Here is a 72089-nt window from a genome sequence, read left to right as displayed (position 1 = left end):
AGATGAATACTGATGGATTCAGGGAGTGGAGATAGGTGGATATAGGGAAACCTGCAATCTGGCTGCCTCAGAAGGGAGTGCCTGCACATCTGAGGTATGGAAGGAAGAGAAGGCGAGGGAGGGTCTTTATATCTGCTTTCAAATAGGAAGGATCGTTCTGTTTCTGGCAGCATAATGCACATGGTCCTTCAACTATTTTCACTTTTCAATTTTGCTGTGTTGCTTCCAGGATGGTGGAAAGTCTTTTCAGATTCTGGCAATAGACTCTGAAATCCTCCCATTTTTGGAAGGAGAGCTTGAAGTTTTCATCTTTTCTGGAACATCACAGGGATGTTACTGACAGCTAGGAAAGGCTATAACAGCTTCAAGTCAGATGGCCTTTAAAATTATTTCTTTCTCTTTCTTCCTGCTGATTTGTTTTGGAAAGGGCAGATTACGGCACAATGTCCTTCAGGACTATCTCAATAAATCTGTCTGGAGGATTTTCTTTTTCCCAGATTCTCAGAGTTGTTAAAATTAGATTTCAAATAAATGCAAAGATGTGGGGGTGAAAGTAAGCCCCGACCTCTTTAGGTCAACATCCTATCATCCTATCCCAGAATTCCAGAAGTCAGAAGCCTATGGTCAAGTGCTCCTAATGATACTGCCTGATGGCAGTGAGAATAAATGGTTACGCAGTACAAACTTCTAATTTCAGGTTTAAACTATTCAACCAGAAATGGCATCTAATCAAGAGACCAAGCTTTATAAAAACTGGAAGTAGCTAGATTATAAGCCTAATGAGCTTTATGCTCCGTGTGCACACAAAGAATGTTTTTAATGACTGATGAGTAAGCTACATTTTTATTTTCTTCTGAAATGGCCATGGATTTTCTTTTTCTAGTGAACACTGATCTTGAATACACACAAATGCTAAAACCCAGCTGCTTCTCTTTGTGACCAAAAAGCAGTCTTAATTAGTTTTTATAACATATACATATCTTTCATTCTAGTAAAACGCAATACTCAACAAATAATGTTTTGATTAAAATCTAGTGAATGCCTTTCCTGTTCTTTTCCCCCCTCTACAGTCTTGCCCCATACTTTTTCCATCTCATACCCAGGAGAAAGCATCTCCAGAATATGATTTTTCAGATAACAGAATCAAATTACCAACTTTATTTTGAATGTAGAATTTATGATAAAAATTTCCCCATTTATGGGTCTTTATAGGCTTCATGAAGGGGAAAAAAAACCCTACATTTATATTAATTTTACACATTGATAAATAAATTTTTAGGGGCACCTGGCTGGCTCAGTTGGTAGAGCATGCAACTCTTGATCTCAGGGTTGTAAGTTGGAACCCCACATTGAGTATAGAGATTACTTAAAAATAAAATCTTAAAAATTTTTTTTTAGTTAGATGATGGCTTAAGGCCACATATATTTCTTTAACTGCTACCAACTGAACAAGGGTCATCATCCTGAATTTCTGAGTACTTATTCCTTAGTAGAGTATAATTAGTATTATCAGGAAAACTACATTTTCAAAATTGGTTATTTTGGGGGTTAAGTTTTTGGTACTATATTATCTAAACCGAGCATGTCTAATTGAAAATTCACAACACTTTCCGCCCACATTTGAAAGCCAGTTGTGTTAGTTTACTAGAGCTGCCATAACAAAGACTGGGTGGCTTGAACAATAGCACTTTGTTTTCTCATAATTCTGGAGGTTAGAAGTCTGAGATCAAGATATCAGCAGGGTTGGTTTCTTCTGAGGTCTCTTTCCCTGTCTCGTAAATGACCATCTTCTCCCTGTCTTCATATGGTCTTCCCTCTGTATGTCTCTGTCCTAATTTCCTCTTTTTATAAAAAAAAAAAAACCTAATAATATTGGATGAGACCCCACTCCACCTCATTTTAACTAATTACCTCTATAAAGATCCTATCTCCAGAAATCATCACATTCTGAGGTACACTAGGGATTAGGACCTCACCATGTGAATTTTGGAGGGTCTCAGTTGAGCACATAACACTGTCAAAAATTCAGAAATAGCAAAATCAAAACCAACAGATCAATAAATAGTGTTTAGTAAGAATTTATTGAGAATACAAGAAGAGTTCTAGAACTGGGAGCTTTCAAATTTAAAATTAATATGAAGCTCAGGTTACAGGATGTTACAGGATAGCTTATAAAGTGAAAAGAAGGAAGTTGTTTAACCTTTACAATGATTGGCTATTACATTGGGGGTTTCCATATGGCAAAGGGTTGGTTAAAAGTCATTCCCTTTTACCGTTTTTAGGAAGATGACAAGTTTCTTTTATGATATTGAGGACTTCTCAAGAAATTACCTAAATTAGCTATTACCTGAATTAGCTATTACTTGTGTTCATGAAATGAGTGAGATTTAATTTTGCTTATAAAGCTTACATGGTTTTGTCACCCAGAGAATTTTCCAGTCTGGCCCCATTTCGTATTTAATTTTAACGACATTAATTTACAGTCTTCCCATGTTTTTCACTTGGTTTAGGTGGAAAAAAAGTAGTCCCAGATACTGTTCCTATACAGAAAAATTACATCTAAATTATATTCAAACCGGAGTCAGATTGCAGCATGAGCATAGGTTGCTTGAAGACTCCTAAATGCTTATGGTTAAGGATGGCAGATTTTTGGACCAACAGATTTCACAAGCCTGAGGATATCAAAGACCTATCAGGAATAATGGGGTCCCAGGTATAATGGAAATTAAATTCTTACATGTGTGAAGGCTTTGGCTAGATATACCCCAGACTCTGTACCTGAAACCTCCAGTTTGCATACCACTTTGGAAAGAAAGGTGTGGTGTAGAGATGGAATGTTTAAAAAAATAAAATAGGGAGAAGCAGACAGTACTGTCTGTACATAGACATGCTCCCACCCACTCAGAATTGAATTAGAGGGGCGGCCTGATCACCAATGGACAAACCACAGGAGAACCAAAGTACAGGTCCTGGGCAGACGCATGCGCAGTCCTAGATGAGTGGAAGCCGCCGGGTCCATAGGCTCCAAGATCCTTCTCCTGGCCCAGTACAAAGCCCTGGAAGAACAGATGTGTACAGTCTAGAAAGCAAAGGATCGACGTTCAGGCACACACACAATGAGTTTCATGAGTACGTGGATATATGACAGCATCCAATGGGGGCAAATTAATAGTAAGTTCAAACGGTTATCCTTAAGGAGAAAAGTTAAATGATACAAACTGCATATAGACATAGTGACAAGTGGCCAAATTCTACGGTGAAAATTAAATAAGTATGCCATGTATCAAATACTGAGGTTCCTAATTGTGCCAGGCGCTAATGCCCACAAGTTACCAATCACCAATACAGAGCCACTTAGAAAATAAAGGGAAAATACTGAGTTCAGTTCTCATCTCGATAGTTTCCATGCTATCACACAGAATCTCTCAGTGAAAATGTTGAAAGAAAGAAATGAATGATCAGCATACCAAAGTAGGAAAATCAGGGATACTGGACACTTAATGAACGAGAGTTCAAATCCCAGCTCTGCAACTCAGGCAGCTGTGCCGACATTTCCTTATTGGTAAGGTGGGAATTATAACACCTACCCTACATTCACTCTAAGGACGAGATGAGCTACTTCCTTTAAAGGGTCTAACATAGGGATACTCTGGCTGAGCCTCTGCCTTCACCTCAGGGCATGATCCTGGGGTCCTGTGATCCAGTCCCTCACTGGGCTCCCGGCAGGGAGCCTGCTTCTCCCTCTGGCTATGTCTCTGCCTCTCTCTGTGTGTCTCTTATGAATAAATAAAATCTTTTAAAAAATTAAAAAATTTACAAAATAAATATTCATTCTCTGAGGGGCTGTAAATGCCTAGAGAATCAAGTTGGTGTCTGTCTTGCTTCATGTTTTACCCAAGTACCCGAATACATCTAAGCCTTTGATATTTTTTTTTTAATTTTTATTTATTTATGATAGTTACAGAGAGAAAGAGAGGCAGAGACACAGGCAGAGGGAGAAGCAGGCTCCATGCACCGGGAGCCCGATGTGGGATTCGATCCTGGGTCTCCAGGATCGCGCCCTGGGCCAAAGGCAGGCGCCAAACCGCTGCGCCACCCAGGGATCCCTGATATTTTTTTTAACAGTAGCATGCATAAACAAATCTTTGAGTGGAAGTTATCATATTATTGTCATTATACTTAGTATTTACTATTTAATATTGTATCACAAAATATCAGTTATAGTTTATTCATATTTTAAAACAGCACAAAATAACATTTGCAGGATGCTGTGACAGGTTCTGTGCACTAGGCTGGAACTTTGAATCCACTGATGGGTAAAGTTATTTCTAGTTCAAAGTTCTTGGATCCTATGATTCTTTGATTTTAAGGTGCTAAGGACCATCCTTCCATTACTTAAATCACTCTAAGATTGTAAATTAGGAGCGCTGAAGACATATTATTTCAGAAAATCATGGTAAGAGCACTACAAGAGTTCTTTAAAGGCAAAAAGGCATTGAAGAAGTAGACAGAAGACTTCCAGTGATCACTGGCTGGTACTAAACCATCTGTACTCCTTTTTACCATTTTCCTTGTTCCTTCCATGACCTACATTTCAAGATGGCTGGTTGATGTAAGCAGTCTGTAACCATGAGAAAAGTGAAACCAGCTGGACCCCAGGAAGCCTAACTTGCTATTTTACTCTTGAAACTGAATGACTGGAGGAGTGCCTGGGTGCTCAGGCAGTTACATGTCTGCCTTCAGCTCAGGTCATGATCCCAGGGTCCTGGGATAGAGCCCCTTATTGAGCTCCCTGCTCAGCGGGGAGTCTGCCTCTCCCTCCCTTACACTTGTTTTCTGGCTTGCTTTCTCTCTCTCCTTCTCAAATAAATAAATAAAATCTTTTAAAAAATTAATTGCATCTCCCTAAATGTCAAATTTATTTATTTATTTATTTATTTATTTATTTATTTATTTATTTATTTATTTATCTATCTATCTATCTATCTATCTATCTATCTATCTATCTATCTCCAGGCCCAGGGTGGACCCCAATGTGGGGCTTGAACTCATGACCCTGAGAACAAGATCGGAGCTGAGATCAAGAGTCAGACGCTTAACTGAGCCACTCAGGGGCCCCTCAATATCATTATGAAAGAGAGATTTGGCCCTAAAAAGACCCCAGGAATATGTTGGTGTCCTGAAAGAATTACTTACATTTTCCAAATCATGTCACTTGCAATCTAGGAGTGGACATTGTAGATCATATTTTCAGAAATGTATTCTTCATTCATTCTACAAGCCTCAATGTTTAGAACTGTTGAAACAGTCAAAGAGCTAAAATGACCGGGATTTTGAAGTTAGCATTAGTAAAACCTAGGAAATGTAAGGGAAGAGCTATCTTCTATGTAAGAAGCTGTAGCTTTAGAAGAGTTAGCTTCTATCTTCTATATAATTTTGACTTTAAAATGTATTTCTATTTATTTATTTTTAATATTTATTTATTTATTCATGAGAGACACACAGAGAGAGAGGCAGAGACACAGGCAGAGGGAGAAGCAGGCTCCCAGTAGGGAGCCCGATGTGAGACTCATCCCAGGATTCCAGGATCATGCCCTGAGCTGAAGGCAGACACCCCACTGCCAAGCCACTCAGGTGTTCCAAAATGTATTTTTATTTTTTTCAAAGATTTATTTATTCATTCATTCAGAGAGAGCGAGAGAGAGGCAGAGGGAGAAGCAGGCTCCATGCAGGAAGCCCGATGTGGGACTCGATCCCGGGTCTCCAGGATCACACCCCAGGCTGCAGGCGGCACTAAACCGCTGCACCACCAGGGCTGCCCTGTATTTTTAAATATATGTTGAAGTCCTAACCCCTTAGTACCTGTGAATGTGACTTATTCAGAAATAGGGTCCTTGTAGATGACCAAGTTAAGATGAAGTCATTAGGGGTAGGCCCTAATCCAATATGACTGTGTACTTACAAAAAGAAACAATTTGGATACAGAGACATATACAAAGGGAAGACAACATGAGGACTCAGAGAGAATGCCATCCATGAGCCAAGGAATGCTTAAGACTACTAGAAATTAGGTGACTGTCATAAAACAGGTTCTACTTCACATCTGTCAGTAGGAACAAAGCCTGCAAACACCTTGATCTCAGATTTTCAGCCTCCAGAACTGTGAGACAATAAATTTCTGTTGTTTAAGACACCCACTATGTGGTACCTTATTACGGCAGCCCTGGGGAATGAAAACAAGCACTTTTGTCAAAAAACCATTTATTCTATGATATTACTGAGTTAGTAATAAATAAATGCTACATTTATTACTATATAAGTATTTTATAGAACCATGAAGCAATTGGGCAATTTAATAAGTTGCTTGTAGATCCATGTCCAAAATATATATATTTTGGGTCTCATATATTTTTTAAAAGATTTATTTATTTATTTGAGAGAGAGAGAGTATGAGTATGCAGGGAGGAGGAGCAGAAGGAGAGAGGGACTCAAGCAGACTCCTCATTGAGTGCAGAACCCAAGGTAGGGCTCAATCTCAAGACCCTAGGATCATGACCTGAGCTCAAACCAAGAGTCAATTGCTTAATCAACTGTACCACCCAGGCACCCCCATCTAGGTCTCATATTAATGAATAAAAAACAACTAAAGAGGTGACTGGGTGGCTCAGTTGGTTGAATGTTTGACTCTTGGTTTCAGCTCAGGTCATGATCTCAGAGTCATGAGATCAAGCCCTGCAGCTGGCTCCCCACTCAGCACAGATTCTGTCTCCTTCTCCCACTTCCTGCTCTCTCTGTCTCTCAATAAATAAATCTTTAAAAATATAACTAGAAACATAAAAATATAGACACTAGCCCCTTGTATTTAATAAGATGAAAATCAATATCATTTTATTTTAGTTGAACAAGAATTCATATCTTTTTATCCCGTTATTACCAAAAAGTCAGCCAAAGTAAATAGCAATTTACAATCCAAAAGAAAAAAAACATACTCTGAAATATTGCTATAGATCTTCTGAACAAGCATTATTTTTTTAAGAGTTTATTTATTTATTCGTGAGAGGCAGAGACACAGGCAGAGGGAGAAGCAGGCTCCATGTGGGGAGCCTGACATGGGACTTGATCCCGAAACTCTGGGATCACACCCTGGGCCGAAGGTAGACACTCAACCGCTGAGCCACCCAGGTGCCCCCCCCTTTTAAATTTAGATTTATCTACTTATTTTAGAGAGAATAAAAGAGAGAAAGAACACATACAGGTGTGGGGTGAAGGAGAGAAAGGTAATCTCAAGTAGACTCCCACCCTGAGCCTGAGCCCAATGTGAGGCTCAATACCACAATCTTGAGATCCTGACCCCAGCTGAAATGAAGAATTGGCTGCTTCAACCCACTGGGCCACTTGAGCACCCCCCAAGCATCATCTAGTAGAGACTGGCAATCCCTAGCAAAGAGAATTCCTCTTTGAATTTGGTGAGGAATTATGTGATCATTATTGAGAAATGAAAACAAAACCATATTAGTGATATTGTAAGTAGAAACTAAACACATTAGAAATTAAAGCACAGTAATTGTCACTGACTTCTTATCACACTGGCAGTGGGATCAAAAGGCAATAAGAAGTCATTCTTTTTCTAATGTCATTTAATATTTTTGTGCTTGATCTGACATAGTGGAAGAGCAAGCATGCTTATTTGGTTTGTAATTAAACACTAAGTTGAAAGGGTTACTAATGTTTTGAATAAAGAAAATTCAAAGTGACTTTGATAGATGGTCAGAAAAAGTCTAACAGGAATAATTTCAAGACTGTACAGCCACAGGAAACAAAATAAAATCAAAGTGTAGCAATATAGCATATTAGCTGAACCATAGCCAAGATGCAAAAATGTACCTTGGAATGAATATGAATATGACACTTCTGTTCTGAGCCTATTGTTCAGCTGGAAGCCATTAGGAGTTCTTAGATTAACAAACTAATTATTGGGCACCTGGGTGGTTCAGTGTTTGAGCGTCTGCCTTCAGCTTGGGTCATGATCCCAGGGTCCTGGGATCGAATCCCACATCAGGTTCTCCACAGAGAGCCTATGTCTCTGCCTTGCTCTCTGTGTCTCTAATGAATAAATAAATAAAAATTTTTTTTAAAAAAAGCAGTTATTGGGGATCCCTGGATGGCTCAGTAGTTTGGTGCCTGCCTTCGGCCTGGGGCGTGGTCCTGAAGTTGCGGGATCGAGGGCCACATCAGGCTCCCTGCATGGAGCCTGCTTCTCCCTCTGCCTGTGTCTCTGCCTCTGTCTCTCTGTGTCTCTCATGAATAAATAAATCTTTATTTTTATTTTTTTAATAAATAAATCTTTTTTTAAAAGCAGTTATTATTGGAAAACCAAAAAATAAATTAGATTCCAGTTTAATATATCTAGTTGTATCAAATACTTCCTTCATTTGGCATATTCAACACATGTTTACTAACTAGCAACTGGACAAAATTCCTGTCAGTAGAGAATAGTCCGGGAGAAAGAATAGAAAGGAAACCATTACAATACAGTGGATGTAGTGACAAGAGCACTAGCAGAGATAGCCAAGCATGCAAAGGGACGGGAGGCTAGAGAATAAGCACTTCTGGAGTGTGGCATTGTGGGCTGCCCTGAGTATGAGTCATGGTGGGTGACGAGACTAGAAAAGGTGACAAGATCTCTATCCTGAAAGCCTTTAGATGCTTTTCTAAAGAGTTGGACTTTATTCTTTTCCCCCGATTTTACTGAGATATGATTGACATATAACACCGTGTAACTTTAAGGTGTATGATGTGTTGACCTGCTACATTTATATATTACAAAGTGGCCACACTATAGCATTAGCTAATATCCCCATCTTGGCACATAATCACCATTTCTTTTTTGTGGTGAGGACATTTAAGATTCACTCTTAGTAAACTTTCAGATATGTAATATGGCATTGTTATCAATAATCACAGTGCTGTGCATTAGATACTTAGAACTTGCTCATCTTCCAACTGGAAGTTTGTACCCTTTCACCAAAATCTCCCCATCCTACACCACACCCCCCGCCCCAGGTCCTGGTAATAACCACCAATCTACTCTCTCTTTCTATGAATTCGGCTCTTTTAGGCTTCATTCTCATATAATGAAGAGACAGAGGTGATTTTAAGTAGTTTGGTGAGGGATGCCTGGGTGACTCAATGGTTAAGTGTCTGCCTTTGGCTCAGGGTGTGATCCCGTGTTCCCAGATTCTGGGATCGAGTCCCGAGTCCCGCATTGGGCCCTGCATGGAGCCTGCTTCTCCCTCTGCCTGTGTCTCTGCCTCTGTGTGTGTGTGTGTCTCTCATGAATGAATAAATAAAAAATCTTTAAGTAGTTCAGCGGAATGATCAGTCTACATATTGTAAAAATATATTAAGTAGCGACAGTATGAAGAGTGAATGGTCACGGGAAAGGACTGAACACAGTGGTGACAGAGGTCGTTTGAGGATTCCAAGTGAGCGACGAGACAGTGGCAATGGCGAGTGAGAAGACTTCTACGACAGGTATTGAAGAGGCAGATTTGAGTGCACACATGAGCCCTTAATGAGCCCATGTTATGAGCCAGGCACTGTGCCAACACTAATAGAAAGGAAACAAATTGCTCTTGTACTTAAGTAACTCCTTGTCCAGTGACAGACGCAAACAGTTTAACCAGTTCCACGTCAATACAGAAAGCATCGTTGTAAAAAAAAAAAAAAGAAAGAAAAGAAAAAAAAAAAAAGAAAGCGTCGTGGTATCAGTATGAGGGGGTGCTCTGGCTGCCAGAGAAGATGTGATCAACTCAGACTGGGGACAGAAAGAGGAAGACGCGGGGTAGGGAAGGGAGGGGGAAGAGATAAACCTGGAAGATACATAGAGGGGAAAGGAGTGACTTAAGGTCATTTTGCAAAACTGCAAGTAGCTTGCTATGTGTGAACATAAGGTGCAGGAGAACATGTGGTGACAAATAAGGCTAGAGAAAGCAAAATGAGAATAAAAGGGCTTCTGTGGAATTAATTCTGAAGGCTGCAGGGCACCACTGAAGAAACGTAGGCAGGCGTTCAACGTGACCTAATTGGTGTGTTACAAAGACAGCGGTGGTAGCAGGATGGAGGATGGATTACAGAAGGGTGAGCAAGCAAGACCAGTAATGAGGTTGGAACTGAGTGCAAGTGAGGGTCTAAATCAAGGCCAGGATAAAGAGGTAGAATTTATAGGATTTGTGACTGATCTTGAGGCAGAGGTTTTCAAAGAGGAGGTAGTGGAAGAAGCTCTTGCCACAGTGATTATTCTCACATAACAGGCACTCATAAATGTTGATAGCACGTAACCAAATTGCTTATTTCCTTCGAAAGGGTTACTTTCTGCTCATCTCAACCAACTAATTCTTCCAAAATAAGTGTATTTCCGATCAGTGCTGCAAAAACGTGTGTTTTTTTTGCAGCATTGTGAGCGTGAGCTATTAGGGTTTACTATCATTTTATTCATTTTTTAATCCACAATTGCAAATGTTTGCACAAACTTTTGGACAGCTAGAATGCTAAATTCAAAATTACTGCTTTTCACAATGACACCAGTGATTTAGAAATTCTAGTGCACCTCCTATGTAACACAATTACTGCCACTTGGATTGCTTCATTCTTCATTAAAGAATATTAGGGGGACCCCTGGGCGACTCGGTTAAAGGTCCAACTCTTGATTTAGCTAAGATCATGACCTCAGGGTCCTCGAATCGAGCCCCATCTCCTGGGGAGTCTGTTTCGCCCTCTGCCCCTCCCCCTGCTCATGCTCTCTCTCTCAAATAAAATCTTAAAAAAAAAAAAAGAATATTTGAGAATCGAAAGATGTTTGATAAGGCTGGAAAGATATGTTTTGGGGGTGCCTGGGTGGCTCAGTCAGTTGAGTATCTGACCCTTGATTTTAGCTCAGTCATGATCTCAGGGTCATGAAATTAAGCTCCAAATGGAGCTCTGTGCTGGGCTCTGTGCTCAGTGTGCAGAGCCTGCTTGTCCCTCTCCCCCTGCTCTCTCTCTCTCTCTCTCAAATAAATAAATTAATTTTAAAAATATTATGTATCATGCCAAGGGGTTGTGTGAAAAACTAGCATGAACAAAGGAAGAATAATCATGATTCTTTTTCATACTTTTACAGCTTCTAATAACATCAGTTTCAATGCTCCTTGAAATCTGACTTGAGTCTGACTCTGAACTCTTCTTCTGACCTATCTCCCTAAATTCGATCCAATTATAAATATAAATTGGAAGCTTCTATTCATATTTACTACATCTAATATGTTAGGCCACTCTATTCTTCTACCTAGATAAGCTTCTCACTGGACCTTAACAAGCCACTAATTTCCTGTAGAGTAACATTTACTTTTCCTTTCTTCTTTTTCTCATCATATCAAACTTATCTAAGGAATATAATATTCCTCCTCAATCTCTGATAATGATAGGATTTATCTCCATCCTTACTTAAGCAACCACAATCACACCAGAACTATAAGTAAACTTAAGTTTATTTTGGGCTATATGAAAAATTCTTTGTGTCCGTTTGAAATGTTTTGTCAGTAGAATATGACAAAATCATTCTCAATAAATATCCTATATATCACTCTTTTTTCCAAGAGTACTTTGTATCAAACTCTATCACAATGATCAATAATTAGCATATAAAAACATAAGACCATAATTCCATGAGTTTAATCAAATCCCTACTTGTGGCATACCCAAGAGCCACTTGAAAACAAAATTCCTCCATCTTAAAAAAGCATATGTTTTAACATTCTCAAACGGCCTCATAAGAACTTGCATATGTGTGATTAATTTTACATGTGAACTTGATTGGGCTAATAGATGCCCAGATGTCTGGGAAACAATATTTCTGGTGTGCCTATAAGGATGTTTCTGGGAGACATTTGCATTTGAATTGGTAGACTGAGTAAAGAAAATCCCCATTACCAACTTGGATAAGGATCATCCCATTCCCTTTGAGGACCCGAATAGAACACAAAGGCAGGGGAAGGGAGAATTTGTTGTTTGCTTGAACTAGGACATCAATGCTCCTGGTTCTCAGACTTTTGACTTGAACTCAACTATAACACCAGCTTCCCAGGTCTCTAGCATGCAGATGACAGACTGTGGGCTTCTTGCTTCCATATTTGCATGAACTAATTCATATAATAAATCTCTAATATATCTATATCTTATTGGTTCTGTTTCTCTGGAGAACACTCATTAATACAATATACAATAAAAAATATGGACATTAAGAGTATTTTGAAGGAAGAAATTTTAGGACTCAAACCTGCAGGAGAATGCAAAGCTTCCATGTTTTCATATTCCACTATAATTAAGTGAAGTCTATTAATTAAACTGTTGAATCCACACTCTGAAAATGTTGGTTTATAGCATTTCATTTCTATACTAACGTTCACCTGTGTGATAATTGTTTTATTTAGTTTAATCTTATTTTTTTTAAAGATTTATTTATTTATGTATTTATTTATTTATTTATGATAGACACAGAAAAAGAGAGAGGGAGAGGCAGAGACACAGGAGGAGGGAGAAGCAGGCTCCATGCCAGGAGCCTGATGTGGGACTTGATCCTGGGACTCCAGGATCGCACCCTGGGCCAAAGGCAAGCGCCAAACCGCTGAGCCACCCAGGGATCCCATTTAGTTTAATTTTAGATCCTATGTTTGGCTTTCCACGAATATTACTTAAAGGTGCCTGGAAACTAACAGCCTAGCCAAAAATCACCATCCTTGAGACGCCTGGGTGGCTCAGCGGTTTAATGCCTGCCTTCGGCCCAGGGCATGATCCTGGAGTCCTGGGATCGAGTACCACGTTAGGCTCTCTGCAGGGAGCCTGCTTCTCTCTCTGTCTGTGTCTCTTCCTCTCTCTTTGTCTCTCATGAATAAATAAAATCTTTAAAAAATTAAATCACCATCCAAAAGCTGTACATATTAATATATTTGCTATAAATAGCAAGGCATGATTACTGGGCCAATAAATGGAATGTAAGCCCCATACCTCAATCACCATAATTCTGATGCTACTCATGGAGCTAGGCCTCATCTTTTTCCCAGCTACATGCCAAGGTATCTTACTAACTTCCCATATATTCCTCTAACATGTCAAAAATTGCCCCAGTCTCAATTACATACAGACTCTTCCCATCATTCACTCTTCCTATCTTTAATTAGCAAAGCCCTTTAACTTTACTTGGCAGCTGAGTAGGATTAATCAAATTCAGCTGGGAAAAATTATAGCCTACACCTCAATTGTTCACAAAGACTAAATAGCAGTCATTATTGTTTAAAGCCCAACTGTAATTAATCTCAATCATTTTATTTACTTCATTTCACAATTACTTTATTCATCATCTAAAACCATGTGCCAGCTGCCAACACATAGCCTCTTGCCATTTATATCATCTATAATTCATATTACCACCACAATATTTTAAACCCTTAGGGGATGTTTGCCATTAACAAGGTTTCTTCTCAAATTACCTCATCCTTGAAGAATTTATCAAGCACAATATTGTCATTTTAACAATTTCATCATTATCACCTTACCAAATATTTCTCCTAAATAGGAATCATTTGTCAATACTAATCACATTTCTAAAAACTAACAGCAATAACATTAGGCAAAATGGGTTGCTTATGGGCAAAGACACTAAGGTTCTTCTATTTTCTTTCTTCATTATTTTCATGTGTTTCATACTTAACTATCCCCAAGATAATTTCCATTCTCTTTTCCCATATCTTTCTCTCTCAAGTTCAGTTCACTTGAGAAAAAAATTGTCAAATGTAATGAATTTATCCTCAGTGTTTTAATTATTTCATTAATTTACTAGCAATAAGGACTCTTTCAAGTTAGCTCATGTGGATGAATAAGACTAGGATTTCACGGAAGTCTAAGAACTAGGGCCATTGGTTTTGAATTTAAGCTCATTCTGGAAACCTGAGATGGGAGAGTTCAAGAATTTTTCCTCTACTATTCAGCTATTTGTGTTATTTAGTCCTAGTCTATGTATCTACCTCTTTCTATCCTGCTTTAATAACTATTCCTGCTTATTTATAATTTCTACTTTTTAAAAAATAATTTTAACTTATATATGATCCATTACAGCTTCACAACCTGATTCTGCTCTTACATAAATTTTCAGCTAGAACCTGCACCAGTAACTGACAAATTCTTTCTTTTGTTCCTTAAGTCCAATCATGAGAAAGAGTACGGTTAGGTTAGATGGTTATTTCAATCCAATGAAAGGGATTGGGAGGTGGGAAAAGAAGGAAGAACCACAAATCATTTTAAAAAATTTTAAAAGGGATCCCTGGGTGGCGCAGTGGTTTGGCGCCTGCCTTTGGCCCAGGGCATGATCCTGGAGACCTGGGATCAAATCCCACGTCGGGCTCCCGGTGCATGGAGCCTGCTTCTCTCTCTGCCTGTGTCTCTGCCTCTCTCTCTCTCTCTCTCTCTCACTGTGTGCCTATCATAAAAAAAAAAAATTTAAAAGACCAAAATAAATAGAATGACATCCCATGTTCATAGATCAGAAGACTTTATGTTATAAAGATAGCAATACTCCTTAGCAAAAATCCACTTGGCTTCTTTGCAGAAATTGACAAGTTAATCCTAAAACTCATATGGAATTTCAAGGGATCCAGAGTAGCCAAAATAATGTCTTGGGCATGAAGAACACAACTGGAGGACTTATACTCCCCAATTTTAAAACTTAGTACAAAGCTATAGTAATCAAAACAATGTGGTACTGGCACATGTATATACATATCAATCAATAGAATAGAATCAAGAGTCTAGAAATAAATCCTCACACTTACAGTCAGTTGATTTTCAAGTTGGATCTCAAGACAATTCAAAAGGAGTAAAGAATAGTCTTTTCAACAAATGGTACTGGGACAACTGTATATTTGCTTCCAAAAGAATAAAAGTAGACTCCTACTTCACCCCATATAAAAAAATCTAACAAAATTGTTCTAAGACCTAAAGATAAGAGCTAAAACTATGAAAGCTATAGAAGAAAACTGGTATAAATCTGTGTAATTTTGGATTATGCAATAGTTTCATAGAGCAAAATAGAAAAGCACCAGCAAACAAAGAAAAATAGAAAAATTTTGTGCTTCAAAAGACACCCTCAAAAAGTGAAAAGACAACCAAAAGATTGAGAGAAAATATTTGCAAATCATATATCTCACAGGGGATTTTTATCCAGATTATATAACTCTTACAACTCAATAATAAAAAGACAAGAGAACATAATTGAAAAAATGTCTAAAGGATCTGAATAGACATTTCTCCAAAGAAGGTACACAAATGGCCAATAAACATATGAAAAAAAGATGCTCAACATCATTAGCTATTAGGGAAATGCAAATCAAAGCCACGTGGATATATTACACCACACCCACTAAAATGGCTATAATCAGAAAGACATTTGATAGGTAACAAGTTCTAGCAGGGATGTGGAAAATTAAAACTCTCAAACATTGCTGGTTGGAATCTAAAATGGGCAGACACCTAGATGACTCAGTCTGTACAGTGTGTGACTCTTGATCTCTGGGTTTTGAGTTCAAGCCCCATGTTATGAATAGAGATTATGTAAAAAAAAAATTTAACTTTAAAAAAGGAATGTAAAATGGTACAGCTGTTTTGAAACAATCTGAAAGTTCCTCTGAAAGTCAAACACAGAGGTACCTGGGTGGCTCAGTGGTTGAGTGTCTGCCTTTGGCTCAGGTCGTGATCCTGGGATCTCCTGGGATTGAATTCCATATCAGGCTCCTCTCAGGGAGCCTGCTTCTCCCTTTGCCTATGTCTCTGCCTCTCTCTATGTGTCTCTCATGAATAAATAAATAAAATCTTTTTAGAAAAAAAAAGAATGAAATCTTGCCATGTGCAACGATGTAGATGGAACTAGACGGTATTATGCTAAGTGAAATAAGTCAGTCCAAGAAAGACAAATACCAAATGATCTCACTCATATATGGAATTTAAGAAAGAAAACAGATGAATATATGTAAAGAGGGGAAAAAGGAGAGAGGGAAACAAGCAATAAGAGACTCTTAAGGAGAGTGCTCTTAAGGGAGGTGGGTGGGGGATGAGCTAGATGGGTGATGGGTATTAAGGAGGTACTTGTTGTGATGAGCACTGGGTGTTGTATGCAAGTGATGAACCACTGAGTTCTACTCCAGAAACCAATATTGTACTGTATATAAACTAACTAAAACTTAAATAAAAATGAAGCCGTTACTGAAAGTTACAAGTGTACATTCCTTTAATATTGGTTCATACCATACAGTAACCAGATACTTGTTATACATGTTAACCAAAAAATTATAAAGCAATTCTTACACCACTATGCTAACAAAGAATACAAAATTAGAACTAGAATTTCACTAGACCAGAAACTTCTTTCTGATTAATAAGACCAGCCAGTTTAATAAAAATGTCATCTATTTCTTATAATAGATATCATCTGAAATTTTAAAAAAAGATATCATCTGAAATACTAAATTTTATATTATGTCATATCATATGAAAAGTCTGGGATAAGAAAGACATAAAAGTAAAGAAATGGGACCCCTGGGTGACTCAGCAGTTGAGCATCTGCCTTTGCCTTAGGGTGTGATTCTGGGGTCCTGGGATCGAGTCCCCCATCAGGCTCCCTGCGAGGAGCCTGCTTCTCCCTCTGCCTATGTCTCTGCCTCTCTCCCTGTGTCTCTCATAAAAAACTAAATAAAATCTTAAAAAAAAAAAAAAGAAACTATTGAAACATGGTTTCTTCAATGTCTGTTGTGGAATTCCAAATCTAGACCCAGAAAAAGTTTGAAAAAATCGTCCTAGCATATGAATTATATTACATATTATGAGAGAACATGACACCTTATTGAAGAATTACTATTTAAACAACAGCAAGGTCCAAAAACTATTTCTGAAACTCTGTGACAAGGTCTATGTAAAAAACATCAAACTCTTCTGGGATTAACAATGTCAAAGGGGTTTCCATTTTTACAACACACAAAAGCCAACAACAATGATTTGAATAATCAAATCTTAAGATTTTTAAAAACCAGGTTCTATGATGCATGAGAGGGCTAGAAAAGTATATAAAAGAATCATTATTACAGATTGACACTGTCATAAATATGACCAGATCTGGTAGTCACAAATATTTTCAGTTCTCTTTCTTCCTAACATTTAGATAGCACTTTCCCACCCCACTAAAGTTAGACATAGACTTGTGACTCTTTTTGTTTTGTTTTGTTTAATATATATATTTTAAGATTTTATTTATTTATTCATGAGAGACACAAAGAGAGAGAGAGAGAGGCAGAGACACAGGTAGAGGGAGAAGCAGGCTCCCCCAGGCTGCCTTTGTGACTCTTTTTGACCAAAAATATTTGAGTATAAGTGTAATGAGTATACATTCTTAGGTTCTTTTCTTTGTCTAAAAGTAACCAGCGGGGCAGCCCAGGTGGCTCAGCGGTTTAGCACCACCTTCAGCCCAGGGCCTGATCTTGGAGACCTGGGATCGAGTCCCACGCCGGGCCCCTGCATGTCTCTGCCTCTCTCTCTCTCTCTCTCTCTCTCTCTCTCAATCTCTTTCTCTCTCTCTCTCTCTCTCTGTGTGTCTCTCATGAATAAATAAAATCTTTAAAAAAATAAAAATAAAAGTAACCAGCAATGTCTTAGCTGGTGAAAAGAGAGCAGCATGGGACAACAAGGTGTAGACCCCCAATCAATCTATGACTGATATGGATTAGGTTTATCTACACAAACTTGCAGTATCCCTAGTTCAGAAGTGATTAAATACTGCTACTCTCATGTGATTTAACCTAATAGCAAGAACACAAAATAAACTCATTATTTCAAGCCACTGATTTTGAGAGTTTTCACTGTACTATAATTAAGCATATCCTAACTTATTGTTTCCCAAAGGGCAAGGAAATCCCTTCTAAAATATTTGGTCATGGGGCACCTGGGTGGCTCAGGGTTGAGTGTCTGCCTTTGGCTCAGGTCGTGATCCTGGGGTCTTGGCATAGAGTCCCGCATTAGGGTCCCCATAGGGAGCATGCTTCTCCCTTTGCCTATGTTTCTGCCTCTTTCTGTCTCTCATGAATAAATGAGTAAAATCTTAAAAATAAATAAAATAAAATAAAATATTTTGTCATTATTCACACTTATACACTATTAAGGAGAAATGAGACATGCAAAGTACTTGAGTTACTATGTTTTTACATAAGGAGAACTATCCATTGGACTTCAGTTTAGAATTTTTCCTGAAAAAAAATTTTTTTTTTTTTTTTAGGGAAGCCCCAGTTGCGCAGCGGTTTAGCGCTGCCCGCAGCCCAGGGTGTGATCCTGGGGACCCTGGATTGAGTTCCACGCCGAGCTCCTTGCCTGGAGCCTACTTTTCCCTCTGCCTGTATCTCAGCCTCTGTGTGTGTGTGTGTGTGTGTGTGTCTCTCATGAATAAATACATAAAATCCTAAAAAAAAAACTTTTTTTAAAAAATTCGGACATAAAAGCTTTTTATAGTCAAGTTACCTTTAAGTATATAAGAAGAGAAAACAGATATTTTGCTTGGAGCCATCATTACTTTAAAAATGAATGTTTCTCATACATAATTCCCTCATAATTGAGAATTCTGCAAATGGCTTCCTTTTAAAAATTAAACATATTTAAATATGTATTATAAAGTCTATTAAGGGACTTTAAGATATTTGATAACCTTCTTTTAAGTCTTATAGAATTAAGTTTTTATACCAAGCCAGTGGAACTGAAAGACCGGAAGAGCAGTGTTAGGGGTTGAATTGTTTTCCTCCAAGTTAGTATGTTGGAATCCTAGCCCCTAGTACCTCAGAAAGTGACTATATATTTGGAGATGGAGCTTTTAAAGAAGCAATTTAAGTAAAATGAGATCATATAGGTGGGCCCTAATCCAATATGACTGATGTTATTATAAGAAGCAGATATTAGAAAAACAAGAAGCAGATATTAGGAAATAGATACACAGGAAAAACCATGTGAAGACACAAAGCAAGACAGCCATCAAACAAAATCATCAAAAACTGTCACAAGAGACAAAGATCAGCATATAATAATAAAGGGGTCAATTCATGAGGAGGTTGTATCTAACACTGGAGAACCGATATATACAAAGCAAGTATTAGCAGGACTAAAGGGAGAAATAGTAATAGTAGGGGACTTCAATATTCAATTTTCATTGGTGGATAGATCAGCAAGACAGATGATTAGGGACATCTAATCACCACTGGGTGGCTCAGTGGTTGAGTGTCTGCCTTCAGCTCAGGGCATGATCCTGGGGCCCTGGAATCAAGTCCCACATCAGACTCCACAGGAAGCCTACTTCTCCTTCTGCCTATGTATGTCTCTGCCTCTCTCTGTGTCTCTCATGAATAAATAAATAAAATCTTGAGAAAAAAGAAAGACAGGTGATTAATAAGGAAACATTAACTCGAACATTATAGAACAAAAAGACCTAAAGCCATATGCAGAACATTTCATCCAATGGTAGCAGAATTCACGTTCTTTTCAAACACATATAGATCATTCTCCAAAATAGACCAAATGTTAGGCTGTGATACAAGTCTTAACAAATTTAAGTATCAAAAGATACCATATGAGGTATCTTTTTTCCTTTTGTAAAGATTTTTATTTATTTATTTGAAAGAGAGAGTAGTGAGAAAGAGAAAATGAGCAGTGGGGAAAGGGAGAAGCAGGTTCCCCATTGAGCCAGGAAACCAATGTGGGGCTTGATCTCTGGACCTGACCCAAAGGCAGATACCTAATTGATTAAACCACCCAGGTGCCCTAAGTATCTTTTCTGAACATAGTGGTATGAAAGTAGAAATCTGTAACAGGGAAAATTAGAAATTCATAAATGTGTACAAAGTAAACAACACACTCCTGAATAACCAATGGGTCAAAGAAGAAATCAAAAGGGTAATCAAAAGTATCTTGAGACAAACAAATAGAAGCATAAAACATACGAAAACTTACAGTATGCAGCAAAAGCATGTCTAAAGGGGAAGTTCAAAAAAAATTTTTTTTAATTTTAAAAAGGGAGGTCTATGGTGCTCAATGCCTACATCTAAAAAAAGGGGCACCTGAGTGGCTCAATTGGTTGTGTCTGACTCTTGATCTCAGCTCAGATCTCAATCTTAGGGGCCTGAGTTCAAGCTTCATGTTGGGCTCCATGCTTGGCATGGAGCCTACTTAAAAAATAAAATAAAATAAAATAAATCTCAAATAAACAACCTAACTTTATACCTCAAGGAACTAGACAAAGTACAAACTAAGCCCAAAGGTAGCAGAAGGAAGAAAATAATAAAGATCAAAGCAGAAATAATGAAACGGAAAAGATCAATTAGGGGCAGCTGGGTAGCTCAGTCAGTCAGATGCCAGCTCTTGGTTTTGGCTCATACCATGATCTCAGGGTCGTGGAACAGAGCTGAGCCCCATGTCGGACTCCATGCTCAGCCCAGAGTCTGCATATCCCTTTCTTTCTGCTTCTCCTCACACTGACTCATTCTTTCTCCCAAAGAAATAAAGATCTCTAAAAAAGAAAGAAAAAGAAAGAAAGAAAGAAAGAAAGAAAGAAAGAAAGAAAGAAAGAAAGAATCAATGAAACTAGAATTGGCATAAATAAATAAAATCTTTAAGGAAAAAAAGGGGGGGGGGCAGCCCTGGTGGCCCAGTGGTTCAGCACCGCCTTCAACCCAAGGTGTGATCCTGGAGACACCCCGCCCCCCCCATTGAGTCCCACGTCCGGCTCCCTGCATGCAGCCTGCTTCTCCCTCTGCCTGTGTCTCTGGCTGTTTCTTTCTCTCTCTCTCTCTCTCTGTCTCTTATAAATAAGTAAAATCTTAAAAAAAAAAGAAACTAGAGTTGGTTTTTTGAAAAGATAAACAAAACTGACAAAACTTTAGCTAGATTAACTAATAAAAAAAGAGAGAAGTTCATATAAATAAAATTGTAAATGAAAGAAGAGCCATTACAACTAGTACCACAGAAATACAAAAGTTCATAAGAGACTACTATGAATAATTATATGCCAACAAAGTAGATAAGCTACAAGAAAAAAAATAAATTCATAGAAACACAACCTACCAACATTGAATTATAAAAAAGTTTTTAAAATATGAATAGACTAATAATGAGTAAGATTTAATCAGTAATCAATGTCCCCTCCCCGCCCCTAATAAAAGTCCAGAACCTAATGGTTTCACTGGTGAATTCTATAAGTATTTAGAGAAATTTAATGTCAATCCTTCTCAAACTCTTCCAAAATATTGAAGAGTAAAAAACACTTCAAAATTCATGTAATAGGGATGTCTGGGTGGCTCAGCGATTGAGTGTCTGCCTTCAGTTCATGGCGTGATCCCTGGATCCAGGATCGGGTCCAGCATTGGGCTCCTTGAGGCAAGCCTGCTTTTCCCTCTGCCTGTGACTCTGCCCCCACTCTTTGTCTCTCATGAATAAATAAATAAATAAAATCTTTTTAAAAAATTAATGTAATAAGGCCAACATTACCCTGAGATTAAAGCCAGACAAGGACACCACAAAAAAGGAAATTATAAGCCAATATCCCTGATGAATATAGATGTGAAAATCTTCAACAAAATGGTACCAAACTGAATTCAAGAGCACATTAAGAGGATCATACACCATGATCAAGTGGGATTTATCCTTTGGATACAAGAATGATTCAACATACGCAAATCAATAAGTGTGAGATATGATGTTAATAGAATGAAGGATAAGAATCATATGATCATTTCAATAGATGTAGGAAAAGCATTTGACAAAGTACAACATCCATTCATGATAAAAACCCTAAACAAAGTAGGTTTAGAGGGAGCCTATCTCATGTGAGACACAGAGACGTAGAGAGAGAAGTAGGCTCCATTCAGGGAGCCCGATGTGGGACTCGATCCGGGGTCTCCGGGGTCTCCCGGGTCTCCAGGGTTACACCAGGGTCACACCCTGGGCTGAAGGCGGCGCTAAACCGCTGAGCCACCCGGGCTGCGGGTTAGAGGGAGCCTATCTCAATATAACAAAGCTATATATGTAAAACCCACAGCTAACGTCTACTCAATGGTGAAAAGCTGAAAGCTTTTCCTCTAAGGTGAGAAACAAGACAAGGATGTCCACTCTCACCACTTCTATTCAATCAACATGGTACTGGAAATCCTAGCCAGAGAAGGAAGGAAGGAAGGAAGGAAGGAAGGAAGGAAGGAAGGAAGGAAGGAAGGAAGGAAGGAAGGAAGAAAGAAGAAAGAAAGAAAGAAAGAAAGAAAGAAAGAAAGAAAGAAAGAAAGAAAGAAAGAAAGAAGAAAGAAAGAAAGAAAGAAAGAAAGAAAGAAAGAAAGAAAGAAAAGAAAAGAAAGAAAAATCAAAGGCATCCAGATCTGAAAGGAAGAAGTGAAATGGTTTCTGTCAGTGACATGAAACCAATGACACAATCTTATACACAGAAAACCCTAAAGACTCCATCAAAAAACTGTTAGCACAGATAAACAAATTTACTAAGGTTGCAGGATACAAAATCAATATACAAAAATCAGTTGCATTTCTATGCACTAATAACAAACTATTCAAAAAAGAAATTAAGCGGGGTGCCTGGGTGACTCATTCTGTTAAGCATTTGCCTTTGGCTCAGGTTATGATCTCAGGGTCCTGAGAGCAAGCCCTACATTGTGCTTCCTGCTCAGCAGGGAGTCTACTGCTACCTCTGCCATTTCCCCTGCTCATGTTCTCTCTCTCTTTCACATGTTCTCAGTCTCTCTCAAATAAACAAACAAACAAACAAATAAAATCTTTAAAAAACAAAAGAAATTAAGAAAACAATCTCATTTATAATAGGACCCCCAAAAATTAAATACTTGAGAATAAATTTAATCAAAAAGATGAAAGATCAGTACACTGAAAACTATGAGACACTGGTGAAAGAAATCAAAGAAGACAGAAATAAATGGAAAGACATCCCATGTTCACAGATTGAAAGAATTAATATTGTTAAAATGCCCATTACTATCCAAAGAGATCTATAGATTCAATGCAATTCCTATTAAAATTGCAGGGCTGTGTTTCACAAATAAAAAATAATAATCCTAAAATGCACATAGAAAAGACCTCAAGTAATCTAAGCCTTCTTGTTCAACAAGAATAAACCAGAAGGGATCACATCTTGATTTCAAACTATGTTACAAAGCTATAGTAATCAATACAGTATGATACCAGCATAAAAATAGACATATAGATCAATGAAACAGAATAGAGAGCCCAGAATAAATCTACACACTTATGGTCAATTGATCTTCCATAAAGGTTTCAAAACACTCAAAGGGGAAAGGTCATCTCTTCAATAAATGGTGCTGGGAAAACGGGTTATCCACATGCAGAAGAATTAAACTGGACCCTATCTCACAACATACACAAAAACTGACTCAGGATGGATTAAAGATGTGAATGTTTACCTGAAACTGTAAAATCACTAGAAGAAAACAGGGAAAATATATCTTGACATTAGTTTGGGCAATATTTTTTTTGAATATGACCCCAAAGGCATTGGTAACAAAAATGAAAACACACAAAGAAATTGCATCACTAAAAAGCTTGTGCACAGCAAAGAAAACAATCAACAAGTGAAAAAAAAACCTATGGAATAGAGAAAATACTTGCAAACTATACATCTGATAAGGGGCTGCTGTCCAAAATATAAAAGAAACTCAAACAACTAAACAGCAAGAAAATAAATAACCCAATCTTAAAATGGGCAAACGACTCAAATAGACAGTATTCAAAGGAAGACATACAAATGGTCACAGGTATATGAAATGGTCAACATCACTAATAATCAGTGAAATTGCAAATCAAAACCAGGAGATATCACCTCACATATGTTAGAATGGGTATTATGGCTAGACGATAATAAGCATTGGTGAAGATTTGCAAAAAAAAGAACCCTTCTGTACACTTAGTGGGAATGCAAATTTGGTGCAACTATTTTGGAAAACAGTATGGAGGTTAGTCAAAAAAATGAAAACTAGAACTACCATATGATCCAGAAATCCCATTTCTAGATATGTATTCAAAGGAAATGAAATCAGTATCTTGAAGAGATATCAGCCCTCCCATGTTCATTGCAGCATAATTCACAATAGCCAAGACATGGAATCAATCTAAGTGTCCATCAATAGGTGAATGAATAAAGAGAATGTGAGATACATACATACACATATATAATGAAATATTATTCAGCCTTTTAAAAATAAGGAAATCCTGTCATTTGTGACATGAATGAACCTGGAAGAGACATTATGCTAAGTGAAATAAGCTAGACAAAGAAAACCAAGTACTGCATGATCTCACTTATATGTGGAATCTAAAACCATCAACTTATGGAAACAGAGTAGAGTGGTAGTTCCCGGGTCTGGAGAGTGGGAGAAATGAAGAGATGTTGGTCAAAAGATACAATGTTTCAATTATGCAAGATGAATACGTTTTGTAGATCTAATATATAGCCTGGTGACAATAGTCAATAATACTGTATTGTGTATTTGCAATTTGCTAAGAGACTAGATCTTAAATGCTCTCATTGCACACACACACAAAATGGTAACTATGTGAGGAGATGGATACTTTAATTAGCTTGATAGTAGTAATTATTTCACAATGATATGTATATCAAAACATCACATTATATATTTTAAATATATGCAATTTGTAAAATTTGTAAAAATTTTACCTCAAAGCAGAAAATAATGAACAATTAGGGATTTAAAAGAACTCCATAAAAATAAAATTAAAAAAAATAAAAGAACTCCATGATTCCTTCACAATGATATAGATGCATTTGAGAGAATAGTTTGAAACATCCTATTGATTGTGTTAGATATATAACTCCAGAAAACAAGTAAACATGCATCAAATCACCTGTATGATTTCAGCATAGTTCTCTTTGTAAGAATATGTGGGTGAACAAACAGACTAGAACTCAGGATTCATCAACACCAACATAAGCCTGTTCTTTTGATTATAAAGTATGACTAATAACATGGGACATTATCTTCCTGTCAGGGTTTTGGAAGAGCCAAATGCATAGACATCATAGAAACACGAATTCTGCTGCTATTCAAGTGTAACCCCTCTCCATCCTCCCACCCCCCAGGAACTGCTGAACGCAAAACTCTCATTTACTTAAGGTTTTAATATTCAGCCTGATGGAATACAGAGCCACATCTTGTTTTTGTAAATAATTTTGAGGCTGAGCCTTCCAAAATATCAGAAAAATTGCCATTTTAAAGTCTTCCAATTTTTTAAAAAAGATTTTTATTTATTTATTTTTTTTGAGACAGAACCAGAGAGCATGTGCAAGTGAGCAGGGGAAGGGGCAGAGGGAGAGAGAGAATCTCCAGCAGACTCCTCACGGAAGGCAGAGTTGGAGGCACAACTCGATCCCAAGATCATGACCTAAGCCGAAATGGAGAGCCAGTCACTCAACCAACTAAGCCACTCAGGTCCCCCTGGTCTTCTAATTTTTATATGCAATCTCTAGGAAGGTCTAATAAGAGAACTAAACAATTTCCCATTAGGTCACTTAGCAAACTTGCTCTGTTTTGTTTAGCCTTAAATATAACTTCATCTCCATAAGATACTTATGTAATTCCCATATGATATTTAATTACATAGAGAAAAACAGTAATTTACAGCAGAGACAATTCAACTTGCAGGCACCACCTTAGTAAAATGTGTAGTATTAGCATCACAAGTAATGCTTCTCATTATGAAGAACTGCAAAGGACACAACATTACTCTTTGGTATTCCTGGCAAAAATGCATAATCTGAATCAAATCATGAGGAAATATCACACAATCCAAATCAAGGAATGAATTTGCTGAGAAGTAACTGGCCTGTATGCTTCAATATGTCAAGATCATGGGAGACAAAAACAAAACAAAACAAAAAGAAAACCTATTTCATGTTAAAAGAGACAAGACACAGGAACTAAGTACACTGATTGTGGATTGGATGCTGGACCAGAAAAATTTTTTCTTTTGCTATAAAAGTACATTAATGAGACAACTGGTAACATCTTAATCTGTAGATTTTATAATAACATTGTATCAATATTAATTTCCTGATTTAGATCATTGTACCAAGGGAATATAAGAAAATACCTTCTATTTTGTTTTGAAGTGATTAAACCTCCTGTCTGCAAGTTACTCTTAAAGAGCCTTTTTAAAAACTAGCTATAGGGGCTCCTGGGGGGCTCAGTCAGTGGGCAACTGCCTTAAGCTCAGGTCATGATCCCAGGGTCCTGGGATTGAGTCCCACATTGAGGGAGACTCAATGTAGGAGAGGGAGTCTCCCTGCTAAGCAGGGAGTCGGCTTCTCCCTCTCCCTCTGCCTCTGCCCCCTGCTTGTGCTCTCTCTCGCTCAAATAAATAAATAAAATCTTTAAAAAGTAAAATAAATAAAAACTAGCTATAGAGTTAACTTAGGGAATGTCAATGAGGGTATATAAGAATTCTTTGTTTTATCTTTGTAACTTTCATGTAAATTTTTTTAAATGTTAACTCAAAAAAATTAAGAAGACAGATCTAATATAGTATTCTTTCTAGTACCTCCATCCTAACTTCTGTTGCTCAAAATTATAACCGGGGTGGAAAAGGGTTTTTGTTAAAATTTCTCTATATTGAAAGTTTGTTGTGCTATTCTTTTAACTGGTATGTTCCTAGGATGTTCTATAACTGCATAATAATCTTTTTTCTGCTGACAATAGGAACAACTAAACATTTGGTCCTGACATATTATATTCATTTCATAGGCTTTTTTTTTTTTTTTTTTTAAACCTACTATGTCCCAGTCACTGTGCTGGATGCAGGGATAAAGAAATCAAACATACACGGTATGTGACCTAAAGGAACTTATAGATTAGTAGGAAAGACAGACATATAAATGAATAATTGCAGTGATGTAGTATAGGTGTTTCACATGTGTGCATGTGTGTGTATGTGCATTGTACACGATGAATTGACTAATGCCCAGGGTACAGGGAAAAGGAGGGAGTTAGAAAAATCTTCATGAGAAGTATTGTTAAAATTGGGTCTTAAAGATGAGTAAGTGCTTTGGATGGACAAATGGAGAGAAGGATATTTGGGGCAGGTGTCATGACATGAGCAAAGGACATGGAGCTATACAATAGCCTAGAGTATTAGTGAGACAGCAAATAATTCAGAATGGCTGAATACAAGATGGGAAGTGGCCACAGTGAGAAAAGATGCTGGAGAGGCAGAGGTTATTTTTTTGATGGTTTCATAAGCCATTGTGCCAAGAACTTTTGCAATATCCTGTGAAGTGAGGTTGGGAGTTCTTGGCCATTTGTCTGGATCTATGAATATCTAACGTGTTAAACTATCACGTACAAAGCAAGATACATCAAAGTAGGTCACTCCATTCCCACAAGATGGTTTGTGTTAATTATAACAAGGGAATGGAACAGAGAATGGAATGTTCTGCCATTTTTATATCTTATGGTATGACATGAGAAATATTTGCATTCTTTCTACTTTGTAATATCACTGGATTGGAGGAGACTTGACTTTCAGTGTGCCAAATGAGAGAGATCAAGTTGTAAATGAACGTTGTCGTTGTCGATTATCTTCTCCAGGGAGAGAAACAGGGGCTCAGTTAGGATCACAACACTTGACCATGGGTTCACCTCTTTTTTGTTTGCCTCTCATAAGGGGGGGTACATGGGGTCAAAAATCTGTGCTTACATCTTTGAAAGAGTTCAGCAGCAAAGGAAAGAAACCCTGCAATCAGAAGGTTAAAGAATGTGTGGAGGAAATAGATGTTGGTTACTTAAGATTATCTAAAGTAGGGCAGCCCCGGTGGCTCAGAGGTTTAGTGCCGCCTTCGGCCTGGGGCTTAATCCTGGAGACCCGGGATCAAGATCGAGTCCTGCGTGGGGCTCCCTGCATGGAGCCTGCTTCTCCCTCTGCCTGCTTCTCCCTCTGCCTGCGTCTCTGCCTCTCATGAATAAATAAATAAAATTAAAAGAAAAAACTGGAAGATTATCTTAAGTAAAAATAAAAGATCCTCAGGGAAAAAACATTTCTGATTTATATCTGTCTCAGCATCCTGAACTTTGATATAGTCTTGTATAATAAACACATATAAAGAAAATGAAAAGACAAGCCACAGACTACGGAAAATATTTCAAAAGACATATCTGACAAAGGATAGTTATTCAAAATGTTGAAAGAACTCTGAAATCTCAACAGTAAGAAAATGAACAATCTAATTTTTAAAATGTGCAAAAGATTTGAATAGACACCTCACCAAAGGTAATATACAGATAGCAAATAAACATACAAAAAGATGCTCAACTTCATACATCATTAGGGACTTACAAGTTTTCACCTACTACAGTGGGGTAAAAATCCAAAAGGCAGACACCACCAAATGCTGGCAAGGATGTAGAACAACAGGAATTATTCATTACTGCTAGAACCACAAAATGGTACAGTCACTTTAGAAGACAGTTTGGCAGTTTCTTACAAAACTAAATACACTCTTACCATATGATCTGCAACCACATTCCTTGGTATTTACCCACATAAGTTAAAAATGTATGTCCACATAAAAACCTGCATATGAATGTTTATAACAGTTTTTTTCATAGTTGCCAAAACTTGGAAACAACCAAGATGTCATTCAATTGGTAAATGGAAAAATAAACTATGGTATATCCAGGAAATAAAATATTATTCAACGGTAAAAAGAAATGAGCTAGCAAATAATGAAAAGACACAGAGAAACCTTAAATGCATATTGCTAAGGAAAAAGAGCCAATCTGAAAAGGCTACGGACTGTATGATTCCAACTATTTGACATTAGTTGCAAAACTATGGCAACAGTAAAAATGTCTGTGGTTTCCAAGGGTTTGGGGAGAGGAAGGGATGCAAGTAAAGCACAGGGGATTTCTAGGGCAGTGAAACTATTCTGTATGACACCATAATGATAGATACATATCATTACACATTTGTCTCATCCCATAGAACACCAACCAGATGGCAGATTGTGGGACTTCTCAGCCTCTGTAACCACACAAGCTGACTCCTCATAGTAAATGCAGTATTTACTGTTTCTGTTTCTCTGGAGAACCCCAGCTAATTCAGACAGTACCTGCCACATACATAGTGGGACTTCTGTAAATAAAGAATAAATGACCAATATTAAGAATTATGTTTTTAAAATATTTGTCATTTTTATAAAAATGGAAACTTCTTGGATGTTTGAAACTTGCATTACTTTACTATTGATATTTTCTGTTTACTAATCAACTGCATTTTCTCCTTTATGAATTTCTTTTATATTTTTTGTCCATTTATCTATTAGACCCTTTATTTCAATGAACTCATTATAACTGTAAGCTATTAATAAAATTTTTGTGGTTTTTTTCCCCCTAAAATAGATGTCCTCAAATGAAGGAAACCACTGGCAAAATAAAAGCAAATCTTTGTAATCACAGAAAGAAAAGTATGAGCAGGAATAAATATTAGCTCAAATACTGGATGATGCCATCTAGTGGAAAATTGATTTTAACTTCTTTCCCTGGATCAGAAATTCCCAAATTCCAATCCCCCCAAATTTGGTATTTATGGGACTTTATTTAGATATATATTTTAGCCCCTAATTTGCCAAGATTTCTAACTCACTTAATGTGTATGATAGCCAAAGAGTTGTATGTCAGTATCATCCACAATGGAACCCATAAAAATGTCATGCCAGCTAAAATTAAGGTGCGCAGTGGTACATTGTGCTTTTCCCTTTTCAACCAGAATTTTCACCAACTTCACAACAGTCATTTTGCAGCAGCTAGCATTTTTAAATGTGCATTCCGTGCCAGTCCCCTGAAGCGAAATACTTCACTTGTATTATTTTATTTAATCCTCTTAACTCTAGTAAGATAGGTACTATTATTATACTATTTTACAGACGACAAGATTGGAGCAGAGAGTTTAAGTAACTTCTCCAAGGTCACACAGCTATACAGTATCTGAGCCCAAAGCCCATTACATCATTATAATGTGCACAGGTCTCTGCACTGGGAAAGATCACAGTCATGCCCATAGAAAATGACTTTACAATTCTATATTGTCATCTACATTCAGCTTTAGTATACCCCATATAGAAATGAGTTATGTTCCTTAATTACTAAGGGCTACTTAAGGACATTTTGTAACTTAATATTTACATGGTTTAGAATTAATATATCAAACACTCGGATGTTCCTAAGTAATATTGATTGTTGATTTTGGGCTTTAGGAATTTGAAGATGTTTTCAATGCTTTGCTATTCCTCTACATCTCCCTCAAATACTAACATAAATGAAAGTAAACTGACCTGCTTTGAACCTTCTACATGGAGGCAAACTGGCACTAATTTATTTATGACTGGTTAGAAAACTCAGGTGATAGAGATCGGTCAGCCAGGCAAGCCAAACTGAGGCTCATGAACCTGGTCTCAAGCATAGGCACCTGCCTCTACCCCACAAAGGCTAAGACCCTAAATCTGCCCAGCCTGGCCTGGGTCCACTCAGTGCTGGCAGAAATCAAGCTCTGCTCTCCATAGCTCACTGAAACACAGTTGAAGTATATTTTTCTTATAGTCCACTCCTTCTGTAGGACCTAAAGTATCAACTAACTACAACTGAAAAATTAATTCCTGCTACTGCCCTAGTAGGAAACGAGGTGAAAGTAAACATAGGAACTTTATAATAGTCCCTCTTGAGGCTCCATCGCTGAAAATTGTCTGATGCTGACGTCTTCTGAGCATTAGTGAACAAAGAGCATCAAATAATGTAGTGGAGTTTTTTTTAAAGAAAAAGAGTAAACTATAGAAGTCTCTCAATTTATTTTTACATTCCGAGTGGAAGAGAAACCTGCAAATATCTTGTCATCTGTATCTGCGTATCCCTCACTCCCACCCCTGTCTCCCAAGAGCTCAAGGTGTAAAATGGTAAAGTCCAATGAAACAAAAAAGGCTCAAGTCCATATTCAGCAAAACAAAGGGAAAAAAACTGGTGACTAACAAAGAATCTTCTAGCACAATGTACTGGAAAGAACAGAGGACGTAAAAATAACAATAGAGAACATTAATTGAGCATTAACTCAATTGTTAATTGTCCGGATCACTTTTCTAAATATTCTTTGCCTGCAAGATCCCATTTGAATGCCCACAAGGAGATTTCATGAGGTAGGTGCCATTATCTCATCATACAATAAAGAAACTGAGTGGGGGGGATCCCTGGGTGGCGCAGCGGTTTAGCGCCTGCCTTTGGCCCAGGGCGCGATCCTGGAGACCCGGGATCGAATCCCACGTCGGGCTCCCGGTGCATGGAGCCTGCTTCTCCCTCTGCCTGTGTCTCTGCCTCTCTCTCTCTCTCGCTGATGACTATCATAAATAAATAAATTAATTTTAAAAAATTAAAAAAAAAAAAAAAGAAACTGGGTAAGTCGTTGGCTGGACTTACACAGCTAGTAAAGCACGGACCAGATACCGAGCTGCCAGGCCCCAGAGCCCAACCTTCTTTCATGGTAAGAAAGAGATCAAGCCTGAGACCACTTCCCTAGAGCACCAGAGGCAAACCTGGCGCGGAAAATCCATTGAGCGGATTTGCCATCCAACTAAGGTACATCCACCCGCTTGGTTGCACAGTTGCTCAGACTCCTTGCTGTCACCAGCTCATTTATAAACTGGCTGCGCTTTATGATGCAGTTGAATTCACAGTAGAAGCTGGACTTCTGGGAGGTTAAGAGGCCTATGCTATTCTTTTCAGGCTCTAAAGTTTCTTTGTGTGTGTGTTTTAAGATTTTATGTATTTATTCATGAGAGAGAGGCCGAGACACGGGCAGAGGGAGAAGCAGGAGCCCCGCGCGGAGCCTGATGCGGGACTCGATCCCAGGACCCGGGGTCAGGCCTGAGCTAGACTCTACCCCCCGACCTTGGGATCACGACCTCAGCCGAAGGCAGACGCTCATCCACTGAGCCACCCAGGGGCCCCTCAAGTTTTCATTTAATAAGAAAAGGGCGGGGAGGGGGGGGAGGTTACAGGTGCTATGGTAATTTACATAAAACAAATCCATGCTTTTAAGATACCCAATACGTGTTCGAAACCTCATTCTGGAGATGACCACGTAGGTGCAAGCTTAACCCTGTGGGACTCTGAGATCCGGCCACCGGCTTCCTGGCTCCCCTGCGATGAGCCCTGGTGAAAACTCAAAATGCCCCCAGTTCAAGCCCTGGCTTTGTCAGTCATCGGTTAACGCGGCGAACAGCCACTGGAGCCCCGCGTCTACGGGCCCCGCCGTAACTACCGAGCGGTGGGGCCGGAAGAAGCAGTCGCGTCAGGAGCGCCCCCGGAACCCAAGGGCTGCCTCCTGCCCGCCCGCCCGGGGACCGCATTCCCGCAGCACCGGGGGCGGGGCCTGGCGGGCGGCGGGGCCGGCTGCGCGGGGAGCGGCTGAAGCGGCTGAAGCGGCTGAAGCGGCCGGGCGCTGGCAGGGCGGCGGGTGCGGGCTGCCAGGCCATGCTGAGCGGAGCGTGCGGCCGGCTCGCCTCAGCACTGCGGGGGCCGCGCGGGCCGTCGTTCGCGGTCGCCCGCAGGCGCCTTCACGCGTCGGGGTCGCGGCGGCCCTCAGACAAGAGCGAGAGGACGGGAGGCCCGCCCCGCGCCTTCGACCCGGCGCTGCTCGAGTTCCTGGTGTGCCCGCTCTCCAAGAAGCCGCTCAGGTGAGATTCCCGGCGGCCGGCCTCGGTTCGCGCGGCCGCTCACGGCCCTGGGGAGCCCTTCGGCTCGGGTCGGGGTTTCCCGCAGCCATTTTGTGGCCCCGGGCCCGGCGGCTACCAGGCTCCGCCCACTGCGGCGGGAAGGGCGGGGGAGGGGGAGGCGGGCGCGAGCCGATCCCGGGCCGCTCGGATCGCACCGCCGAGGCGCGGCTGGAAGCCTTGGAAGGTTCCGCGCTGGCCGCGCGGTCGCCTCGCCGGGGGAACTTTTTTTTTTTTTTTTTTTTTAAATGCCGATTCGGATGCGCCGGCGCCGACCGACCCAGTCAGCCGGGCTGGGGGCCGGACTAGCGCGAGGCGTTTTCTTAAAAGGACCTAAGTGGTTCTCGCGCGCCGCCAGATTTAGGAACTGTTGGGAGTCGGGACTGGCCCGTGGGTGTGAGGTTTTTAAGCCAAGATGGTGAAAAATGACTAAAAATTCTTATGGAAATCTACAGCTGATGCGTGACGGCCTTAAACACTTTTAAGCTGCGTGCGCTGCTGCGCCTTTGGCTCTTAGTTCTGGACGGGCTGGGTTTTGCAGAGTCGTAGGGTCTGTCTCCCTGGAGTCCTTAGGGAAAACAGCTCAGGGAGGGGAAAATAGAAGAAGACGGAAAAAAAAAAAAAAAAAAAGAAAAAAAAAGGAAAAAAAAAAAAAGAAGACGGAATCAGAGAGGGAGACCAACTCTAGGAGACCGACGGAGGGTTGCTGGGGGTGGGGGGATGGGTGACCGGTGACGGGCATTAAGGAGGGCACTTGATGTCATGGGCACTGGGTGTTAGGTTCCACTGATGAAGCACTAAACTCTATCTCTGAACTAATTATACACTGTATGTTAATCAAATGAGGAAAGATTTTATTTATTCATGAGACACACACAGAGAGAGAGGCAGAGACACAGGCAGAGGGAGAAGCAGGCTCCATGCACCGGGAGCCCGACGTGGGACTCGATCCCGGGTCTCCAGGATCACGCCCTGGGCCGAAGGCGGCGCTAAACCGCTGCGCCACCGGGGCTGCCCGAGTTTAAATTTTTTTTTTTTTAAAAGAACTCTACACCCCCAGGCTACTAAAACTGAACATTGACAACACTAGTTTTGCACCAGACTGTTATCAGTGGTTATTTTGGGTGGTGGATTGCTAGTCATTTTTTTTTTTTCAATCTTTCTACGTTTCTCTTAACGAGATGTTTTCCCATAATGAAGACACTCAATTTTCTTATACCTTGAAATGACCATTTAATCTACCGTTTAGTTAGTTGTGTAACTAGCTGCAGATGCACTGTTTTCAGTTTCCTCGTTTCTGCTCTCTCCTCCTCAAACTTTTATTTTGTATATCTTGATTTTCAGTGGTTTCCTTCCAGTGGTTCAATTAGGTTGCTGTGTTAAGCGTGCATTCTAAAATAGTGGGGAATTTTAATTTTCCTCTAGTGGCTGTTTCAGTAGTAAATTAACTGGGATGGTTTTGGGGTTGACCAGAGTTAGGAAGGAATATTTTGATGAAAAGGGAAGATCTTCTAACTGGATTTTAAAAATACATATTAAGGTGTAGCTCGAGAATAAAATGAAAAAATACAAGAGAAACTGACCAAAATGCAAACAATTAGAGATTCATTTTCTAAGAGAAATGTTTCAGTTGGCTAATACTGTTTTTAGAATTAGAAGCAGTTTTTTATTTTTTTAAAGATCTTATTTATTCATGAGAGACATACAGAGTGCCAGAGACACAGGCAGAGGTTGAGAAGCAGGCTCCATGCAGGGAGCCCGATGTGGGACTGGATCCCGGGACCCCAGAATCATGCCCTGGGCTGAAGACGGCACCAAACTGCTGAGCCACCCAGGCAACCCTAGAAGCAGTTTAATTCTACTTTTTTGGAATTTAACTCTCTGTCAAGAATTGGATAAATGGTGGTGTTTATTGAAGACCACGCACTTCTAAGCATTTTATTTTCCACAATTCATTTTGTTTTTCTTTTCCCCCCTCAGATATGAAGCATCGACAAATGAATTGATTAATGAAGAGTTGGGAATAGCCTATCCAATTATTGATGGGATTCCTAATATGATACCACAGGCAGCTAGGATGACACATCAGAATAAGAAGCAAGAAGAAACGGAGCAGCACTAGATCACAATTAAAAGCAACGCCTACAACTGCATTTTCTTAATACTACTTAATTTTTTAAAAGTCAGAGTGGCAGGTAATAAGCGGGGGAGAAGAATGTTTCTGTCTCTTCCTACGTTGACTGTCCTTATTCCATTGGTCTCTTTAGCAGGACTGTTCTACTCAGCTTCTGTGGAGGAAAACTTTCCACAGGGCTGCACTAGCACAACCAGCCTGTGCTTTTACAGTCTCCTCCTGCCAGTTACCATACCAGTTTATGTGTTCTTCCACCTTTGGACCTGGATGGGTATTAAACTCTTCAGGCATAATTAATACAACCAGAGCCAAGATGATACACATATTAATGATATGTCATGTCTGTCTCTGAAAGCTCAGTGACATGGAAATACTGGAAACCCACTTAATTTGCAGGAAAGGTGCTTTGCCTTGCTTCTCTCAGAGGTTTTGGACTATGGGAGGCTTAAGCTGCAGAAATTTCTTTTGTACTTTTGTTCTGCCCTTATTTTTTGAAAATTCTAACATATGACTGCTGTATCAGAAGAAACATTTCAGGAAAGTTTCCTATTGGAAATTAACAGTCCTGACCATCAGCTGATGACTTTATTACCCTATTCATCTAAAGTTAATAATTAAAAATTTTTATGTTTATTTTAGATTCAAAGTATCTGGTACTGATATGTTAAGGATGACTGAAATAACTCCAAAGGAGTTATGCTGGAGTAGTTGTAGAGAAATACATTTGAGCTAGTGTACTAGAAAACTACAATACAGTGGAAATTTCATGTACTTGCAAACATTGACTTTGTAAAATTACCTTCATTTCTTTGGCATCAAAGGCTTACATTAATAATAAAATGACAGCTTTCCATTTAAAAAAAAGTGTGCAGTTTTTTTGTTTGATCACAAGAGTGTGGTTTCAAAAGAGGGCAGATGTAAAAATATTGTAAACTTTTAAATGTAGGCATTGTGTAGATAGGCACTCAAAACCCCACATAGAATACTATCCCAGGAAAATATGTATCTTTGGGGATAGAGGTAGGGTTGGAAGACTTGTAAAGAGCTTTTGTGTCCTAGTGAGCTTAAGGCTATGTTTTGAATCCCATCTCAGTTTATTTTCCTATTTAGCACTGCATTGGTTGAGTATATTCTGTAGTACAAATCATGTTTTTAAAAATCATCCTATGGTACTCAACACCATAAAAACGGGACGTGACAGATTTTTCCAAAGAAGACATACAGATAGCCAACACACATGAAAAGATGTTCAACATCACTAAACAAGGAAATGAGAATCAAAACCACACCGAACTATCATTTTACACCTGTCAGAATGGCTAAAATAGACCAAGAAATAACAATGTTGGTAAGGATATATAGAATAAAGAACCCTTGGGACGCCTGGGTCGCTCAGCATCTGCCTTTGGCTCAGGGCATGATCCCGGATTCCCAGGTTTGCGTCCCACATGCATGGAGCCTGCTTCTCCCTCTGCCTGTGTCTCTGCCTCTCTCTCTGTCTCTCATGAATAAATAAATACAATCTTTAAAAAAGAAAAAGGAATCCTTGTATGCTGTTGCTGGGAATGTAGATTGGTGTAGCCACTGTGGAACAGTATAGAGATTCCTCAAAAAATTAGAAATACTGTACAATCCAGTAATTCCAGTACTGGGTATTTACCCAAAGAAAAACCCTAATTTGAAAAAAATATATATGTCCTCCTATGTTTATTCAGCATTATTTACACTACCAAGATAAGGAAGCAGTCTTAAGTAGAATGAAGATGCATATAAATGAGGCTGGAGGGAAGAGAGGCTTGGAAGACAAGTTGATCAAAGGAAAGCCATTGGTTTTAGGCTGACCTCTTAACTGAAATGTTAGGTCAAAAAGAAAAGATCCAGTGAGCTTGGGTGGCTCAGTGGTTGAGCTTCTGCCTTTGGCTCAGGTTGGGATCCCTGGGGTTTAGTCCCACATAGGGCTGGCTCCGAGCCTGCTTCTCCCTCTCCCTGTGTCCCTGCCTCTGTCTCATGAATAAATAAAATCTTAAAAAAAAAAAAAAAAATCACAAGATTCAACTCGTGTAAGACCGCAAGCTCATTCTCAATGGCAGTAGAAGCCACATAGATGACATTCTTAAAATTGTTCCCTGTGGGTAATCCCACAATCCTAAAACAATGGAAAAACTAATGCCTAAGGTGAATGAGAAACCCAAAAGAGTAAGCCCCACCCTATACAGTTAGCTAGTTAAAAAAGATTTATAGGGGCACCTGCAAGGCTCAGTTGGTTGAGTAGCTAGCTCTTGATTTCAGCTCAGGGCATGATCTCAGAGTCCTGGAATTGAGTGTCTGATTGGGTTCTGCACTCAGTGGGGAGTCTGCTCAAGGATTCTTTCCCTTCTCTGCCCCTTCCCCTGTTCTCACATGCAGGTATACTCCTCAAATCTTTCTCAAATCTTTAAATAATTTATAAAACCCTTAGAGGCAAGGAAGGATCCTCTTCGTCTCCTGGGAGGAGAGACTGCTACTTTGTCTATGAAGTAGCTTCTTCCTTGTAAACTTAATCTTTCTCTCTTTCTCTAAATGGCTTGCTCTTGAATTCTTTCTCCCACAAAGCCCAAAACCCCTTGGTGAGGGACCTGAGGCCCTCTTTCCTGGGGCCTCAGCCTGTCCAGCATCACATATACAATGGAATATTACTCATATGTAAAGAATGAGATCTTGCCATTTGTGATAAAATAGGTGGAACTTGAGGGTATTAATGCGAAGTGAAATAAGTCCAAAACAAATGCCATATAATTTCACTTATATGTGGAATCTAAAAACCAAAAAGCAGAAACAGACACACAAATACAGAGAACTGATGGTTGCCCAGAGGGGAGTGTGGGCAAGATAGGTGAAGGGGAGTGGGAGGTGTACAGGCTTCCAGTTATGGAATGGCTAAATCACAGGAATAAAAGATTCAGTATAGGGAATAGAGTCAGTGGTACTGTAATAGCATTGTAAAGTGACAGATGGTAGCTACATTTGTGGTGAACATGGCGTAATGTAGAGTTGTCCCATCACTGTATACACTTGAAACCAATGTAACATTATGTGCCAGCTATACTTCAATAAAAAAATTAAAATCACCATATATATATTTTATATATTTTTATTTATAACCTGGAAGAATATAAAAGTTCCCATTATTTCCTGAAATGGAGTTATTGCTCTTTTTTTTTTTAAGGGGTTATTTATTTATTTGAGAGAGAGAGGAAGAGCAGGGAGAGGGGCAGAGAAAGAGGGAGAAAGAATCTCCAGCAGACTCCCTGCTAAGTGCTGAGCCTGATGCAGAGCTCAATCTCATGATCCCAAGATCATGACCCAAGCTGAAACCAAGAGATGGAAACCAACTGAGCCACCCAGGTGCCCCTAAAGATTTTATTTTTAAGTAATTCTACACCCAATATGGGGCTTGAACTCACAGCCCTGAGATCAAGAGTCACATACTCCATCAACCGAGCCAGCTGGAGCCCCTTGTTCTTTTTAAATTACCCTAAATCTCATTGTGGTCAGTATAATGAAACAATTTTGCTGATAAAACAAGCACCATACTCTGAAAAGTCAACTTTTGCAAGCCAAGCATTTTATCATTTTTGAGGAAACTGATAAGCATACCTTGGGGGAGTTCAGTATTGACTCCCATCTTTTTATTAATAGAATTTATTTGACAATCACTTGTATAGTGCAAACGGTACACTAGCTCCAGTTCTAAGCATATTACATATAATCTTTTATAACCTAAGAGGCCAGGTGGGCAATATTGGCACCATTTTACAGATGAGGAAAGTGGAGCACGAGAGACTGAAGTGATTTACTAAAGGTAACAGCAATCAATAACTGAACCAAAGTTGAAACTGTCTGCCACTGTGGCTTCAGTCTGTCTTCTTAACCATTGTACAGTGTCTCTTTAAGAAAACTTGTCCTTTCTATTTATAAGAAAAATAGAATTCAGAATCAAAATGCTTAGATTCAAATTCTTGCTCAAGCCTGATGCCTTTCTTCTCGTTTCCTAAAGCACCATGTATTTTATCTCTATTTTGGCATTTGAACTTGTAGCATAATTGCCTGTTTTTGGTCTCCTGTCTAGACAGTAAATTGTTCAACATTTTTAATTTAATGCTTAGCACGGAGCTAGCACATCCTTCCTGAAAGACGGGAAGCAGGGCTCTGACAAGCTTTATAACTTTAGGCAAGTTCCTTTTCTCTGAGTTTCATCTGTAGGGTTAGAAATCCCACCCCAGGGGGATCCCTGGGTGGCTCAGCGGTTTAGCGCCGCCTTTGGTTCAGGGCTTGATCCTGGAGCCCCGGGATCGAGTCCCGCATCGGGCTCCCTGCATGGAGCCTGCTTCTCCCTCTGCCTGTGTCTCTGCCTCTGTCTTGTGAATAAATAAAATCTTTAAAAAAAGAGAGAGAAAAGAAATCGCACCCCTGCTTCTTCCATAAAATTGTGAGGAATATACTAAACTTGACTCATGAAAGCCCTTTGTGAAACAACCCTAACTGGTGAACAAAACAACGATTCAAAGTCTCCAGAAATTGTCCCAAGGGCACACAGCCAAGTGATGAAACATACAAGAAAATCTAAAACTTGTTAAGTGCTGCACATTGAAGTTTGGGGCATTTGAGCTGCCACTGGCATCCTTCTTCCTCCTCTCAGCTCAGAGTGATGGCCACACCAGGAGGTGCCACCAGGACGGGGAACTCTCTTGTCCCCAACTCCTACTGGAGGGCCATGGCATTCCCCAGGAGGTGAAGATTAAAATGTAACTATGTAACTATAAAAGACAGTGTAAATGCATATTTCCTCTTTCTATTTAACGGATTTGCAGAGCAATTTGTAGAAAACTATGTATAAATTGTATTTTGGGGTCTCTATCATATTTGTCATTAGCAGCACAAAGGAAGTAGATGGGGCAGCCCCAGTGGCGCAGCGGTTTAGCGCCGCCTGAAGCCCGGGGTGTGATCCTGGAGTCCCGGGATGGAGTCCCATGTCAGGCTTCCTGCATGGAGCCTGCTTCTCCCTCTGCCTGTGTCTCTGCCTCTCTCTCACTCTCTCTGAATAAATAAATAAATAAATCTTTAAAACAAAACAAAACAAAGGAAGTAGATGGGGGCAGGGCTGAACTGGAGTAAAGAAATGATACCAGATGGTAACTTGAATTCACAGGAACTAATGAAAAGAGCCAGAAAAGGTAAATATGGCTAACATACTAATACTACAAAATACATCCTTGTTCTCCCCTTTCTTCTCGGTTCTATTAAGAGGCAATGAATTATATAAAGTCATAATTATAATCAGGTATTGTTGAGTTTGTAACATGTAGACCTAATTTTCATGACAATAATAGAACAAAAAGGAATAGAGCTACCTAGATGTAATGTTTCTGCATTTCACTAGCACTTTTATAAAGATTTATTTATTTGAGAGAGAGAGAGAGAGCGAATGCATGCATGTATGCATGCGTGTGCAAATGTTTGGCGGGGGGGGGGGAGGGGGGACGTTGATGTCATAACCTGAACCAAAATCAAGAGTCAGATGCTTAACTAACAGTCACCCAGGTACCCCTCACTAGCACTCTTAAGAACAGATCTGTGTATATGTAAATTATATTTCAATAAAAAAATATAATAGGAAAAAAACCCCTAAACCGAGAAATAATCTCTCTGCAGAGATTAAATATTTCTCAGGCTCTCATATGCTCCTGGTGAGAATATAAAATGATGCAGCTTCTTTGGCAAACAGCTGGCAGTCCCTCAAAATGTTAGACAGAGCTACCATACAACCCAGCAGTTCCACTCACAGGTGGAACTCAAGGGAAATGAAAACATGTCCACACAAACTTGAGCACAAATATTCATAGCAGCACCATTTATAATAGCCAAAAAACGGAAAACAACACAACTCTCCATCAACTGATGAATGGATATGTAAAATATAAATACAATGAAATATTATTCGCCAATAAATATGGAATGAAGTACTGATACATGTTACAACATGGATGAACTTTGAATGAAAAATGCTGGTTATTAAAAAATGTGTTGTTTGATCCATTTCCATGAAATGTCCATAATAGACAAATCTATAGAAGCGGAACACAGACTAGTGATTGCATATGGCTGGGGACATTGTGGAGTTACAGCTAATGGGTACAAAGTTTGGGGTGACAAAGATGTTCTAAAATTGATTGTGGCAATGGCCGCATACTTCTGCAAATATACTACATCCATTCAGGTGTATGCTTCACATGGCTTAATTATATTCTGTGTGAATTATATATCAATAAAGCTGTTACCAATTTTTTAAAAAAAATAGTATCTAAATGTCTGGTGTCAGGCTTAGCAGTTCCAAGTCACTTGCTGGAGGTCAAATGCTGGTAGAGGCATGGCCAAAAGTGGGATACAGGTCTTAAACCTGCTAAATTCTGTCCATGTTGTGCTACTTCTAGTAACCCTCTCAGATACAACACTCTTCCTTGAGAATTCTCCAACAGTTGAGTGTTCCTCTCCCAAGTTCCTCACCAGCAGATCATCCTGGTTTCCCGTTAAAGGGACTGACCTTCATAGCTTCCCACAACGTAGCTCATGCCATGTATGGACATTGACCCCACCACCCCCAGCTATAAGCCCATCACAAGAAGCACAATCTTATTCTTTCACTAACTGGGGCTCTTCCCCACTCCTCAGTAATTAGCTGACTTCACAATGTCAGGATCTCTTGCCTCCTTAGATCCTCTTAACAAGATTATCTTCTTTAGTGTTATCTGCATCACTGACAAGGATCACCTTTACTCATCTTGTGAATAAGACCCTTCCCATCGGCTTTATTTTTTTTTAAGATTTTATTTATTTATTCATGAGAGAGGCAGAGACACGCAGAGGGAGAAGCAGGCTCCATGCAGGGAGCCCCACGAGGGACTCCATCCCGGGTCTCCAGGATCACGCCCTGAGCCAAAGGTGGCGCTAAACTGCTGAGCCACTGGGGCTGCCCTCCCATCAGCTTTCAAGGTGTTTCCCACTCTGAGAGAACTAACAAAAAAAGACTTGCCATGCATGACCTGTCTCCCTCTTTTCTTCCAATCCTACAAAGAGTGGGCTAAGGAAGCCTCTCTGAACTTGACTCCAGATCTTTAAGATGAAAATGATGCCTACTTCCAGACTTGGTGATGGTTTTAAGGGAGGTAAAAAATATGAAATCACTGAGCACCCCAAGAGTCATAGTAAGATTCTCACTACTCTATGTAGCTGTGGGGAGAAAGGCCTGTCTCCTTTTCTAAGTTTTTTTTTCCTTCGTGAAACGCTCCATTTGGAAGTGATTGCTATATTCCGCATTCGCCACTAGGTGGCACTTTTGGCTAGCTCATAAGAGGAAACACCAGCAAAAAAGCACTAGAAGGAGGATTGTACCCAGAAAGAGGATTGCACTTGTGAAATGCTGAGCTAGGAAGTCATATTCACAAACATTTATTAGCGTGGCACCTACTAGGCAGACATAATAGGAAATAAATCCTGAGAAGAGGAAAGAACCCAGAATTGAAAAGAGAGGAGGTGAGGAAGGGCAGGGTGATAGGGGTGGGATGAGAAGATTCCAGGCAGAAGAAAATGCATGAACAAAAACACAAGAGAGACTGTGGACTGTTCAGGAAAGTGAGGCAGTTACAAATGACCAGAATGAAGTACACTACTATGTACACAGGGCACTGGTGGGAGACTAGGCTGGGGCTGTGCAGGGGGCGTACTAGGAAGGATTTGGTAGGTCTAATAACAATGTTAATGAAATACGACTTTACTACCCAATTTTCGAGTCATTTTGATTTATGCAGCTTTATCACACTATAGCTCTTCAAGGAAAAAAGCACATGGAGAATTACAGAGGTTTGTAGGTTATGGACCTGTCAGTGCCAAGTGCTCACATTTGTACTTATACAGTAGCTGCCAATCACATGTAGATATTCAGCCCTTGAAATAGGGATAGTGTGACAGAACTGAATTTTAAACTTTATTAAATTTATTTTTAAGATTTTATTTATTTGACAGAGACAGAGAGCACATGTAGTGGAAGGGGCAGAGGGAGCACACTCCCTACTGAGCAGGGAGCTGGACACAGGACCTGAGCCAAAATCACATGCTTGACCCATTGAGCCACCCAGGAGCCCCTACTTAATTTTAATTAAGTAGCCACATATTGGGCAGCACAGCTCTGGACCGATTTCCCCACCACTGCCAATTAGTTTTCTCTAAAATTCTTCAAAGAGTAAACCTTATCTATAGCGTAAATCTACCTTGAACACTGCAGATGGTGTGTGTGGGGGGGGGGGGGCAGGTAGTGCAGCTGCCAGCTTCATAGACTGTTGTTCTAGATACAAGAACTAGAATCGTCAGGGTCTGACTTGACTGTGTGGGGTAAAGAGGAGGAAAGGAAGAGGATTGCAGGCTTCTGCCTGGAAATCCTGATGATACTACTCCAAGCTGTGGAATACAGGAAAAATGATTATTTTCTTCTTAAATATCCTGAGATGAAGGAGCCAAGGCACATGCAAGAAGCGACAGACTAGATAGAAAAATAGCTGCGGTGCTGGAATCTACCAGTTCCTGTAGGTCACAGAGCGAGAGAGACAGAGATGTGGGCATGATCACATGGAAGACAGAACCGAAGCTGTGCAGCTGATGAGAGTGCGTGCTGAGTGACAACAGACTACACTAGCACTGGAGAGGTCAGGGGAGTGTAAGAAACCTACGCAAAGGAAATGGGAAAGAAGCCAAGAAAACACAAGCCGCAGTCCATCAGTTCATGACAGTTTTGAGGAGAAAGCAGCCAATGGTTTCAAATGCAATACAGAAGATTTAAGACAGAAACGTCCCTTGACATTTTCCACAGGAAAGTCATTTGTGACTTCTACTGGAGCAGCGGGAGTAGAAGCAACACCACTTCAGCCACACATTTCTGAGAAACAAAGTTTTGTCTTTAATGCATCGTGCTTTGGGGTCACCCTGTTTTAACAGCATTATCACATCTCACATGCAAAAACACGATTCTAAAAGAGCAGGTGAACACAACGAACAGACAGGACTTTTACACTAATCTTTGCGTTCTTACTTTTATTTTTGAAAAGATTCCCGAAAAGAGGTAAAGGATGTGTGTGAGGCAAGATCAGCCAAAGCCTCTGCTGTTGTTGATGGCTACCTGAAGGGCTTCTTCCACTCTTTCCATCGTAGAATATTTAGGAAGGTAGAGGACACTAATACAGGTCTGTGCCCTTATGGGATCTTTTTCATTCACATTTTCAGGACAGCAGAATGTTATTTTCATGTTCTTTAAGCCTTTAACTTGAATTCTGTCAGTTCCTGTAAGAAACACTAAAAAGAAGAACAGAAATGAGTGGTCTGCTTCCCAGAGACCAAGGTTTATAGAGAAAAAAAATGGGTTTATTTGAAAACGTTTACTGAGGGTCCCCGTGCAGTCCTGCGTTAGACTGCATCCGGGACTGGTATGTTGTCCCTCAAGCAGTTCACAGTCCATGCAAGTATTATATTCTTGTGCAGAAAAAGACAAATAGCAGGAGAAAAATAAAAGGGTGTAAGACAACTGGATAAAGCGCCAGGGAATTAAGTGCTTCCTGAGTGAAAATTCTCTGTGTGATTCAGGACAGGGAGAAAGCATCAGGCTGGGATGACTGGGGAGACTTCTGAGAGCTCAGAAGTAAGCTGGACCATTAAAAAGGGAAAGGTTCAGAGCAGTAACAAGGAAGTAGGCGAAGGGTGAAGGCTGGACCAGGAACTTCAGAGAAAGCCTGAAGGTGGGAGGGTACAAGGTGAACTCAAGAATGTATAGATGATGGAACTGTTTGGCTGAAATGATGATTTCTTGTAAAAGTTAAGATTGGAAAGTCAGGCTAAGCTAAGTATCTTCCAACATACATGTTATCCACAAAAAGAACAAGAAGATAAACATTCCCCAAAAATAAGTACTGAAGTTTTTACAAGAAAATGAGGAAGTCATTAAGCAAAGATGCAGGAAAACAACCAAGGAAGCATGAAACTGAGATCAAAATGTAGAAGGGGAGATAAAATGGGTTGGAGACAATGACATTGTAAAACATGGCTAATCCCATAGTGCCTGAATAACTGAGTCACAAATACAGAAAGCAGACTAAATATCTAACTTGGATGGAGAACTGAAGAAACATTTGAAAGCAACAGGCAGGGTTGAAATCACAGGGAAAAAGACCTATATTAATATTTTTTATGTCCACATAGTCGGGCATGGAGAATATCCAACTGGACTCGGAATGGCTCTTACACTAGCCTTTGTGGCAAATGGTGGCTATGACAAACAAGGTCTTCTTATCCCATAAAAAAGGATATAAGATTATAGATCTACTCTTGATATTATACTTACCAAGGAACTTTTTCTTTTCCTCCAAAGTCAATTTGTGTAAAGCCTTCCAAAACATCACTATGGTGGGATGTGAATTATCATATCCTTCTTCATAATGTGCATTCTAAAGAAAAAAAAATGCAGGAAGAAAGTGTATTCAGGAAATAGGAAAGAATTTCAAATTCAAACTTCTAAGGCCTTTATGATATACCTTTTCAAATGTTTCCCAGTCATAATCTGTATTTCCAATAACCACATCTTTTAGTTCTTCGGGATGGAAAAATTCAATAATATCCTTGTCACACACTTTGTAAAATCCTCTTTGAAATTCCTCATAAACTGCCTTCACAGAGATGTTGAAGATGTAATTGACATATTTAGAAACATAGTCTCTCCTTTAATGAAACAAAAAATGGTTTCAGCTTATTGCAGAAGGAAACTGGTAGGGAGGGCAGGAAAAGTGGGAAGAAGGCCAGACATAAAGAACTAGAACACCTAACAATTCAGTGCCTACCATGTGCATATGACTATTTTTCATATATTATCACTTGATCTTAGCCAAAAGACTGAGAAGCAATTTTTTCATATATTATCTAATTTAATCTTCACATAACTCTCAGGGCAGATTTTTAGGACATTTTAGTAAAGAAACGGACATGGTAAAATTATGTAATTCCTCAAGGTCACCCAATTAAGAGAAATGACACAGATTAGAATCGAGAGTTTGGAAAAATAAAATCTGAGACCTGCTAACAGTGCTCTGGGGAAAAGGCTTGGGAAACGGGAAATTTCCTATTTTATGGTTTTCCATATTGTCTGTATGTATGACAGTGAGTAATTACTCAGTATTTGTGGCTAAGTAAAAAAACAGAGGGGATTTTTACGTCTAGCTATGATAGAGCAGCTTACAGCAAATACCTCCCAGTGTGAAGAACTAGAAAAAGCCAGAAAATATACAAAAACACATCTAGATCCAGGCTTCTAGATCTAAGTCAAGACTCTAGAGGCCTTTGAAGTAATAAGAGAAAAAGGAAGCCCTCTAAAGTGAGCACAGCATTTTACCTACAGTCTTTCCCTTTGGGCCATTTGCCCTGAATTCAGGGAAGGGACCAGGCAAAAAGTCATTGTTAAAGAGGCAGAGAACCTCATATGTCTAACAGTAATACTATGGCTAAACTGGAGTATTCATAAAATATACTATAGAGCTGAAAATGTTCCATTTCTTGATCTGTGTATTTGTGTATTTTTCTGTATGTTGTACTGCAACAACAAAGTTCTTTTTTAGGGGATCCCTGGGTGGCTCGGCGGTTTGGCGCCTGCCTTCAGTCCAGGGTGTGATCCTGGAGACCCGGGATCAAGTCCCACGTCGGGCTCCCTGCTGCTTCTCCCTCTGCCTGTGTCTTTGTCTCTCTTTCTCTGTCTCTCATGAACAAATAAATAAATCTTAAAAAAAAAAGTTATTTTTTAAAAATAAAGACTAAAAGATTGAAGAAAAATAGCTTACATCAGAATGCTCACTTGGTGGTATCTCTCTGCTGCTGTGACCAACTATCAATGGAATGTGTGTCATCCCAAACTATGGTTTTAAAATTGTATCTGGTAAGGTGTTGGACAGCACAGTAGCTTGTAATATTAATAAATACTAAGTGCCTGCTACAGACCAGGCACCACTGTAGACTACTTTAGGTACTACATATACAATGATAAACATGACTACTCCCTGCCATCATGCAGCTCGCTATAGTGGAGGAAATACAGGTAAGTAAATAAGCAGATAAATCCTAAAGGTACATAGTATGTGATATGAAAAGAAAAAGTAGGGATGCCTGGTGGCTCAGTGGTTGAGCATCTGCCTTCGGCTCATGTTGGTTGTGATCCCGGGCTCCTGGGATCGAGTCCTGCATCAGGCTCCCTGTGAGGAACCTACTTCTCTTTCTGCCTATGCGTCTGCCTTTCTCTGTGTCTCTCATGAATAAATAAAATTTTTAAAAAAAGAAAAGAAAAGAAAAAGTAAAACAGGGTAAGGGGATAGAGAGGGAAGTTGGTGATATAAACCCAGACAGGAGGGCAAGGGAAGGCCTCTCTGAGAAAGCTATTTCCTTCCCTACCAAAATATAAACTCCAGGACACACACACATACACACAACATAACATCAACTCTCTGCTTTATTAAAAAATGATTAATTGGTAATAACTACAAGGCATTTTTAGAGCCCAGTGACATAAACAGTGCTTAAACAAAACAAATATTTCACTTCTCTATACCTACTTGTTAGTCTGGTCAACAATGATGCCACTTCCATTAGGAATTAAGTCTACATCATTTTTGTCCCAATGCACCTGTAACCACAAATAAATTCAGTATCTCCAAAATAATCCCAAACAACCTATTATCAACAAAAACACTTTGAAGCATACTTCTCTCAAGATTTTCTAAAAGTACACATTTTAGTCATTAAAACTTGCAAGGAGTGTGCACAAAAATATTACCAACATATCATGCAGAGTGAAAATTGAATTTTTACAAAACATATTATTTTATCATACTGAAAAAAACTGGCAAATTGCCACATTTCAGTATTCACTTTATACAGTATAGACCTAGTATGGCAGATTTGCGAAAGTGGCCACAAATTCTTCCCATCCTAGTATTCAAGCCCCTTTGCAGTGTGACTTTGCAATACGCTGAGGACTAGTTCTTCAGCCCTTGAATCTGGGTGTGGCCATGTGAGGTACTCTGGCCAATGGGAACTGCCAGAAGCAAAAGCTTAAAAAGAAGTTTGTACACCGAGGCTTGCCATCTCTTCCCACTCTTTATAATCCTGAGACCATTCTATAAAGACACCTCAACTAGCCTACTGGAGCATAGGGGACTCCTAAAACAGAAAAGGCGTTCCAGCCCACACTTCATAAACCAGTCAAAACAGGTAAATGAGCAAAGCCAATGTAAACCATCTAGCCCAGCCAGTCGACCCAGTCCAGAAACTCAATGAACTGTTTTTCTTTTAAGCCATAAGTATAGATGTAATTTGTTATGTAGTAAATCTAACTGATATGACCAGTTTATAAAAAATAAGAGAAAAATCTTTTGCACTAATTCATAAGTTTTTCCTTTCACTAAAAAGAGTGTCTATCTAGATAAATATGTTAAGGATTAGTCAGATTAAAACTGATCTGTAATCTCATTTTTATCATTACTCACATTAAAATAGATTAAAAATACTTCTCCAAAGTCATCACCTTCATCATCCAGAAGCGTCTGCAAACTCCTAAAGAACAAGTAATTTTATTTTTTAAAAGTCAATGATCATGATCACTAGATACATCATCTAAAATACATGTCAAGTCAATGATAATTCTGAGGTGAGAGATCAGGTCATTAGTTAACAATGCCCATGTCTCTGTGTAATGACAGCCAGACCCCAACTACAAGTGTGAAGTTTATGAGTATTTGCAATTCTACAAGCTCTCTTCCCTCCATCCTAAATTCCTTTACCCAGTGATTGTAGGTTTCTATTTAGAAAAAGACCGATAAAGACTGATAAAAAAGACTGATAAAAAATGCCTGGGTGGCTCAACGGTTGAGCATCTGCCTTCAGCTCAGGGTGTGATCCCAGGACCCAGGACTCAGGATCCAGTCTCACACTGGGCTCCCTGCCGGGAGCCTGCTTCTTCCTCTGCCTATGTTTCTGGCCTCTCTCTATGTGGATCTCTCACGAATAAATAAATAAACCTTAAAAAAAAAAAAAAAAAACAGAAAAGGACTGATAATGTATTTACTGATACTGGAACTCATTCAAATTGGTGTTACCTTTATTTAAGTTTTTGAACTGTACTTACAGAACAAATAATCTTTTAAATATCAGGTTATCACTTAGGGAATCTGAGGAATAAGGAGGTCAAAGGACCTTCTCTTTATCTACTGTCCCGATATGATCAAGCTTAAGACTGCTGTGAAATCTGACTACCTTAACTATTTAAGGCATCTGTGAGAATATAGATTCTATCAGCATGGGTAGCCAGTCTTTTTATATCTCTTATCTTCTATTGTCCTATGGTACTTCATACATATTTTTAAAGTCACAGGTTTCATTGTATTTGCTCATTCTCTCATGTATTCATTCAATAAATATTTATTAAGCATCCCATGCAGCAGGCATTATGGGATGTAAAGCTGAGACATTACTGTCAATAAACCCTGAGATTAGTAGGCAAGATATGCTGATGAAAGTCTCACCTAAAGTACAGAGAGCTATGTGCAGAAACTGTAAGGGCACAAGGAGAGCCGGATTTTTCATTACAGCATTGTGATGAACAGACCATATTGTATTCATTGTAGGTTTTTGGGGGGTGGGTGGCTCAGTGACAAAGAGTGATGGGAACTCAGTGACAAAACTGGATTCATGATAATACTTGGTTCATGATACTCTTGTCATTATCTGTCCACATATGGCTTATGGGCTTATTTATGGATGTTTTTATGAAGAATACTTATGAACCTACCTCTTAAAACATTGCCAATATTTTATACCTACCTGTATGGATACCTCTTCTATCCTAAAGTATGTTACAAATACCAGTCTGAGGGGTGTTACTGCCCTTTTGTTAAGGTATCTCATGAAGAACAGATGAATTCTTTAATCTATTACAGTTAGACTTATCAATCTTTCCTTTAATGTTGGTACTTTTTATGTCTTAAGATTCCCAAGGTGAGAAAGATATTTGTCCATATTTTCAACATTCCTGCATATTGGTCTTTCATCCACATGAAGTTGATTTTTATAGACAGCATAAGCTATCAGCCCTCATTTCTCCCCATATGCATGAACTGACAATACTCCTGTTCCCATTAATCTAATATGCTACCTCTCACAAGTTCCATAGGTGCAGGGGTCAGTGTCTGAACTCTTACTTTTGTTCCATTGAAAACCTGCACCCATACTATACTGTTCTAAACTAACACAGCTTTCTAAAAATTCTTAAGTCTTAAGACCTAAAGGTATGAGAAACACTGATACAGATTTAACGTTCTTCACATTTACTAAGTTGATGTGTGTTAAGTCCTCTGATGCAATAAGCATTATTTAGATCATTTTCACTGTTTTAGTAAAAAATAATAAACTTATCTCCTCCTCGCCAAATCTTGTGCTTTTCATATTTTTTCCTTATTAGTATAGTTAGTATAATGATTAACAGTCGGATGCCACACTGGAGCATCACTGTGTTCAATTCATGGTTCTGTCACTATGGGGTCTGGGACAAGTTACCCAAACTGTGTTTGTTTCCTCATCTGTGAAATGCAGATAATAATAATAGAATTGGGGTGCCTGTGTGGTTCATTCTATTAAGTGCCTGACTTGATTTCAGCTCAGGTCATGATATAGGTCATGAGCTTGAGTCCTGCATCGGGCTCTGCACTGAGTGTGCAGCCTACTTGAGAGTCTCTCTTTCCCTTTCCCTCTGCCCTCTGTGCCCCACTTGCTTTCTCAAAAGAAAAAAAATATCATACTACTGTTCTCATTCTTTTAAAAATCTACATAGGGTTCTATTACATAAATATACCAAAAGTATATAATTCCCTTACTAAAAGAACATTTAGCATTCTGCACATTATGAACTACATAATACAATATACATTAGTTTGGAAAATTTTGCAACGTTGTATTCTTCCTGAAACAATGTCTAGAGACAGAACTGCGAGGCCAAAGGGGCAAATACATTTGTGATTCGGTTAAGTATTACCACACTGTTCTCTGAAAAGGAATCACCAGTTCTTATGTCCACCACTAATCCATGAAATTACAGCAAAACTTTTCCCAAACTCTTCTGAACACTATATAGCATCAGTATTTGCAACTACTGTCAATTTGAAGCACAAATTAGCTTCTGAGTTTCATCAATGTTCCAGGGTGACTGGGGAAATTAAGCCATTCTGGTACTTCTTTTGTAGGTTGCCTTCTTGTATACGGTCTATTTTTCTTATGGATGTGTGGGAACTCCTTATACAGCAGGAATATTACCATTTTTATTACCAATATTTTTTCTGAGGTGGTAGCCTGGCTTTTTAACTCAGAAGTAAGTTTTCACTTTAAAGGTCATGATATAGGACGCCTGGGTGGCTTGTGGTTAAGCCTTTGGCTCAGGTCATGATCCTGGGCCAGGATCATTCCTGGGATTGAGTCCCATATCAGGCTCCCTGCAGAAAGCCTACTTCTCCCTCTGCCTGTGTCTGCCTCTCTCTGTCTCCCATGAGTAAATAAATAAAATCTTTAAAAAATAAAAAGATAAAAAATAAAGATGACGATAAGAAACAAGGTTTAAAATAAATATCACTTGCAGATTTCACATCATAGTATATAACCTGTGCTCTGTCCATGACTGTTTCTACACAAATAAAGGTCAAAGATTAATGCCAGCATTGAGAATTAATCAACTTTTCTTAATTTGAGAAAGTTAATTATCCAACAATTCTTCCCAAAATTATAATTGAATAAATTTACTGTATGTAGAATGTTACTATATACATATAAATTTATACGTATGATACGTATAAATTTAAAGTACATAGGATGTTACTGTTGAACATGAAAATACTATTGAGGTATGTGCTTTAATTATTTATAGGCACACCTTGGAGTTACTGCAGGTTTGGTTCCAGACCACCATAATAAAGCAGTTATCCCAACAGAGCAAGTCAAAACAATGATTTGGTTTCCCAGTGCTTATAAAAGTTATGTTTATACCTATTGTAGTCTATTAAGTATGCAACAGCATTACATCTAAAAAACAATGTGCATACATACTTTTAATTAACTTAAAAATATTTTATTGATAAAAATGCTCACTATCCTCTTAGCTCTCAAGGAGTTGTAATCACAGATCACAGGTCACCATAACAAATAAAACAGTAATGGAAAAATTTGTGAGAATTACCAAAATGTGACACAGAAGACACAAAGTGAGCAAATGCTGTTGGAAAAACGGTTTGACACAGAGCTGCCACAAACCTTTAATTTATAAAAATGCTATCATGGGTAAAGGACAACAAAGTAATAAAACAAGGTATGCCAGTATTCAAAAACATATTAGGTGGAGTTCTAGAAAAAGAACTATGTTTACTTACTTTCCCAAAACAGGACTAAGTTCTTTTAAGTCTTCCAGTGATGGAGTCTGGTCCAAAAGTTTCTTAAACAGGGCAAGTGGGAAAGGGATGTTGGCAACATTGAAATTGAATAAGGAAAGTCCACACAGAACACCAAAGAAGAAGTATCTCTTCTTCTCAAATTTAGGCTGAAAAGAGAAAAAAAGACTTAATGTGTTATCATTTTTACAAGTAAAATGGAATATTTATATTAGGTAAACCTTTTCTCTCTTTTACAAAGTCAAATCAAAAATTAAAACTGAGTGGGTGAACCCTGGTGGTTCAGTCGGTTGACCATCCGACTCCTGATTCCAGATTGAGCCCCGCATCTGGCTCCATGTTCAGTGGGCAGTCTGCTTGAGATTCTCTTTCTCCCTCTCCATCTGCCCCTCACCCTGCTTGTGCGCACTCTCCCTCTCTTAATAAAATCTTAAAAAAAAAAAAAAAAGCTTGTAATAAGAGTATTTAGAGTTTATGTGCAGTCAATTTAGTCAATTTAAATCTCTGCCACAGAGACATAAATAGAATCACATTAGGCTCAGCAATCCTCATAAACTGAAGTTTTCATAATTTCTTTTCATACAGCTTTTTTTTTTTAAAGATTTTATTTATTTATTCATAAGAGAGAGAGAGAGAGAGGCAGAGACACAGGCAGAGGAAGAAGCAGGCTCCATGCAGGGAGCTTGATGTGGGACTCGATCCCAGGACTCCAGGATCATGCCCTAGGCCGAAGGCAGGCGCTCAAACCGCTGAGCCACCCAGGCTGCCCTATATAGCCTTTTAAATGAAAATTTGTAAAGAAATTTTCAACTTCGCTGGGAAAAATAAAACTCAACAAAAAATGGGTGCCTGGGAAAGGAAGGGTTTTCTTTTTATCCATACATTCTATAAATGATCACAAACATTTACTGCTTAAATATTCCTATGTGGGCAGAAATGGAAACCCAGGGAAAGGGGACTCTGGGTTAAGAAAATAATCACCTTATTAAAGTTGAAGATTATTTCCATAATTATATGTATCAATAACTCCTCTCCTAAAATAAAACAGTCTATATAACCTAATTTTCAATGGTATGTGACATGCTACCTCCCCCCCTTTTTTTTTGCCTTTTCTGTCATAATAACCATAACCAAAGAAGAGAGGACTTACTGTGACGGGAAACCACATGTAGGAAGCATCCTCAGGGTATGTGAACATCCCATATTCTGGCCGGGTCATCTCCTCAAACAGACAGTGGAAAAACTCTACCTTGACTCCTCCAGAGTCATGTCCAATTTCTCCACTAAATGATACCTGAGGAAACAGAACAAATAATATATCACTTCCAGGGCTCTGTATTGCTATGTATTAAGGCTCATTTAGTAATACTAAGAGCGAGCATTATTTGTGCAACCAAGTATGTGGCAAGCACTATGGTAAGCATCTTACTCGTATCACCATATAATCTTCACATTAATTCTATGAGGTGATGAAGCTTCAAGAATTTAAATATTATGGGCAGCCCAGGTGGCTCAGCAGTTTAGTGCCACTTTCAGCCCAGGGTATGATCCTGGAGACCTGGGATCGAGTCCCACGTCAGGCTCCCTGCATGGAGCCTGCTTCTCCCTCTGCCTGTGTCTCTCGTCTGTGTGTGTGTCTCTCACGAATAAATAAATAAAATCTTTAAAAAAAAAAAGAATTTAAATATTAACTTCTCCAAGGTCACACAGGGCTAAGGGGGTGCAGCCTAGATTTAATCCTATGGCTATCTTTCAAGTCTCAGAGCCTGATGTCTTTAGCTACTAAGCTGACCTCAATCAGCATCATCATTTAATAAGGTATGCTAAGTAAAATAAAAATAAACATAAAGAAATCAAAAACAGTTGGATTTTGGGATCCCTCGGTGGCGCAGGGGTTTGGCGCCTGCCTTTGGCCCAGGGCGCGATCCTGGAGACCCGGGATCGAATCCCACGTCGGGCTCCCGGTGCACGGAGCCTGCTTCTCCCTCTGCCTGTGTCTCTGCCTCTCTCTCTCTATCATAAATAAATAAAAATAAAAAAAAAAACAGTTGGATTTTCAAAGACTGAAAAACCAGAGCACACATAAGTTCATCTATTGGCTTGGCTATTTACTCCTTGAGAAGGCACCTGTTGACACCAAACCCTCCCTAGGATAATTCTACCATAACCCATCTCTGCTCCTTCAAATACTCATTCCTACCTTTCCTTTTTAGAATCCCTCATTTTGGTGTACAAATGTGTTAAGGTCTCTCTTATTCTTTTTTTTTTTTTTAATTTTATTTACCTATTCATGAGAAACACAGAGAGAGAGAGAGAGACACAGGCAGAGGGAGAAGCAGGCTCCATGCAGGGAGCCCGATGTAGGACTGGATCCCGGGACTGCGGGATCACGCCCTGGGCAGAAGACAGACGCTCAACCGCTGAGTTACCCAGGCATCCCAGTCTCTCTTATTCTTAAAGGAAGAAAAATATCTCAACACTACTGTCTCCAATATAGACAATATCGGCTTCTATTCTAGATTGCCAAATTCTGGAGAATCAGGTGTACCAACTTCCAAACCTATTTCTCTACCTAAGTGTTCTCTTCAAGGAGACCAAGAACCTATTCTCATGTCTCCTCTCGATTTCATGAACCCATTTTACACCTCTGATCATTCTTCTTTCTTCATTCTTTTCTCCCTTGCTTTCTCTTATAAAGGATTAATCAGGGTTTTATCTCTTTTTCCTGCTCCTTTAATACTAGAATTTCCTGCAGTTTTGTGCTGGTACTTCCATCCTTTCTGCTTTTTCCCTGGATGCTTGACTTCTCTTTAAACTCTACTTATCATCTGCAGGCATTTAACCTTTGTATCCACTCTATCTTCTCTCCGGATTGACACACACTCCTGTCCAAAGGCCTGCTCAACATTCCCATCAGGATGTTCTGCGGGCACTTCCCCAAAAGCTTTTACTGTTTTAATTAGATGAATGGCTCTTCTATTTTCTAGACAAGCAAGTTTCAAACTTCAGTGAATTATTCAAAACCTTTATATACCAGGTGTTGGGGCACCTGGGTGGCTTAGTAGATTAAGCGTCTGACTCTTGGTTTGGGCTCAGGTCATGATCTCAGGGTCGTGGGATCAAGCCTGTCAGGCTCCGCATTCGGTTCAGATTCTTTGTCCCTCTCCCTTACCCTTGCCCCTTCTCTCCAAAGAAATAAACACAATCTAAAAAAAAAAAAAAGACCAGGTGTCAAATCCTTACTCTGTTCCTTCTTATGGGCAAGTTCCTTCATCTCACAAAACCTCCATTTTCCTCTTCCTCACGAGATTATAAAAAAAATAGAGTAACACATGCAAAACGCCTCACAGTCTGGAAAGTGGCAGCTGCTCATCAAACGTTATCCAAAATTTTTTTTTTATTTTTTTTTAAATTTTTATTTATTTATGATAGTCACACAGAGAGAGAGAGAGGCAGAGACATAGGCAGAGGGAGAAGCAGGCTCCATGCACCAGGAGCCTGATGTGGGATTCGATCCCGGGTCTCCAGGATCACGCCCTGGGCCAAAGGCAGGTGCTAAACCGCTGCGCCACCCAGGGATCCCCGTTATCCAAAATTTTTAAATGGATGTATGAAACATGAAAGTAGAACTAAAATAACTCATGGACTGGCTGGCCAGCACAAGTAAGATTCACATAATGAGTTTGTTAGATTTTTTTAAAATTACCTATGTGTAAAAATATGTGGAAATGCTACCTTTAACTGCAACCCCCAGTGCAACAGGCTTTTTTAAAAAATATATTTATTCATTCATTTTAAAGACAGAGAGAGAGAGAAAATGAGTGGAAGGACAGAGGGAGAGAAACTCAAGCAGACTCCACACTGAGCAAGGAGCCCGAAGTGGGGCTCAATCCCACCCTGAGATCAGGACCCAAGCCTAAACCAAAAGTTGGGCCCTTAATGACCAAGCCACTCAGGTGCCCCACAACATACTTATAAAATAGTGTCTTAAACTTCAGTCAATCATTCTTTAATCTGAGTAGGCTAAGTGATAAACTAGTCTCCTACCAAAAAACACTTAATAAATATCATCAGGCCCATCATTGTTGTGATTAAGTGGGAAGTCTGGAGCCTAAGAGCTGGACCCAAATCTTGGCTCTGATACTTCTCAGTTGTATTGCTCTTGGATAAGTCACCTAATTGTTCTACACCTCAGTTTCCCAATCAGCAAAATGAAGGAAAAACAACCCTCCACACAGTGCCACTGAAAGGGTTACACAAGTACTCATGAAGCATTCACAATGTTCTTGGGCCAAGGAAAACTTTCACTAGATTTATAAGATATTATTATTAATCTGTGTCAAATTTCTACTAATAAGACAAGTCATATAGTAACTAAACCAGAGATCATTTATGTTTCAGAACATGGGGATTTCGACAGTAATACCCTCAAAAAACTATATAGTCAATAAAGAGGAAGTTTTCTTTTTCACAAACCAATCTGGGTGCCTGGATGAAAGCAGAAACAAACTGTCAAATCTCCTCTAGGTCAACCTCATCTCACTGGCACCCTTCACAGCGGGTGACTAGCCAGGCTACATCAGGCCTCAGGAGGGACTGGACTTCTTAGGGCTAGTTCTGGACTTTCTACCTACTCAGGCTGGGGGAGGACAAACTTTTCACCCGCTGCTCCTTAGCCCGAGATTGCCAAGTACCTGCAGTTATTCCCTGAAATTCACAGGTAAGCGGGGAATTAGGGGGAACTCCAAAACAGGCTCTGTGGCCAAGGGAGAGAATTTCTTCTCTGGAAGACCCACTGTTACATCCTTTTATGTCTTCCTTCTCTCAGCAGCAAAAATATGAAGAATTATACTTTACCATTAACTCCCTCCTCAGATCTTCATTCTCAAATTGATTTAGGTGATTTAAAACATCCTCAATCAAGTGACTCCTTCTGACTGTTAGATTAAAAGTGGGCAGCAAAGCTAATTGGGACCCTCCTTGTTCCATAATTCCAGCCAACCGCATGCAAGCTCTAAATTTCTTCTCCTAGAAAAACAGAAATGTTTCATTCATTTCACCATTTGTTCTAAGTGGGAATTTATGAAGTAGAATAAACTGGTTCAATTTATTATGAGTGCTTCTTGTCATGAACATTTAAGAAAAGAGCCTTATTTACATAAGCCACGGGAGAGAAGCTATACATTCAGCATCCACCTGAGTGAGCCGAAGAAACACCTAAGAAATGAAAAGCTAAAAAGAAAAAAGCGTTGTGCAGACAACCAGCATAAGCAGGAAAGTGACCAACTGTGGGCCCCACTCATCCACTTTATCCTGCAAACACAATTATTAATACTTCAGTTACCAAAGCTAATTACCATCATTAGGCTAACAGAGGAATAGCAAACACTGAAACAGTGTACTGAACATAACCTCATTTGGAAGAGAAGTTCAGAAACAAAGCATGCTGCAGGAAAATTCAGGTATGAGACACCTCTCTAAAGATATTGTATTCTAGGAGGAAAATCCAACAAGAGACTTTAGGGCACAGATAATCTAAGAAGTTATATGAGACAGAGAGACAGACAGACAGACACACACACACACACACACACACAGAGATTATCTGACCAAATGGTAATCTGAGACCATTAAAAGCCTAAGACTCTTGTCAAAACAATGAAAAAGCAAATACTAGATCTATAAAATTATTTCTGGAGGTGTGTTTAAAACTAGAAGAGAAAAAAAAAAAGAAAAAAAAAAACTAGAAGAGAAGAGCTAAAGATAAATAAAATTCTTGTATCTCATTTTCCTTTGTTAAGTATTTCATTAATGGTTATATTCATAAGTCAATTTCCCATTTTGTTTTATAACAGTTAACTGCATTATATGAAAATAACTACTGTTATGACATATAATTGAATATTATTCATACATAGACATAACTGGATGCATACAAAAAAGCAACAGTAAGAGCTAACACTCTTGGGCACTTACATTCCTGGAGGCATTTTCAATTGTCCAGTTTTAAGTTCAAAATCACTTTTTGGATATGTTGATAAACAAACCCAATGCACCTCATGATAGTTCACTGAAAAGATTATACTTGCAACAAATCTTTATTGTGGCATCATTAGAGGACCAGCCATTTATGTATGTCCGTATTTCAAGAATCCTGTCACCTCTATTCCCACTGTTACGTTTTTTAATTAGACTGGGCTTCTTAAATATTGGTTTGCTAATTCCAATCAAGCCCAAGACTGCTATGCCTGAGTACCATACAGAGACCTGTATACAGGGCCCAATCTCAAGGTAAAAACTCTACAAACTAGGTCAGCTGTCCATGCACTAGCCTTTGCTACTGAGGCCCTAAAATGTCTGAAGGCCAAGCCAGTCCAATTATGACAGTCTTTCTTTCCAACCTCATTAGAGTCTAAGCTATGTGAATTTTATAACCATTGGTTTCAAGGTTATCAACCCCTCAAATATTGTACACTTCAGAAGGCTTTTATCATCTGATTTGTTAATGAAAACAAAGAAATAGGCATACCTACCTGTATTTTTAAAAGTGAATCTGCATACAGTAGTTTGATTTTTGACAGAATATTAAAGATAAATGGAAAATGACTGAATATGACAGGATACTGAGTGCCAACTGAAGTGTCCTAAAAATACAAACAACAAGAATTCTGACAAATGAAAGACCAGAGAAATCTTACACCTTAACTCATAGCCTAAAATCCCTGATTAAGTTTAAAGTCTCAGTTCTCCTAGTCAAAGCAATCCAAATTGCTGGTTAGTAGTACTGGTCAATGAAATATATGTAAATCTAGTAAAAATACATAAATAAAAATAAAAATAAAAATAAAAATAAAGCTAGTATTTCCAGTGCTCCCTTAATTTAGCAATTAATTATAATTAATTTTAATTCTAGATGCTTTTCCCAAAGAGTCTTTTCTGCAGCAATGGGCACTTCGGAAATGTAAATTAGTTCAATGCATTTAGTGACAAGGGAAATGATATAATGTAGACTAGCTGATGAGCTAATACATGGTTTCTGCCTGTCAGGGGTTGATGTGCTAGGAGCAGAATTATAACCTTCAGAGAGAAGGAAAAACAAATCTCAGGTCAACAGCTGAACTGGTAGCAAGAGCCCTTTAGCTTTATTTTTAAAATCTATTTTTATAAATTTTTAAAAGATTTTATTGATTAGAGAGAGACAGGGTACAAGTGGGGGGAGGGGCAGAGTTGGAGAAGCAGGTTCCCCACTGAGCAGGGAGCCTGATACAGGGCTCTGTCCCCAGGACCCTGAGATCATGACCTGAGCCAGGCAGATGTTTAACCAACTAAGCCACCCGGTGGTTTATTTTAAGAAATAAAGGTGTTCTTATGCCCAGAGCAACCCCCAAAGTCGCAGTTTCAGCCAGCTTCTGGTGGGTCATGCTGCCCTGGATGCCCACCTGAGACAGCCCTACTTACATATGTGTTATCTTAGTACTACCAATCCGCTCATTATAGACTGTAAACAGATTTCTACCCTTTTGTTTTGTACATTTCCATATTCTCCTGGTCCTCTCCAGAAGCTGCTTGCCTGGTTGATCCACGTGATCTAAGGTAGCAACCGCTTTTCTATTAGGGCTTTGGCTACAAAACTGAATTGGTTTTGAGGGGTCTATCTTGCTTTGCCTGTAAGCCCTGTTATTTCTACTGAGCAATTTTGCAGGGTGCAAGGATATTTGAAAACTTATACACAAAGTTATACCTATATTAACTCACTGATACTCAACTTCTCCCTTTGAACATACCATACTGGGGGTGCCTGGCTGGCTCAGTTGGTGGAGCATGAAATTCTTGATCTCAGTGTTGTGAGTTTGAGCCACACGCTGGGTGCAGAGGTTACTTAAAAAAAAATAAAATCTTTACAAAATAGATAAATAAATAATAAACATACCATACTTACGGAGTTAACTTTCCAAGAGGATCTTCTATATGCATCCCCATAAAAATCAAGCCAGTGCGTAAGCTCGTTTACTTTGAAAATATTTTCAGGCAGTTGACACTTAGCTTGGTTTACCTTAAATAAAATATGGCCCGTAAGAAAGTTTTATACATAAAGACAATTTTGCTTTATGGCTATTAATTGGATTATCAGCATAAATAGCAAATTAAACACTCTTTCAATGACCAGAATAAAGTTCTATCCAATTCCTCCACTGACAAAGCCCCAAATTTTCAGGAACATAAAGAATACCTATGACTTAATAGCAGAAATTGATGATATGATGATAAACTCCTACTTACTTTTAATTCATAGAGAAGCTTTTTTTTTTTTAAGATTTTATTTATGAGAGAGAGAGAAAGAGAGAGAGAGAGAGAGAGAGAGAGAGAGAGGGGCACAGACACAGGCAGAGAGAGAAGCAGGCTCCATTCCATCATGCAGGTAGCCTGATGTGGGACTCGATCCTGGGTCTCCAGAACTACACCCTGGGCTGAAAGGCAGCGCTAAACCGCTGAGCCACCCAGGCTGCCCCAAAGAGAAGCTTTTAAAGAATTTTAGGTCCAAAGAAAAATACAGTGCAATATGAATCCAAAGTATGCTGGGGTCCAATATTTCATGTCATATTCTTCAGAGTTTAACAATATACTATTTATAGATGTTCCCCTCTGGTAAGGCATGTGTGGAACATTCCCCTCCTAAACTGTGGGGATATTTTCTAGCATTACCCCTCATGACCGGAGTTATCATTACATGCACATGGACACCCTGGAACAGTGCTAATCGTCAGTCAGTGAAGACACTGATACTGACACCAGATGCTTTGGATAGTAGTGACTATCAGTATTTGATCTGGATGGACACAGTCCTGGCCTAAAGGACTCATTCTGAAGGGTTCTTCTAAAAGCCCCTCTTGGCCTCCATTCACCTGGAATATTCTTACTGACGCTGGCCCAAACCCCAAATGATCCAAGCCTTCCAGTATCACCACCCAGAGCACTGTGACACTTTCAACCCTATGATATGGTCCTCTCAACCCTGTTGATTTTAACCTTGCATAACCCCAGTTATGGAAAAAGTGGGTGTTTTATCCTTGTGGCTTCCTGTGGTCTCCCTTCCGAGGTTGGGGGTGGGGTAGGCTTGACAAATAATCTAATGTCACTCTTAGAGTCAAAGGATAAAGCAGGATCCCTTGAGGATTTTTGTCACTGTTTCAATATTTCTCAGGATTCTCTCTGTAAGCGGAAAAGCTCATTAGAATATACTTTCCTTGTTGCTCTTTAGTAAATTTCTCAATTTTTCAAACCCAAAGTATTTTTTAAAAAGAGTTCATTGATTTATTCATGAGATAGATAGATAGAGAGAGAGAGAGAGAGAGAGAGAGAGAGAGGGAGAGAGAGAGGCAGAGACACAGGCAGAGGGAGAAGCAGGCTCCATGCAGGGAACCCGACGTGGGACTCGATCCCGGGTCTCAAGGCTTGAGTTAAACCGCTGAGCCACCCAGGCTGCCCAAAACCCAAAGTTTTAAAAATCTTTTTCTTTTGTACAAAACCTTTAAGAATAGCCAAAGATGGGCTCTGCTTTTCAGCAGTAGGGCAGAATTATATTTTTTTAAGTAGTATGGCAGATTAGGTATCCTAATTCACTGAAAACAATCAGAAATACAGGATAAAGCATAAACAAATATTTTTAATGCAACACCAATATTGTAAGTAGATATGAAATAATCAGGTCAAAAATGAGATGAAAGCGGCACTCGCCTTGAGAGTATTTGCCAAACCTGGTGAACCTAATTTCACTTTGCAATGGTTGGGGCTTTGGGGAAAGAAGACAGACTCTGTCCAAATTATGAGGCCAAAAATAGAATGTCACCTCAGAAATCTGGGACCCAAAAGGGCTAAACCATCAGGGATGCCTGGGTGGCTCAGTGGCTGACCATCTGCCTTCAGCTCAGGGTGTGATCCCAGGGTCCTGGGATCGAGTCCCGAATCAGGCTCCCTGCGTGGAGACTGCTTCTCTCTCTGCCTATGTCTCTACCTCTCTCTCTCTTATGTCTCTTATGAATAAATAAATAAAATCTTTAAAAAAAAAGTGCTAAACCATCAGAGTGAGGGTAAACTAGAAATGAATAGGCTCTACATCACTTTAACCCCAAGCCCAGGAAGCAAGCTATAGCTATTTAAAATGGGGCTAGGTTGAAAAAAAAAAAAAGTCACCTAACAGAATTTGCAATCACAAGAGCACTTTGCTGAAAGTTTGCACACCACATTCATACCACACCTAGAGATCTAAAGAGCTTCAAGCCAAGAATTTAAAGTAGTACTAAACTGACGTAGTGTCTCCAGGAACCTGGTAGAAGCAAATCCTCCCTGGAGAAACACAGCTCTCGAAGAATCCCAAAAGATAACGTTCCAAAGAAAATGTCACACACACAAACACACACACACACACACACACACACACACACACACACAAAGTCACAGAACACAATAACAAAGGCACTGTGAAGAAGATTCAGCAGAAGTAATAGAGGCAAAACTGACCTAGAAAGATTTTGGATACCAGAGGCCTAATGCATATAGATTCAAATAAGCAAAAGGGAAGCTTGAAAATAAAAGATGATGAGATCATAAATAGTGACCAAGGAAAAGAAATGTCAAAGAAACAATGGGAACCTCTACAAGTAGAAAACATAATACCGGAAATAAAAACACAAAGGGCAGTTTTATTAGCAGACAAAAATCACTAAAAGGAGCATATTTCATGGACAGAAAGATATGGCTGAAGAAGTCATCCAAAATGGGATACAATCATACAGAGATGGAAAACATGACAGAAACGTTAAGAGACACAGAAGATAGGAATGAGAAAGTCGAATATATGAGTAACTGGAATTTCAGCAGGAAAAGAGAGAATCAATATTTATGTGGATTTAAAATGTTTAACAATTTAGGAAAAACCCTACAGGAAATATTCTATTCAATAGTAATATTCAAGTTTTTCCTTTAAAATTACAAACAAGGGCAGCCCGGGTGGTGCAGCGGTTTAGCGCCGCCTTCAGTCCAAGGCGTGATCCCGTAGACCCGGGATCGAGTCCCATGTCAGGCTCCCTGCATGGAGCCTGCTTCTCCCTCTGCCTGTGTCTCTGCCTCTCTCTCATTCTCTCTCTCTCTCAGCCTGTGTGTGTCTCTCATGAATAAATAAATAAATAAAATCTTTAAAAAAATAAAAAATGAAAAATAAAATAAAATTACAAACAAGTGGGGGATCCCTGGGTGGCTCAGTGGTTTAGCGCCACCCTTCAGCCCAGGGTGTGATCCTGGAGACCCGGGATCTAGTCCCACGTAAGGCTCCCTGCATGGAGCCTGCTTCTTCCTCTGCCTGTGTCTCAGCCTGTCCCTCTCTCTCTCTCCCATGAATAAATAATTCATCTATTTCTATTCATCTCCCATGAATAAATAAATAAAATCTTTAAAAAATAAAAAAATAAAATTACAAACAAGTGGCACCTGGCTGGCTCAGTCTGAGGAGCAAGTGATTCTTCCATCTTGGGGCTATGAGTTCAAATCCCACACCGGGTGTAGAAATTACTTCATAATAAAATAAAATCTTTAAAAATTAATAAGTATATAACTAATAATTATATTATTATACAAAGATATCAATTCTCTCCAAAGTTAAATACAGATTCAGTGCAACTCCAATCAAATTTCCACTAAGATTCTTTTGTTTGCATTGCCTATCAGTAGCGAAAGGACAAAATTTCAGTAGTGGTACTAGGCAATTGTTTTCATATGAAAAACAATAAAAAGTAAATTTAAAATAAAGTTCCAATTGGATTAAACACCAAATTATGAAAGGCAAAGCTCAAATCAATGCTCCCATTAGACCCGGGTAAGAGTAACCTCTGCCCTAGGTCCATGATTTATTTATAGGTGCTTGCCCTGGCCTTCCTCTAGCCAATCCCCTTCTCAAAAAAGTAGAAGTAAGGGGCCTACAGGACCAGAGGGACCTAACCACGTGCAGAGACCTCTACCCCTCTGTGTTCTCTAGAGAGTGGACTGTATTATAGGTGAGCATATCCGTAGGCTCTGGTGCTCCAGAGGTGCCCAAGATATGGCCACTGTGGAGGCAGGTATGGAATGCAGACATACGGACATGTCCACATATGGGTAGTAGAACAGTACAGGATACCCCAAATATGGGACAAAAACAAGGTAGGAAAAGAAGGCAGAGGACTCGGGGAGGCCTCTGAGCCTCCACCTTTCAATGTAAAACTCTGTAAAGAGTCCAAGATTTTCTAAATTCAAATCTGGCCTCCCCTGTCATGAGGAAGATTTCTTTGGCAAGGTGGGTGGATAGGGTATATTTTGTTTTAGAGTATATTTATTCCATAGTTATTAGCCAGATTTCTAATTTATTTTTTTAGAGATATTATTTATTCATGAGAGACACAGAGAGGCAGAGATATAGGCAGAGGGAGAAATAGGCTCCCTGTGGGGAGCCCAATGCAGAACTGGATCTCAGGACCCTGGGATCACGTCCTGAGCCAAAGGCAGACGCTCAACCACTGAGCCATCCAGGTGTCCCAGATTTCTAACCTTTTAAATATTAGACATAGGTATATTGGCCTGTTTGTACTCTTCTTCTGGCCCCAGCTATCAGCTTGTCTGCTACAAGACAATCTAGGGCAGCTTTCAGGGCAAACAAAGTCTTATTGGAACACAGCTTTACCCATTCAACTGATTCCTGATGTAGGGTGATAATTTAAAAACTTGAAGAAAAAACAAAGCTTAAAACAAAACCCATAGAGTAAGAATTATAAAGGAGCAGACTAACAAATTTATCTGTATTAAAACTAAGACTGTGGGTTCATCAAAGGACAAAACAAAACAAAACATCTCAAAGTGAAAAGACAAGCTACAAACTGGGGTATGATATTTGCAACACATAAAACTGACAAAGGACTAGTCTATAATCAGTTAAAAAAAAAAGGAAAAAGTCAAAGGATACATTTAAACTGAACAAAAACCAGACATTTTACAGAAGAGGAAACAAGTACTGCAATTATAAATATGATAACATGCATTAGAACAAGGGAAACAGAATTAAAATCATAATTTGGTATCATTTAATACTGAAAACATTTTCCAAATTTTAAAGTCACACTTGGAGTTGTAGGTATTCTCTTCCTCTTCTAGAGAGGATTTAAATTAATCCAACCACTGTGGAAGACAGTTTATCATTACCTATAATAAAGAACACAACACGGACATCCTATAATCTATCAATGCCAGAACTAAGTGTGGAAACTAAAAGCCCACTCTTGACACATGAATGCCAAGAGAGATATACATGAAAACATTTACAGTGGTATGTTTTCTGAAAGAAGAATGCCTCCTCCTCAAAAGAAATACAAACAGCACATATACCCCCCACGGATACTGGAATGAATGACTCTGGTGAGATTCACACTATGGACTACAAAATGAATGAAATACAGCCATAAATATTAATCTGGATGAATCTATAAAACATTACATAATAAGCATGTATTCCATTCATACACATTTCAAAAACAGCAAAATTCAACAATATGGTATCTAGAAATATATATAACCCTAAAACAACAGAGAATGATTAACACAAAATCCAAGATCATGGCTATCTCCAGGTGAGGGGGCGTAAGATACACAGGCATTTCTAAAGTACTGAAAATGTTTTCCTTTTTAACATGGGCAATAGTTACACTATGCCTGTTTCATTACTTTTATTCAAACTGCACACAGATAAGTACATACACTCCTTGATATGCGTGACTTAAGTCAAAGAAAACAAAATTTAAAAAACAGCAATATTGACATGTTTCTGGAGTCTGCTTAAGATTCTGGCCAGTTGAAACCAGGGGACTTTTTACCGCAAAAGTAAAATCTATGTGTGTCTGGAAGAATTCTTACCCTATGCAGCTTTTTCAGTATTTCTAAGAGAGCCTTAACATGATAGTTGTTCTCAGAGCTTTCAGTCCAGTAATGCAGCTGAGCAGTGACGGCTCTTTTAAACATCTGGACCAGCCTGATGAATGCAGCTTCCTGCAGAGAGGCCCAGTACTCCTCTGAGGGATATAAAGGTAAATAATTGTTAGCATGTCATTTCTCTTGGATTCTTAAAGGTAAACATACTATCATATGTATCAGAGTTACAAAAACATTTGTAATAAACTTTTTAGTAAATATAACTGCAATGAAAGTTAAGAATGTAATGCCCTCAAAAAAAATCCCTTGACAATAACAAAATCATGAACTTGATCTAATTAATTTGTGGGGAAAAAACTCGACAAGATGAGTCACTTTCCCCCTCCCCCCCCAGATAAAATAGCATGCTATTTTAAAAACCAGATTTAAGAATTAATCACAATTGCACAACTCTCTTTCCTCACTCCCAGCATGAGTTTTTAACTCTTAAAAAACATCTGTCAGGGTGCCTGGCTGGCTCAGTCAGTAAAACATGCGACTCTTAGTCTTAGGGTTTTAAGTTTTAGCTCCATATTGGGCATGGAGCCTACCTAAAAAACAAAAAACAAAAAAAAAAACACAAAAAAAAACAAACAAACCGAAAACAACCCCCTCCCCCAAGGGTGTCTGGCTGGCTTGACGCATGATTCTTAATCTGAGGGTCATGAGTTCAAGCCCCATGTTGGTCCTAGAGCTTACTAAAAAAAAAAAAAAAAACACATTAGCAACTCTCAGCATTGTAAAAAAGCAAATGATGGTTTAAACTAGCTTTCATCACTCATCTAGATTTAATAAAACATAAGAAAGAATGGACTTTCTAGGGCTGAATATGCTGTTTGTCTCAAAAACCTCATTAAAATCTAATCAAGCCCCTAGACCTAACTTCCAGTGTACTAGAAATACAGGAAAGGTGAAAATAATCAGAAAAATCGAGATGTGGGGCATTCTATAGGACAACTGACCTAGACTCTTAAAAAAAAAAAAAAAGCCTGTAAAATACTTTTAAGACAAGTGCAGGAATCTGAATATAGCCTAGATATTAGATATTATAGAATTATGGGCTAATTTTATTAGGTGATAATGATGTGGTAATGTAGGATCTCATATTCTTAAGAGATGCATGCTGAAATATTACAGGTGAAATGTCATGATGTCTCCAATTTACTTTCAAGCACTTCAGCAAAAATAAAATGTAATTTGCATATAAAGAGAAAAGCACACATGACAACAGCTTAACTGTTGTTGACTCTAAGGTAGAGGGTATTCGGATATTCGTCGTATTCTTCTTCCAACTTCTATATATGAAATTTTTCATAATGAAAAGTTGGGGACAAAGGACCTCATTACCAAATCACACATGTACCATTACAAGAACTCTAAAAAGGTAGTAAAGCAATCTATTTTGGAGGACTATAATAATTACTACAGACTTGGAGTAGCACCTTTACAATATGCTAAGAAGATGAACTTATTTACAATTATCTAAGTTTTGCTATAACTTTACCAGACATGTTTCTACTGAGAGGATGGTTAAAGTATTTTCAAATGTAAGTTATCAATCTTACCCAGAACTCCTAAAGATTGGTCACTCATTGCACAAATAGCCTCTGCAAAAGGAACCACCAGGCTCTCCCAGTTATTATAATCATGCATCATGGGGCATTCAGGGAGAAGGAAGAAAATCTCTAAAGCTTCTTGGTGTGGAGAATGAAATGGAAGATTTTTGAGCAGATTATCCTTGAGACTTGTTGTTATCTGTGGTCAAAAAGGATCAGGGAAAAGACACTCAAAACACAGCAAGAACTGGATGTAACTTGTAATAAAATAACATCTAGAACCTGGAGTTTCATTCCACCGAGAAACTGGAATAACCATTCAGTCCTAAAACCCATGTTTACATCCAATCTCACAAAGCCCCCCAACTACCCAATGTATAGACATGTGACAAGTGTTATCCCATTTAATTGCTATGAAGCGTGAAGGAAGTCAAGGAGAAATCAAGTAAGAATTATACAGAATGAACAAGGAATTCAGAACTAACAGGCAGCCCTTCCAATAATAAGTACTACATCCTACCCCCTCATTCCACTATCACACCTCATTAACCCCATACACAAAAACGCAATAACCCCAACAACAAAAACCAACATGGTTTCCTACCATTTCCTCATAGGACCACCTGCCTTATCACAAACTTTCTCCTCTACCAACGAAAGCTTTTAATCCTTCCAATCTCCTTACCATTTCCTCAATTCAGAACATAAATGTTTGGGGAAAATACACACGAAAAAGAATACAGGCAGCCCCTGGTAAGGGGGATGTTCATATCAAAAAGTGTTCTCATTTCTACACTTATGTTTAAAATAATTGTAGGGCAGCCCCAGTGGTGCAACAGTTTAGCACCGCCTTCGCTCAGAGCATGATCCTGGAGACCTGGGATTGAGTCCCACGTTGGGCTCCCTGCATGGAGCCTGCTTCTCCCTCTGCCTGTGTCTGTGCCCCTCTCTCTCTCTCTCTCTCTCTGTGCCTCTCATGAATAAATAAAATCTTTTTTAAAAAAATAAATAAAAATAATTGTAAATAACATGTTGTCCGTATTCTCTGTACCAATCTCAACAAATCCTTTAATCATCTTCCTTATGGCCATAAATTGACAAAATTCCCTCTAAGAGAGTGTGTGCATCTATGTATAGGGGTGTGTGTGTGTATGTACAGATGAATGACTTAGACTATTTGTCATCTATGTGACTACTAGAGCAACCATTTTGCCCCATGGGGCCAATTCCTGAATGCTAGCTGAATTTCACCTGATTTGGATATGCTACAGGGTCTCAGAGACTCTCTGGAAACAAAGTATTTCTTCGGAAATTTTGAATTCTTACAAAAAAGGTTTTAGTGTGTTTTCTTTTTCTAAACAAGAATCTAAAGAATACCACCATGTTAGCAATCCAGTCCTTCTGGGTTAACTCTTTAAAGTCGTTTCTTGCTTTATTTAAGTCCAAGTGAATAAGCATCGTTTCTGCAGCTATTCTATAGAAGGAAGATAAATTTAAAAATAGATGAGTAAGTAAATAGATGAAGACACTTCAAAATCAAATATTTGATCAGATTATTTATCTGAATGAAGAGTTTCTTCTAAACTTTATTTCATTTCAGGAGTGCCCGGGTGGCTCAGATGGTCAAGCGTCTGCCTTTGGGTCAAGTCATGATCCCAGGTCCTGGGACTGAGCCCCACGCTGGGATCCCTGCTCAGGAGGGAGTCTGTTTCTCCCTCTGCCTCTGCCTCTCCCCCATGCTCATGCTCGCTCACTCGCTCCCTCTCTCTGTCTCAAGTAAATAAATAAAATCTTTACAAAGATAAAAATATAAACCTTATTTCATTTAAATAAAATTATTTTTTCCCTCAACTTTACAATTAAAGGTAATCTGACTAAATACAAATACAAGTGAAAATGTAGTTGACCACTTATGATTATTTCTAAAGGCTTTAAAATATATCAAGACCACATTAACAATATACCTACTATCCAAGTTTAACTCAGATATTATATTAAATATTTATTTTTTTAAAAAGCCACAAAAAAAATTAGAGGTTTTTCACATTTCTGAAAAAAATGACCATTTCCCCCAGTTACATGAACTGAAAGTCAGGATCAAAAAAAGGGGCTTCAGGGACACCTGGGTAGCGCAGTTGGTTAAGCATCTGAATCTTGGTTTCAACTCAGATCATGATCTCATGTGTCCCGGGATTGAGCCCCACATTAGGCTTCATGCTAGGCATGGAACCTGCTTAAGATATCTCTCCCACTCCCTCTGCCCCTCCCATTCGTGCTCTCTCTTTCAATTAAGTAAATAAGTAAATTGGGCTTATTGGGCATGATCCTGGAGACCCTGGATCGAGTCCCACATCAGGCTCCCTGCATGGAGCCTGCTTCTCCCTCTGCCTGTGTCTGCCTCTCTCTCTCTGTCTCTCATGAATAAATAAATAAAATCTTTAAAATAAAATAAAAAGGGGAGCAGCCTTCAGAGCAGTAAATTCTTAGTGTTGCAACGAAAATTACTAATGAAATGTTTAAATATCTTAACTTGTGAATTATATTTATTCTTAACATATTTATGTTCACTATCTTAGAAACACATTCTTTGCAAAATAATACAAATATTTAGTGTCTCAAAATAGAAAACATTTTTTAGATATATATTATATAAATATTCAGGAAAAGAGATGCAAAGCTGTTCTTTCATAATATTTAAAAATTCAAAGAAACTTTAACATCTTGCATTAGGAAATGGTTAAATTAAGGTATGTCCTTACCATGGAATAATCATGTAGCCATTATAATGACGTTAAAGAAAAATATTGAATAATATGAAATGAATAAAATAGAAAATGGACATATATATTAAGGATAAAGTAATACATATAATCCCATTTCTAGTAAAAAAATAAATTTTCACAGAAAAAAGATATATACACAAATGCTATTCCTCTTAAATGGTGCAATATGGGTGATTTTCGGTGTTTTCATCATAGGTCTTTTTTTTTGACATTTTCTACAGTGCACATATATTTGTTTTTGTTAAAAAAAGCTAAGTTTTAGGGATGCCTTGGTGGCTCGGTCAGTTAGGTGTCCAACTCTTGATTTCTACTCAGGCCATAATATCAGGGTCATGATCTCAAGCCTCATGTTGGACACTTAGTGGGAAGTCTGCTTGAAATTCTCTCTCTCCCTCTGCCTTCCCACTCCACATGCACGTGCGTGCACTCTCATATAAAAAGAAATAAACATTTTTTAAAAACTTAGTTTTTAAAGAAACACAGAGCTAGTTATTTTACCCTTAAGCCTCTTTCTTTCTTTCTTTCTTTCTTTCTTTCTTTCTTTCTTTCTTTCTTTCTTTCTTTTTTTTAAGATGAGATGGCATTCCTTCTTTTTTTTTAAGATTTTTAAAATTTATTTATTCATAGAGACAGAGACAGAGAGAGAGAGAAGCAGAGACACAGGCAGAGGGAGAAGCAGGCATCATACAGAGAGCCTGATGTGGGACTTGATCCAGGGTCTCCAGGATCACGCCCTGGGCTGCAGGCGGCGCTAAACCGCTGTGCCACCGGTAAGCCACTTTCTTTATAGTCTTTCATTTTTTAAATTAAAATACATGGGACCCCTGGGTGGCTCAGTGGTTTAGCCACTGTCTTCAGCCCAGGGCCTGATCCAGGAGACCGGGGATTGAATCCCACGACAGGCTTCCTGCATGGAGCCTGCTTCTCCCTCTGCCTGTGTCTCTGCCTCTCTCTCATGAATAAATAAATAAAATCTTTTAAAAAATAAATAAATACAATTGATACATAATATTGTATTAGTCTCAGGTGTGTACATAACAAATTAACACATATATATGCAAAATAATTACATCAGTCTAATTAACATCCATATAGTCACAAACTTATTTTCTTATAATGAGTACTTATAAGATCTACTCCCTTAGCAACTTTCAAATATATAATCCAGTATTAACTATAGTCACC

At 39.0% G+C, this 72089-nt stretch overlaps 3 protein-coding genes across 5 annotated transcripts in view; 2 read left to right on the top strand and 1 right to left on the bottom strand.

Annotated features, from left to right (window-relative positions):
• Positions 1–32597: 32597 nt before the first annotated feature.
• PYURF (PIGY upstream open reading frame) lies at positions 32598–35027 on the top strand. The gene is made up of 2 exons (XM_077882842.1): positions 32598–32869; positions 34886–35027. The coding sequence occupies exons 1-2, from the start codon at positions 32667–32669 to the stop codon at positions 35025–35027; spliced, it is 345 nt and encodes a 114-aa protein (XP_077738968.1). The 5' UTR covers positions 32598–32666.
• Positions 34982–35903, top strand: PIGY (phosphatidylinositol glycan anchor biosynthesis class Y). The gene has a single exon (XM_077882843.1). The coding sequence runs from the start codon at positions 35121–35123 to the stop codon at positions 35334–35336; it is 216 nt and encodes a 71-aa protein (XP_077738969.1). The 5' UTR covers positions 34982–35120; the 3' UTR covers positions 35337–35903.
• Positions 35904–44144: 8241 nt separating this feature from the next.
• The window catches only part of HERC5 (HECT and RLD domain containing E3 ubiquitin protein ligase 5), a 43305-nt gene continuing 15360 nt past the window's right edge, over positions 44145–72089 (bottom strand). For 2 of the 3 annotated variants that reach the window (XM_077882823.1, XM_077882825.1), the window contains 13 exons: positions 69502–69595; positions 68131–68320; positions 66512–66666; positions 60510–60632; positions 59113–59223; positions 57437–57607; positions 53730–53873; positions 52562–52728; positions 48641–48707; positions 47708–47778; positions 45650–45833; positions 45460–45562; positions 44145–44417 (listed from right to left, as the gene is read on the bottom strand). In XM_077882823.1, the coding sequence (XP_077738949.1) occupies positions 44212–44417; positions 45460–45562; positions 45650–45833; positions 47708–47778; positions 48641–48707; positions 52562–52728; positions 53730–53873; positions 57437–57607; positions 59113–59223; positions 60510–60632; positions 66512–66666; positions 68131–68320; positions 69502–69595 (1786 nt within the window). In that variant the 3' untranslated portion in view covers positions 44145–44211. The remainder of the gene's footprint in view (positions 44418–45459; positions 45563–45649; positions 45834–47707; positions 47779–48640; positions 48708–52561; positions 52729–53729; positions 53874–57436; positions 57608–59112; positions 59224–60509; positions 60633–66511; positions 66667–68130; positions 68321–69501; positions 69596–72089) is intronic. The other variant, XM_077882824.1, reaches the window with a different exon arrangement.

The sequence above is a fragment of the Canis aureus genome, chromosome 33 (assembly GCF_053574225.1).
Source record: "Canis aureus isolate CA01 chromosome 33, VMU_Caureus_v.1.0, whole genome shotgun sequence".
NCBI lineage: Eukaryota > Metazoa > Chordata > Mammalia > Carnivora > Canidae > Canis > Canis aureus.
This window is presented reverse-complemented; position numbering and strand designations above follow the sequence as displayed.

What these genes read in the sequence shown, in the direction of transcription:
- PYURF (XM_077882842.1), top strand. Translation starts at nt 32,667, where the DNA reads ATGCTGAGCGGAGCGTGCGGCCGGCTCGCCTCAGCACTGCGGGGGCCG. An exon ending in CTCTCCAAGAAGCCGCTCAG is followed by an intron (nt 32,870 to 34,885) that starts GTGAGATTCCCG and finishes TTCCCCCCTCAG; the next exon opens with ATATGAAGCATCGACAAATG.
- PIGY (XM_077882843.1), top strand. Translation starts at nt 35,121, where the DNA reads ATGTTTCTGTCTCTTCCTACGTTGACTGTCCTTATTCCATTGGTCTCT.